Below are 62,475 nucleotides of genomic sequence, written 5' to 3'. Positions count from 1 at the left end.
CCTTTTGCTGGATTTTTTATTATTAGGTAGGTTTTCCCAGTTGTTAGCCACTTTTCAATTTCTCCTCCTTGTATTATATTGTTGAATTGCTTGGCAATGAGTGGGTTTATAACAGTTAGATGTTTCAACCAAAACCCATGCAGTTCATCTTCACCTGGTGCTGACCAATTTTTGATTTTCTTTGCTCTTTTTTCTACCATTTTTGTTGTTATTACTAGTTCTTTCATTTCAACTTCTGTTTTATTTGCATCCACCTCTTTTAACCAAGCCTCATCCTTGTTGTATTTCTTTTGGTTATCCCATATCTGCTTCCAGAACTGCACTGTTTCTTCCTTGTCAGGTACTGACTGATTCCTTGCAGTTTCTCCATTGATGGATTGGTAGAAACGTTTCTTATTGGATTGAAATTGGAGGTTCTGCCTATAGTTTGCAATTCGAGCTTCATATCTACTGATTTTCCTGGCTATAGCTGTTATTTGCTGCTTTATTATTTCCAGTGCTTCCTTGATCTTCCTTGTTTCTAGTGGTATTTCTTGATTAGGTATTCTTTGGTCTTCTTGTTCTTCAGCTTCTTTTCTTTCATCTGTTCTAGCTTGCTTGCATGTGATCTTAACTTGCTGATCTTATTTTCTAGTCTAACCTTCCAGTTTTCTGGTGCACTGTGTGTTTGTTTTTCTTTTTTGTTGATTTTGCATCCCAGGTATTCTGTTATAACTGCAGCTGTGCTGTACATTAGTTGGTTTTTTTTCTTGCAGTGAATTGGTGCTTATACTTGATATTGCAGTATTTGCATCTTTTAATGCTTGTGCTAGCTGTTTCTTTGGAACAAGCTTCAATGCAGGTAGCCTTATTCTGTTGTTTTTGTGCTGTTCTAGATGCTCAGTTATTCTTTGTTTCAATTCTTTTATTTCTTTAGTTAGAGGGTTTTGTTCTTCCTGAGGAAGAGGTGCCTGGTTTCCAAATGAGAACAGTTGTATATCTCTGCTGGATTCCTTCACTGCCAACTCCCCCTGGTTTGCCTCTACATTCTGAATTACTTCTGGTAAGGCTTTGATTTCTTTGCCCTGGGTAAACCTTTGCAGTTCGTCCAATTCTGTTTCTGTGAATACTTTATTTCGTGTTATAAATCGGCATTGATCTGCTAGTCTCTGTTCTGTTATTTCTGATTCTGGATGTTGTTCTTTCCAGAACTGGTGCATTCGTTTTAGATATCCTCTTCTTGTTGGACTTGATCTGTAGTAACAGATCATTATTTCTTTGTTTTCCATCACTGTGTATCTGCGACGGGTAAACACCTTTTCTTCCAGTAGTTCTGCAGCTGCTGGCCCTGGTTGCTCAGCCAACAGTCCTGAGTCCTGTAACCCATTTTTCACCAGATATCCAGGAACTCCAATATCTAGTGTGGACCTTGTTAACCCGGGCGACGTCCGAGCCGGTATGGCATTCTGCAATTTACGTCTCACCATATTTTTTATGGGAGAGACACTCTTTGTCTGACTCCTCTGATGAGACCTGTCCAGTATGGTTGAACCTCTGGCATAGCTCTCATCTTCCTCAGAGTACACAAGCCCCACAACCACGTCAAGGTAGTGCCTCACATTATTATTATTATTATTATTATTATTATTATTATTATTATTATTATTATTATTATCTGGACAGTTCGAGTACATATTTTCTAATTATTTTATCTTTTAATTCAATTCTTGGTAATCCCTCCTTCCCCATATAAGGTATTCCAAACATGAGTTCAAATGATGACAATCCAATATCTTTACATGGTTGTGTTCATATCCTTAATAAGGCCAAGGGGAGGCATTTATTCCAGGGTAAATTTGTTTCTTCCTTCTTTTCAACATCCGTTTCCCATCTTGCAACATCCACCTCCCACTTTAGTACATTCTTGTTCCTTCAACATGCTAAGGCTTGTGTTAAGGCACACAATTCACACGTTTGGGCAGTCTCCCTGCTTAATGCATGCCATTCACAAGTCTGTGCAAACCAACTTAAAACAACTTTCCTGTTTCTTTCTTCTATTATCCATTCCTTCCTTCCCTTGTGCCACTCTAGCATAACTTCTTTCTTTTCTTCTTCCACCAGTTCATCTTCTATCAACTTTACATGAACCAACTCTTTCCCTTTACTATTAATCAATCCTCTTCATTTCTCTTCTCCAAAAGTATTCAAGACTCCATAAACATACTTGGAGTCAGTGTATATTTTCTCCTTCTCCCTTATTAATAATCTCAGAGCCTGCTGTAAAACCCACAGGTTTATGCTGACTAAGGGAGGGAAATTCATTCAGCCTCCACTCATTTTCTCCTCCCCATTTACTATTGCATCTTCATTATGTCTCTCTTTTTCTTGTTCTTTTCTTTTTCCCAACTACTTTGTATGAACAAGTGTTACCTCCTTTAGGCTTCATGATTAAAATTGCCCACACTTGATAACAAATGCTAACCACCAAGACATCCCCAAATGTCAATTTTAGACAAAAATGCCACTGGCTGCCTCTTTCCCCCCACTTCTGGGTCAAAACCTCCTCCAAGCCATTACTTTGTCCTTATTTACAAACAAATTACCTAGTGAAGAGCCAACAAAGGAGAGCTCACCAAACTCTGTTTGTGTTTGTTAACACAAGCTCTTTTTCTAACAGTTTTGCATACAAATCTTTAATCAAAACAGCATAGCTATTTATAATCCCAAAATTTTTCTCAACTTCTTTGTTTTAATTTCACAAAAAATAAACAAGCTTAATAAGATATTCTGAGTTACTGAAATAGTTTTCTTATCAAACTCTAGTATTGCTTTTAATATAAAGTTAGTCAAATTCCAATTTAATCAAATTCCATTCAGATGGAAACAAATTTCCATTAAATAGGGAAAACATTTATAAATCTAAGCAAAACAATTCAGAGTCATTTCTTTTGGTTGATAGGTTTAACTCTAACTAAACAATTTAAACTCAAAAATTCCCCCCCCCCCAAAAAATTGTCCAACAATTACTGGCTCCTCTTTTGAGTAAAAAAAAAAATTGCAAGCTGAAACTGCAAAAGTGGGCATTTAATTTCACAGTCACCCCATCTTTCTCAAACCGAAATTCTAAGCAGAGAAAAAGTTAAAAAGATCAACACCCCCCTTTCTCCTTTCTTTCTCTCTTGCTTTCAAAGCAACACAGCCAGAAAAAGCAGTGGGAGGGGGTTTGTGCCTGCAGACAGTTGCAAAAGGGAGAGAGCAGAACTAATGGACAAGAAAATGGTATAGGATTTCCTGCCTGAGCAGGTAACTTTGGGCTGTTCTGAAGAAGAAGAAGAAGAAGAAGAAGAAGAAGAAGAAGAAGAAGAAGAAGAAGAAGAAGAAGAAGAAGAAGAAGAAGAAGAAGAAGAAGAAGAAGAAGAAGAAGAAGAAGAAGAAAGAGAGAGAGAGAGAGAGAGAGAGAGAGAGAGAGCCAGACAAACAAAGTGAGGATGTTTCCTTTGATATCTTCTTTTCTCTTGAAGTTAGTAACAGTCATATTTACATCACACTCCTCTGGACTTACTAGTGTTTCCAGAACACTGTCCATCACACTCACATAGATGTTATTGCAGAAAACCTCCCATAATCGCTCTCCTGACCATCCAGGTACAATTGCATGGTTCCCTTCTTCGGGACAAAAGTGTCTTACATGGGCCAGTGCACCTGGTTACCTGGTCTGGGCTTCAGTTGTTGACTTTCTTCCTTTTCCTGTTCTTTGATTTTTGTAAACCAGAGTTGTCAATTTAGTTTGGCTTGGAGCCTGCAAGGGGAAACTAGATCTCAGATAACTCCAGGCAGTTGAAATCAACAGGCGCGCTCCTGCATTTTACTGAGAAACAGTGTCCCCTAGAGATTCTTAATTGCCCGCATTCTCCACCAAGATTGTGAGATGTAAAAACCCCAAATTTTGATATTCACAATACAAAGACAAGTCTGGTTAACAGAACAAAGTTTTATTGGAGAATAACATAAAAAGAATAAGAAGAGAAGAGAAGAGAAGAGAAGAGAAGAGAAGAGAAGAGAAGAGAGGCGTTTGCAAACGCATCTCCTGGATCCTTCCCTATGGATTGGGTTCCAGGAGCGCAACAAACAGTTTCCAAGCTTTGCATTTTATACTTTTTACAATGCACATCACACCTAAGAAGCTCTTTCAACTCCATAGCAATTTTTTGAAGTTGTTTTTACACTTAATAGTTCATCCTGACAATTTCCTTCCAATTTCCGTCCATCTGGGTCATAATTCATTATCTTTGCTGATTACCATTTGTGATCACTCTACATAGGCAGGAAGCAGTAAACATTCCTTCTCATACATTGGCATTGCATAGTTACATTTGTGTTACAGTGTTACATTTGTGTTAGACAGTCTCATATATTGTTACATTATAACTTTATTGTTATATTTTATAAAAGAATAATTTTTATTTCCTTCAACTTCTTATCTTTGCAGACCACAAACTTTGTAAAAATTGTGGCTCTCTTTGAGATAACCTGGTCCAAAATCTTCTTAAGATTCTGGTTATGTCTATATGTAGAATGATTTTAATCTGGACAATCCCAACAAGATCTTGAGCTGAAGTTTCCTGATTATCTTTTAAGGCAAGCCCAGGGAAATTGGGCCCAGTACAGTAGTTTAGTCTAAAAGTGATTAATGTATGCAGAACTAAGATTAAGTCTACCTTTCAAAGAATGGGTCATAGCAGTTACTAAATCACACTTATTATCTATTATACCACTGGGAAAAAGTGTATTTGGAGCCACTATCCAAGTAAGAAGTTAATCTTTCAAAAGGACTAAATATGCTCTCCCCAAAACTAGATTCTCTTTATGCAATTAAGCAAATTTATCCCTCAATCTGAATATTTCTTTCCTGGCTATGTTTATTAAGAAATAAGTCCATTGAGTTCTATGTCTTACAATTCTATGTACCCTATGCCTTATACAGTAGCTGAAATGCAGTATGTTTAGATTTATACTTTTATTATGGCATCATCTTTGAAGAACTAATGCCTGTTTCAACAGATGTCCAAATAAATCTCTTGTCCTGCTATTCTATGAGTACTTTAACTTTATTAATATTGTCCTTTGCTTTTTATTGAGTACCTCCCACCTAGTAGTGTAAATAAATAGTGAATGCTGATGGCTATTAAATAGTTAATATTTTGCAAGGGAATTTAAAAAATAGAACATGAAACTACTTGTTAGACCAGCGGTTCTCAACCTATGGGTCGCGACCCCATTTGGGGTCGATCGACCATTTCTCGGGGGTCACCAAACAAGGCGATCCGCCATTTTTCCCCCTCAGGGGGTCGCCGTCACACAAACGTTGAGAACCACTGTGTTAGACTCTCCTTTTGCTAGCAAAAAGAAATGGAAGCATATGTATGCATTAGAGTGGGTCATAAGCTTTGTTTTGTGTTGAATCTCTGAGGATTTCTCTTTTTTCTCTCAAAGAAAGTGTGTGTGTGTGAGGATAGATTTAAACTTAAAGCGCAGGGTAATTTGAAAAGAAAAAAAAATCCTTTCTTCTTCTGTCCCCAAAATTTTAGGGGAAGTTTATGTAGTTAAAGTCCTTTTCTGCAGACTATATAAATGTTAATTCACTTGTCTTCAACAGGAAATAAAAAAGCTAATCCCAACTGGCATTTTTGGTCCAAGGAGGACCTGCTGAAAATAAGGAAGCAGTTGTGGCATTAAGGAATGCCCATAAACTTGAACATTGAAAAAAATGCCTGGTAAGTGGTATTGAAGGAAAAGTCTTCATCATGGTTCAGTCCAAGCCAGGAATAAACAACATGGCAACTGCTTTAGAAAGAAGGTTGCAGTTTATTGAAGAGGAGAGCCAGACAGGAAGATGGCTCTGGAAGAAAAGAGAGGGAGCACGTGTAGGGAGTGGATTTTTATACCATCTGGGGCTCTTGAGGTTGTTTCCTGTTCCTGTTTGAGGCTTTGTATTTCCTGTGACATGTATTTCGACCTGAGTCTGAGTGTGCCCCTGTGGTATCTATGTGTTAATCCTATTATGTCTTGTCTTAGAGTTTGGGTGGGGTATGTAGATTTTAGGTGTCTTTGTCTTCTTAATCTTCTAGCTTCAACCTTCCTGAATGGTTTACTTCTGCATTTTTACAGAGCTGGTTTCTGCTTGGGGAGGGAGACTTGTGGCTATTAAGAAAAATTGGGCATGCTTTTCTGCCTCTTTAAGATCCTTTGAGGAAATATATTTTTCTGCCCTTTTAATATTTCCTTCTCTGGGGGGGCTGACTTCCCACAGTGGATTTCCACTCTCACATTTGCTCTTTGTCTTCTGATATTTTTCCCTCTGAGGATTTTATTACCTTTTAGATGCACTTTCAACATTTCTGCAGTATTTTACTTATGATCAATAAGAAAGTAAAGAAAACATTTGATTTTGTATGTATTTTGTTACTGAATACCTACAACACAAATAAAATTAGAAATGTTGCTGTTGTGGGATTGGGCTCAGATATATGAAAGGTATTTATTTGAACAGTATTTTGATCTTTTAAAGAGTAATTGGTTGTTTTTTTAAAAAATATTAATTTTCTATTTTTACAATTAAGTGCCTAATAGACAATGTGATGACTGAGCCCATTAGTGATTCTGTGGTACATGTAAGCTTCTTCATACTAAATCCAATGTTACACCCTCCAGTACATCCTCTCTTTTTCTGGTAACAGACATTTTTCCACAGTAGGCAAATACAATTCTTATTGTTATAAGTAAATATACAATTTTCTATCAACATTTGTTACATATTTCTAATAGTGTCAATAATATCAGTTTAGAATATCTTTTCTAAACAAAGCATATCTTAATTGCATTTGCACTCAATATCCATTTATTCAGTCTATTTCCTATTTTTGCTTTTTTCAATTTTAATTCCCCATCCATGTTCAAAATATCCCAATCATTGGGCCCAGAATATTCAAGAACCAATCTCGTTGGACCTATGGGAGGTAATTTGGACTAGAAATGTTAAATTTACGCAGGCCCAGAATTTGAGGGAAAATTTTTATAAAATGTTTTATAGATGGCATCTGGATCCTAAAAAGCTGCTGTATGTCCTGCAACCTAAATGTTGGAGATGTGGTTGCTTGGATGCAACCTATTTTCATGTTTGGTGGACTTGTAAAGTTATTAAAGCCTTCTGGATTATGATTTGGTGGAACATTCAAAAGGTTTTTAAAAGGAAGATTAAATTTACTCCCCAACTGTTTCTTTTGGGAATTTTTGTGGATTTTAATGTTAAAGAAACTATTTTAATGTTGAATTTAATAACAGCAGCAAGATTACTGGTGGGTCAATATTGGAAGAAGGATACTCTGCCTTCTTTAGAAGAATGGGTATTTAAGGTTTCTAATTTAGCAGAAATGGCTAAAATTTCTGCTTATTTAAAGGACCATTCACAAGAGAGATATTTTAATGTATGGAGAAGATGGATAGAATATGTTCAGAAGAAATATGGAACTACAAAGTTTCACTTATTCTATGAGTAATGATTTTGTTTATAAACTTATGATGTTAAAGTTTGAAGAGAGTTAAGGGTTTTTATGATTTTGTTCATTGTATAATTAGTAAACTTAAATAGATTATGTTTAATATGTTTGCATAATCCTGTATTTTGCTCTGGGAAGTCGGGGGGAGGGGGGTGGGGGGAGGGGGTGGGGGTGGATGGGTTGAAGTTTAAGTAGTTCAGATAAAGTAGAAATAGTCTTATTGTATATAATATTAATGTTTTAATTTTGAGAGAGGAACTGCTCGGGCATTTCCCCTGGACTGCATCAAGAGGGAGAAGAAGAAGGTGAGAAGTAAGTAGGAAGGTGGAGGTGAAGGAGGAGAGGGGATGAGTGAAGAAAAAGAGGGAACGAAGTAAGTTGGTTTGAGGTGGGATGCGGTTTGGGGGGAAATAGGCGGGCAAGACCAAATGTGGTATGTATCAATTTGTTTTATTTTTTATCTGAAGTATTTGTAAGATTGTTATATATTGTAAAATTGAAAATAAAAATTTTTACAAAAAAAAATATCCCAATCATTTATAATTTCAGAACAAGTTATATTTGGGTAACCAAAAGCTTCCCGTTTTCAAAGTTCTTAATATATTTATTTCCCTTTTCATACGAAGATATGATATTCTGATTACAAATCCTATCTATCTAGTTATAATAATACTAGCAATCTATTCTTAACCATATTCAAACATCTAAGTGATGATATAACATCCCCTCTAATAGGTCAAAGCTTCTATTTCCTTCAGTCTTACTCTAGCTTTCTTCCTTTGCCAACTAACTTTCCAAGTCAGTGCATTTGGATCATCAAATAATTCTTCCTCTATTTTTGTGTATTTTATTTGAGACAAGAGAAACAATTTAGTTGAAGTATTTTTGGAAGAATACTTGGAGAGAATTTCTTTCTGTGGTTCATCAGTATTTTCTTGGTAATATGGCAAGCTGAAATTTCTGGAGGCAGATGTTAAGGATGGTTTTTTACTATTAGAGCTAAGTATGAAACATCCATTTTATTTTTGTAAGTAGTTGTTATAAATTTATCCAACTAACTAGCCGTTCTTAAACCTCCCCTAAGCAGATATAAGTAAAGTTCAAATTGTTTTTTTTAATGTGCATTACAATAGTTGTTGCAAAGGGAGAGCACATTTAATTAAGAGTTTACTTCTAAGTACACATGATTAGAATTATTAATTTTACTTTTGCAACAGCAAATCAGCCAAAACCTATTTTATATAAAAAAGACATAATTCTCTTATATTAGCTTGCCCATTTTCCCCAACAGAAATGACAAACCTAGTTAGATTTATAACTTATCCATTTTGAGGTAAATGTTATATTGTTTTATTTTATGCTAGTCATTATTAGGCTAACTATAGTCTGCAATGAGCAAAATCAAAAATTGTCTGTAATAAAGTAATTTGTCTTCTATATATATTAAGTATTGTTTGATGAGCAACACATCTGTTTTCAGAAGTAAACATATTTTTTGGCTTCCAGTTCTGGATCATGGCGCTGGCAGACACACGGAGCAATCGTTCTCTCCGCCGTCCAGTTTTCTCCCGCCGGGGACCCTGAAAGAGGTCGAAAGTCACCTTGGAGGGGTGATGACCATGAAAAGGACCTCCTGTTTGATCGCGGAAGGGCAGTAGCCCTTCTGTTTGATCTGGAGCAGCTCTTTGGACTGACGGGGAAAAGATCGGCCATTCACATGGCCCATCACTAAGCTGCTACCTGCTGAGGCCAAATTCACAACCAAGCACTTGAAAGCAACGTGGAGGAACTGGGTGAGACCCTACCTTCTTGTATCCCAAATACTTTTCTGTCAAAAGTCTTCCTGAAATTTCTTCCTCCTGCAAGGAGAGAGGGAAGGGAACGCTTCTTTCCCATCCTCGAAGATGGGGGCTCCTGACTACGCAAGAAAAAAAGCCCTGAAAAATACAATTAAGCAGCTGGATTTACTTTACCTTGATATCTGGGGACCCAAAACTCCTATTCCCATGGGGACCTGTCACTTTATCTATGAAAAAGAACTCTATCTGGATAAAAACCTAGCCTGGTCTTGAAAAAGATTCTAAATGTGGTCAGAGACATCTTGTGGTGAAGCTTGGTATAGCAAGTAAATACCTTTTTTAAAAGAGACTTGCCTACAGCCCAGATTTGTCCTTGGTACTATCTAAAAGAGATAAAGAGCTGGGAGAACAGCTGGACAGTGAAATTGCTTTATAGGATTTGTGGAGGTGAACATTTTTTTACTTTTATCTAAGAAATAACCTTCACTAAAGGACTATCCATAACTGTTTTAGAAATGGAGGAAGACCAGCCACAACTTAACTATAAACTTATACTTGAAAATATTCTTGAAGCTACTGAAATAATTAAATCCAGATCGAAAGATAAAGGTGCCAGCTTAAACCTACAAAATGATACTCTGAATTCAACAAAAGAACCTACAATCCAAAAACCAACAGAGGCGGAAGAAACTAATGCCAAGATAGAGGAACTTAAAGATCAACAAATACAATTTACTGAAAACCTTGACAGACAAACCCTGACCGCAGCTAAAGAACTTACAACCCAAAAAGCAACAGAAGTGGAACAAAGCAACACCAACATAGAGGCTGTTAAAGATCAACAAATACAGCATACTGGAAACCTAGATAACCAAATAACAACTTTAAAGCCGAATGTGACTCTCTGCCTAAACCAGAGAAAACCTGAAGAACAAGATGACCAAATTGTACGGAAGGAGCCACCAGGACAACAGCCTAATGACTATGAATGGACCAGCCTTTCTGGAAAATTGATAACAAGATGGTCTCCCTTGATTCAAACAATATCTGCAAAAATGAAGGGAAATCTATCTGATGATTTAATGGCATTGGTATGGAAGCCTGGTTGGCACAAAAAGAAAGCCAGAGTTAGATTTTAAAAAAATGAGATTTTTTTTATTTATGATAGAGTACCCTAAAGTCTCAACTAATGGGCGAAAGGGAGATTTTTAGATGAAGGGAAATATGATTATTGCATTTAGATACTCTTGTTAAATGATAAAAAATAAGGGATTAACTGGCGTAATAATTAGGATTTAGATCTATAAGAAAAATGAAAATTAATGAATAGGAATTAGCTTCGAACTATTGTTTAGCCCAAATAATATAGATGATGGACTTGAGACAATAAAAGACACTCTATCTGTAAGGACCCACCCCACTTTGCATCTTAAGAAGACAGAACTCTTGGAATAGTTCTTCCAACAGGAATCCTTTATTAAGAGAAAATGGTTGCAGGCATGCTAGACAGGACTTGGGGTCCAAGCTCTCCCATTCAAGGTTTTAAGGGGTTCCCCAGTAGTCCCACCCAATCAACCCCCCTTCCCAGTGATAGTTTCAAGTATCACAATTCCACCCCGTTTCTTCTTTCTTCCGTCTGGATGGAGACTTCAGATAACTACATGAAAGGCAAATACTCTTCTTTGTTAATGCTAATGTTCTCTGGTGTTAACGCTTTGAGGTTACAATAGGTTACAATAAACACACATTCAGCATTCAGCTCTTTGAAGTCTACTGAAGGAAGTGAGGGCCATAAAGCCCCTTTGTTCTCCCCCTTCTCTCCCTCTTATGGCAGAATCCAAAGAAGGCAGAATTGGGAGTTTCTATATTTGATAATTAAAGATGAAATATGATTGGATTCTGACATCCGGCCCCTCTTAAAAATAAGAGAGATCCACCTGAAAGAAAACACAAGTATAAAATTTAGTTAGGCTTGTTAGGATACTCTGTGTGAAACTTCTTCAATAGCTTCGGGGCTCTGACATGACGTTTATGGACCCACTCATTTTGTGAGGGAGGGAGGTGTTTCCAGGCAACTAGGTACTGAGTTGCTCCATGATATCTCCTAGAGTCAAGGACTTCCTTTATTTCGAAGTGTTGTTCACCCTCCACCATGATTGGAGGTGGTGGGGGGGGGATTTTTGGCCGTAGAGGTGACTGATGCTCTCTTTTCAGCAAGCTGCAATGAAAAATTGGGTGTATTTGCCTGAGATTTTTGGGTAATTCTAATTCTACTGTTACTGGATTTATGATTCTTTTAATTGGAAAAGGTCCTATGTATTTTGGTCCAAGTTTTTTACAGGGCTGTAGGGACTTTAGGTATTTTGTAGATAAGTACACCATCTCTCCTATAATGAATGGTGTAGGCTCAACCCTTTTTTTATCGGCTTGTGTTTTGTAAGCCTGCCTAGCTTCATCTAGTGCTTTTCTGACTATTGGCCAGGTGTTTTGTAATTTTTCCATCCATTCTTTCAGCGAGGGGATCGTTGGTTCGTTTGGGGTTAATTCTGGCATGGGGTTGAAACTTTGACCGGTGGCTATTTGAAAAGGAGTGTAACCTGTGCTGGAGTGGACTGCATTATTGTAGGCAACTTCTGCAAAGGGGAGTAAGTCCGCCCACTCGGTCTGCTGGAAACTAAGAAAACATCTTAAATATTGCTTAAGTACTGAGTTCATTTTTTCAGCCCCCCCATTTCCTTGAGGGTGGTGGCTAGATGTCAGTCCCTGAGTGGTTCCTAAGAGGGATAAAAATTCCTTCCAAAATGCAGACGTAAATTGCACCCCCCTGTCAGAGATGATGCGTTGGGGTGCCCCATGCAATCTGTAAATGTGTTGGATGAAAAGTTTTGCTAAGGCTTTTGCAGTGGGAATCTTTTGGCAAGGGATAAAGTGCACCTGTTTGGAAAACAAGTCCGTGACCGTCCAGACCACAGTATTCCCATTGCTTTCTGGCAATTCCACTATAAAATCCATGGCTATTTCTCTCCAGGGGGCTGAGGGACTTGCCACTGTTTGCAATAGTCCTGGCACTTTCCCTTGCAACCTCTTTGCCGTGGCACATTTTGGACAACTGGCTATATAACTTTCAATGTCCTTTTTCATGGATGGCCACCAAAATTGCCGTTTAATTAAATGTAAAGTTTTTACAAATCCAAAATGCCCTGCTGATTTTGTGTCATGGCAAAGGTGCATGAAAATTACTCTTTGAGTTGTTGGTATATATAACTTTTCCCCTATCCAAGGCAACCCGTCTCTCATTGTGCACACATTTTTGTTTTTCTGGAACCAATCATCTGTTTCCAAACTTTTTCTGAATTCAATTCCAGTTTGGCTGTCCAGTTGTGGTTTTAATTTGGCTTGGGTTCTTGTGGTTACTGGTGCTGCCAGTTGTGACTCTGCCATTATTGGTCTAGAGTCTGTGGTTCGTGCGCTGTTATATTGGGGCATGCGAGATAGTGCATCTGCCAGGAAGTTCTTTCTTCCTGGTAAATGTTTGAGCTTAAATTGGAATTGGTGAAAATGCTGGGACCAGCGGGCTTGTTTGGGATTGAGTTTCCTGGAAGTTTTCAGGGCTTCCAAATTTTTGTGATCAGTCCACACCTGGAAGGGGATTTTGTTGCCTTCCAGGAACTGTCGCCACGTGAGTAATGCCCAACGTATCCCTAAGCCTCCTTCTCCCATACGGGCCAGCGCTGTTCTGTTTCCGTGAGTTTCTTGGATGTATATGCACAGGGTTGCAATACTGCATCATCATTTTCTTGTAATAGCACAGCCCCCACTGCCACATCACTTGCATCTGCCTGTATTATGAAGGGCTTGTCCATGTCTGGGTGCCTTAGTACTGGTTCGGCAGAAAAAAGTCTCTTTAGTCTCTCAAACGCTGCTTGGCACTCCATTGTCCATGTTAGTGGCTGGCTAGGTTTTACTGAGGATGTTCCCTTCGTTTTTAGTAAGTTGGTGAGGGGCAAGGCTATCTGTGCAAATGAGGGGATGAATTGGCGGTAAAAATTTGCAAAGCCCAGGAAACTTTGTAGTTGCTTTCTTGTGCGGGGTGGTGCCCATTCTAATACTGCTCTGACCTTCTCTGGGTCCATTTCAATGCCCTGTGGGGATATGCGATAGCCTAGGTAGTCTATCCTTTCCTGGTGGAATTCGCATTTTGAGAGTTTGGCATATAGGTGAGCGGCTCGCAGCTTCTTTAAAACCGCTCTGACAAGTTTGACGTGTTCTTCTTTTGTTTCGGTAAAGATAAGAATGTCGTCCAAGTAAACAAGGACCCCCTTAAACAGGTGCTCCCTTAGAACGTCATTGATTAATTGCATAAAGACTGCAGGGCCCCCTTGTAATCCAAATGGCAAGACTTTGAATTGATAGCACCCCATGGGGCAGTTAAATGCAGTCTTCCATTCGTCCCCTTCCTTGATTCTCACGCGATAGTAAGCTTCCCTTAAGTCTAGTTTAGAAAAAATTTTCCCTTTCGATAGGTGTGACAGCATGTCTTTCATGAGGGGCAGCGGGTATAGGTTGCTTTCACTGATTGTGTTCAGGGCCCTATAATCCACGCATAAACGTAAAGAGCCATCCTTCTTCTCTCTAAAAAGGACCGGGGCAGCCACTTTAGGCTTAGCTGGTTCAATGAAACCTCTCTCCAGGTTTTTTTTTATAAATCTTTCCATTTCCTCCTTCTCCTTTGGGCTCATGGAGTATAATCTGGGTTTCGGGAGTTTTGCCCCAGGCTTGAATTCAATGGTACAGTCTGTGGGTCGGTGGGGGGGAAGCTCATTCGCCCTCTCCTCACTGAAGACTTCAGCAAGGTCCCTATATTCCTCTGGTATTTCTGTTAATCTTTTTTCCTCTCCTATGGATGCTTTTTCTATTCTTGATTCTGGTAGCCTCTCTTGGGGTTTTAAGTCCATAGGGTCCCCCTTCGGGAATTTGATTTCTGTCGTCCTCCAATTTACCCAGGGGTTCCATTTTTTCAACCATTCCATCCCTAGAATCATTGGGCATTCCATACCTGGGGTCACCACAAACGTTAGTCCTCTTCATGTTTGCCCAGGGAGAGGTGTATTGGTAGAGTGGCTAGGGTAGCTGGCACCCCCCCTGCTATGGATCCATCTAACTGGCCAAATGAGATTGGTTGTTCCAGTCTCCTGGATGGGATGCCCAGATTCCCCACTAGTGTTGGGCTAATGAGGCAGCGGGTGCAGCCAGAGTCTATTAAGGCTTTCACCTTCACAGCTTCGGGCATGGGGGGGATTAATATAGTCACTGTTTTGAAGATGGGTGTGATGCGTCCACTTACCAGGGGTTCGCCTTCCGAGCTGTCATCTGAGGCATCCACCGTCCCTGTGGTGTAGGCTGGAGTTCTTTCCCCTTGGTGAGCAGAGGTGGGGTTTTCTGCAATTTCCATCATTTTCATGGCTGTTTCTTTTGGCTTAGCTGAATACCCTCTGGGTTTGTTGATTGGGGGTCTGTCTGGGTTGTGCTGGGGGGCCTTTGAGCGGCATTCTACAGCTCGATGCCCTTCTCTTCCGCACTTGAAACACCCCATCTGCTTCTTGGCTGTATCCGATGATTTCACCGGTTGGTGTGTCAGCTCAGGCGGGGGGCGGCTCCATTGTTTTCCTCGGCGATGCCTCTTCAATATGTCGATCTCTGCTTCCTCTGCCAAGACGTACCATTCCTCAAGTCGATGTGGGTCTCCTCGGGGCAGGCAAGCATCATATAGATCATAGTTTAGTCCGTCTTTGAAACGGCCAAGGAGGATGTCTTCTGGCCAATTCAGTTTGCTGGCAATGGCTCGGAATTCTTGTGTATACTCAGCCACTGGGCGTTTGCCCTGCCTCATCGTTGTTATTCTTTCACGGGCTTTGCGATCAGCCAGGGGGTCTTCAAATCGTCTTCTCAACGAGGACATGAAACGGTTGAAGTTACTGAGTTCTGGGGCATTGGAGTCATGCAGGTTCACCACCCAATCTGCAGCTGGTCCATCCAGGGCAGATTGCACGATCCGGATGCGGGCTTTGTCGCTGGGGATGTCCTGCCCATATTCCTCCATGTAGCTGAGGACTTGGGTTAGGAAAAACCCCAAGCGTGTTGGCTCCCCTTTGAATTTCACCTCCAACGGTGGACGTCTTGGAATGGATCGGTGCCTCCATTGTGGGTGGTAGTGTCTTCCGTCCAGATTTCCATCTTGGGTCCGGTAGGGGGTGGGAGCTCCTGGATCAGTAAATGTCCCTGGGGTTGCAGGTTCCACGTCCCCCTCGGTGTCTCTCCCTTTGTGGCTCCAGGAACTGGGGCGGGCGTAGGGCTCAGGAATCTCCTCTCCTAGGGAGCTGAGAGTTCTCTTCATCAGGTCAATAGCTCTCTCTAGGATCCAGTCTGAGTACGGCATACAGCTTCCTCCCTCTTCACTTGCGTGCAGGGATTTCTCCATCTCCTGCTTCCATTCTGGTTGCTTGGTCCCCCGTCTCAGGGTCACTTTTCTTGATTCCTTTCCCCACTCGCTTTTCTTTCCAACGCCCATCGACCAGTGAGGCTTGTGGTCCTGTGTCTCCACCACTTCTTCTTCTGAGAAATCTGGCCTCTCGGATCCCAACATCTGGCAAGGTTCCAACTGGGTCAGCGGCTCTCTTTCCAGGGAGTTTTCTCCCTCTCTTGCTTCGTTGTCTGACATGGTAAATTTTTGCAAAATCCCCCGGCAAGGGTCTACCTTCCAGGTGGATTAATTTTGCAAGTCCTGTCTAATGTAAGGACCCACCCCACTTTGCATCTTAAGAAGACAGAACTCTTGGAATAGTTCTTCCAACAGGAATCCTTTATTAAGAGAAAATGGTTGCAGGCATGCTAGACAGGACTTGGGGTCCAAGCTCTCCCATTCAAGGTTTTAAGGGGTTCCCCAGTAGTCCCACCCAATCAACCCCCCTTCCCAGTGATAGTTTCAAGTATCACAATTCCACCCCGTTTCTTCTTTCTTCCGTCTGGATGGAGACTTCAGATAACTACATGAAAGGCAAATACTCTTCTTTGTTAATGCTAATGTTCTCTGGTGTTAACGCTTTGAGGTTACAATAGGTTACAATAAACACACATTCAGCATTCAGCTCTTTGAAGTCTACTGAAGGAAGTGAGGGCCATAAAGCCCCTTTGTTCTCCCCCTTCTCTCCCTCTTATGGCAGAATCCAAAGAAGGCAGAATTGGGAGTTTCTATATTTGATAATTAAAGATGAAATATGATTGGATTCTGACACTATCAGCAAGTGATGATGTATTAGGATGAGAAATAGAAAATGTTTATGAAATAAGATAAGAATATATTTAAGTAAATAATATGTATATTCTAGATATGATAACTTTTATGTAGTGAAATAAAGGAAATTTGGATTATCCGAAATTTAAACACTATGGATATGAAAGGTTAAATTGGAATATTGTAATAAAAAATAAAAAAATTAGGTAAAACTCAAAAACAGGTTATGGATATGTATTAACAAAAAATATATTGATAAAGGTTTTAATTAACTTTGTTATAATTAAAAATCTATTAGCTTAAATGTGATATAATAAATGTTAAGGGAAATAGAGAAGGAATTTCTGATAATGTAACCTGAAATATGTACTAAAGATTTTGTTATTGAACCACTGATTACCCAGTCACTACACTGCTTTCCAAATACTTAATGTAAAATTTGAAAACCAATAAAATTTGTTTTTTTAAAAAAGAAGTAAACATATTTTTACAGTAGTTGAATTTTTTGCCAATTTTTACTTTAAAGAGGAAAGAGCCACCTCTTATGCCAACATAGAGAAACTATAATAAAGTTAGTATATTATATTTCTTTAATATTGTATGATTTGTCCAATATTGTATGATATAGAATGATGAGTAAAATTTCAAGATTTTAACATTTTTTCACAGCATTCTGGGTTGTACTCAGAATAAGATATGCAATGCCAAATTCTTTCATTTCTCAGAAAAATTCAATTTCTTTCTCCTGATTGGACCATTTTGAAATATAGCATGTACGAGATCTTTTAGTCTCTGACTAATAGTAACCAAAACACAGATTGTATCATGTGTTATACATAGTATTTACTTGGGAGACATAAACTAAAGACTTATGTTAGCATTTTTTTTATAGGATGTTTATATCTGTGTAATACCTAAATAAAGTATATATTGCCTCCACACAAACAACAGTACTCCTCCATATTTTTCTTTGTGGAAAAACAAGTGTGTTGCACACTATACAATACTAATAGAAGTAGAAGAAAAGCTACTATTGGCTTTTGCTAAATTTGCAACTGTCCTACATAGTGGAATGAACTAAGAAATGGACCAAGAGTAGAAATCAACTCTGAATGACATGAAAATGTTTTTTTCCCCCCCAGTAACAGAACAGGCTTTTGTGACTCTTGTTACTAATGATGTTTATTGCCATGGAGCTCTGGTTCTTAGACAATCCCTGAGGAATCATAAAACATCTAGAAGACTGGCAATACTAATTACACCTCAAGTCTCCAGGGAAATGAGGTTAGGATCCATCTCCCAATTTCATTTTCTTATCCACTTAACCACTTGCATCACCCTGTCTTCTGTTCCCAACCACCTGATCTGGTCTGGAATGATACTGTGATTTTTGGTGTCAAATGTCACTGAGATCAAGGAGAACCAGGTGAATATTAACCCTTCCCACTCATATTCAGGTCATCCATAAGTACAATCAATGCCATCTGAGTCTTATACCCAACTCTAAACCTGACTGAAAGGTCCATATAATCCTTCCAGGATTCTCTGAAGCACAAGCATCAGATTGGATGAAAACTGTCCAATATGGTAGGGTCCAGAGAAGATTTCTTAAGGAAAGGATAGACCACGGCCTCTTTAAGCATGGGTATCCTCTTTTTGTAGAATGAATTTACTTTTTGGACCTAGCCACATATCCCCTGTGAAGCCATAGCTAACCCTATCTGCTTTGTCAATACCAACAGCCTCAAGCTCATCCCAGATAAGACAACCAGATCCCACCTCAGTCAATTCCATGAATCCTGAGAAAAAGCTGGAGTTCAGCTTGGGGTGCATCTGCGCAATTTTATCCAATTGATGCTCCTCACAGCAGCCCTGCAAGTACATTTCTTCCTTTATTCTTTTGCAGGGTTGCTGGGTAAATTCAGTAAGGATGGAAAAATAATGTTTTGCACCTGTCAGAATCCAATTATATTTCATTTCTATCTACCTACTCTGATATAAAACCAATTCTTACTCTCTTTGGATTCTATCATACTACGAAAGGGGAGGAGGGTAAGCATGGGGGTTTTATAACTCTCACTTCTTCCATTAACTACAAAGTAACCTTTTGTTGATTCTCGTCAAGAGTACTAATCATAACAATGCAGCCATCCATCTTTCATCCTACTCCCTCTGAATTTCTCCCCTTTGCCAGAAGTGAGGGAAAGGGGGGGGGAAATGCAATGCCTGGGATCTGGGTAAAGAGAGAATGAGTGATCGTGCCAACGGAGCGGACTGACGATATATTTCCTGGACTTAACACCTAGAAATCTGCCGGATTGAATCGCCCAGAAGAACTGTGGGGTGGGGCTGCTTGGGAACACTTTAAAACATTGAATGGTGGTGGTGGGAATCCCTCAGATCCTGTCTAGCATGCCTGCAATCAATTTCTCTTAATAAAAATTCCTGTTGGAAGAGAGGTTCCAAGAGTTCTGTTATCTTAAGATGAAGATTGAGGTGGGTCCTTACATTAGACAGGATCTGCAAAATTAGTCAACCTGGAAGGGAGAACCTTGCCGGGGGACTTTGCAAAAAATACCATGTCAGATGACGAAGCAGGGAAGGGAGAAAGCCCCCCGGAGAGGGAGCCATTGTCCCAATTGAAAACCTGCCAGATGTTGGGATCTGAAAGGTCAGATTCCTCAGGAGAAGAGGTGGTGGAGATGCATAACCACAAACCTCGGTGGTCAATGGGCGTTGGAAAGAAAGACAAGTGGGAAAAGAAATCAAGAAAGGTGACCCTGAAACGGGAGGCCAACCAACCAGAATGGAAGCAGGAGATGGAGAAATCCCTGCACGGAAGCGAAGAGGAAGGAAGCTGAGCACAGCACTCAAGCTGGATCCTAGAGAAAGCTATTGACTTGATGAAGAGAACCCTCAGCTCCTAGGAGAGGAGAATTCTGAGCCCCACAGCCGCACCAGCTCCTGGATCCGCAACTGAAGAGACACTGAGGGGGAATTGGAACCTGCAGCCCCGGGGATGTCCGCTGATACAGGATGTCATGTGTCTGACTAATGAAACACTTCAAAGAATTTTTAGGCATGGTTTAACCTAAAAAGCCTTTATTAGTGTAAAAGGAGTGTCAGCACGGCATGGAGAATGCCAAGATCTGAATTTCCCTTCCTTTGCACATAACATTCCAGGTGTTTCTCCTCCCCTATTTTGGGGTCATGATTCACATCTTCCAATTAACCTGGAGGTCAAAGATTCACTTCCATTCCCTTCCACAGGCTTTTTTCTTCTCTCTCATTCTCATCTGAATTAACTCTGAAAGTACCAGACAGTCCTGCATATTTTGTCAAAGCAAGAATATTCAATATTAGCAGCGTTGACAGTAGTCCCCACTCCTCACCGACCCGCAGATGGCGATCCGGATGGAAGACAATACCGACAATGAAGGCATTGATCCATTCAAAGACTCCCGCCACTGGACGCAAGATTCAAGAGGGAGCCAACACGCTTGGGGTTTTTCCTAACCAAAGTCCTCAGCTACATGGAGGAATACGGGCAGCACATCCCTAGTGACAAAGCCTGTATCCAGATCATGAAATCTGCTCTGGACGGGCTGGCCACAGATTGGGTGGTGAATTTGCATGACTCCGATGCCCCAGAGCTCAATGACTTCAACCGTTCATGTCCTCTCTGAGAAGGCGATTTGAGGACCCCCTGGCTGATCGCAAAGCCCGCGAAAGGATCAAAACGATGAGGCAAGGCAGACGCCCGGTAGCCGAATATACGCAAGAATTCCGGGCCATTCCCAGCAAGCTGAACTGGCTGGAAGACATCCTCCTTAGCCATTTCAAAGACAGCCTAAATTACGACCTATATGATGCTTGCCTGCCCCGAGGGGACCCACACCAACTCGACAAATGGTACATCCTGGTAGAGGAAGCAGAGATTGACTTACTGAAGAGGCACAACCGCGGAAAACAAAGGAGTCATTCACCGCCTGAGCCGACGCGCAAACCAGCAAAGCCAACGGCTAAGGCCAAGAAGCCAATGGGCTGTTTCAAATGTGGTAGAGAGGGGCATCAGGCTGTAGAATGCTGCTGGAAAGCCCCCCAGCACAACCCAGACAGATCACTGGCCAGCAAATCCAGGAAGTCCCCAGCTAAGCCAAAAGAATCTGCCATGAGAGCGATAGAGGCTATGGAATCCCCTACCTCTGCCCATCGTGGGGAAAGAACTCCAGCCTATACCACAGGGCCAGTGGATGCCTCAGATGACAGCTTGGAGGGCAAACCCCTAGTAAATGGACCCATCGGACCCATCCTCAAGACAGTGACTATATTAATTCTCTCTATGCCTGAAGCTGTCAAGGTGAAAGCCTTAATAGACTCTGGCTGCACCCACTGCCTCATTAGTCCGACGTTTGTGGGGAATCTGGGCATTCCGTCGAGGAGGCTAGAACAACCAATCTCATTTGGCCAGTTAGATGGGTCCATAGCAGGGGGGGTGCCAGCTACCTTAGCCACTTTACCAATCCACCTCTCCCTGGAAAACCATGAGGAAGACATAACATTTGTAGTGACCCCAGGCATGGAATGCCCGATGATCCTAGGGATGGAATGGTTAAAGAAATGGAACCCCTGGGTAAACTGGAGGACAGCAGAAATCAATTTCCCAAAAGGGGACCCTACTGACTTAAAACCCCAAGGGGATCTACCAAAATTAAGAATGGAAAAAGCGTCCATGGGAGAAGAAAAGGGGCTACCAGAAATACCAGAGAAATACAGAGATCTTTTTTTTAAATTTTTTATTTTTAAACCAACAAAACAAAACAAAACACAACACACATACACACACAGTATATACTCCTCCCCTTTTTTAACAGCGATTTCGTAATGGTAATCTTCTATTATTTACATTTCCCCCCCTTATTCTTCTTTAGAATATTTGTCCTTGTTGCTCCGTTGTTTCTTATTTGCATTTTTTTCCCTTCATACTATACTTTATACTAAGAATAATACATATTATTATTATTATACATTATTATACACACATTTTCACTTTTGACCCTTCCACATTTATTTTCCTCTATTATTTCTAGTCTCCAACCAGTCATACCACTTGTTCCATATTAGATAGTACTCTGTGTCTTCTTTTCTTTTATCTCTTTTGTTAATTTGTCCATCTCAGCACAGTCCAGGATTTTTCTTATCACTTCTTCCTCTGATGGTATATTCTCATTTTTCCAGAACTGTGCATATGCTATTCTTGCTGCCATTGTTATATGTAAAATTATGTACCGTATTTCTTTACTATATTTTCTGTTTAAAATACCCAGCAAAAAGATCTCTGGTTTCCAGTCTACGGGTTGGTCTATTATTTCTTCGATCCATCTTCTTATTGTAGTCCAGTATTTTTTTGCAACTGGGCATGTCCACCATAAATGATAGTATTGTAAGGACCCACCCCACTTTGCATCTTAAGAAGACAGAACTCTTGGAATAATTCTTCCAACAGGAATCCTTTATTAAGAAGAAGTGGTTGCAGGCGTGCTAGACAGAACTTGGGGTCCAAGCCCTCCCATTCAAGGTTTTAAGGGGTTCCCCAGTAGTCCCACCCAATCAACCCCCCTTCCAGTGATAGTTTCAGGTATCACAATTCCACCCCCTTTTTTCTTTCTTCCGTCTGGATGGAGACTTCAGATAACTACATGAAAGGCAAATACCCTTCTTTGTTATGGTAAGGTTCTTTGGTGCTAACGCTTTGAGGTTACAATAAACACACATTCAGCATTCAGCTCCTTAGAAGTATACTGAAGGAAGTGAGGGCCATAAAGTCCCTTTGTTCTCCCCCTTCTCTCTCTCTTATGGCAGAATCCAGAGAAGGCAGAATTGGGAGTTTCTATATTTGATAATTAAAGATGAAATATAATTGGATTCTGACATGTATGTTCCATGTACTTTTTTACATTTCCAACATGTTGCCAAATTGTTCTGGAACATCTTGGCAAGCTTTGCTGGTGGAAGATGCCATTTGTAAAACATCTTCAACTGGTTTTCCTTGAATGCCGCTGACATACTCAATTTTATGTTTATTTCCCATTTTTTTCCCATTTCTCTAATTCTATATTATATCCAAAAAAATTTGCCCATCTAATCATTGTGTCTTTGACAATCTCGTCTTCCATTTTATATCTCAATAGGTATTTGTATAAATTGCTAATTAATTTTATTTCTGTTCCATGTATAATTTTATCCAATTCTTGAGGCTCTTTTTGTATTTCATATAATTTTTTGTCCTCTGTATATTTAGATTGAATTTGTGTAAATGTCCACCAGTCAATCTCTCTGCCTATATCTTGTTCCAATTCTTGTTTTGTTTTCAGATTTCCCTGTTGATTTACTAATTCCTTGTATCTAATTATCGTATTTATATCCAGTAGGTTTGGGTATTTCAGAGCTTCTGTTGGGGATTGGACATTGGAATTCTTATATAATGTTTTTGGTTTTTTTTCCCAAGTCTGTAGCAATGCATTCCTAACTATGTGTCTTTGAAAGTATCTGTGTATTTTATATTTTTTGTCCCATAGGAATGCATGCCACCCTGCTTGTAAGTCATGTCCTCCTATTGTTAAAACTCTAGTATTTTTCAAATCCATCCAATCTTTTAGCCAAGTTAAGCTTGATGCTTGGTAGTATATTTCCCACTCCCCCTTTATCTTTCATATCTTGCAAGTGTTTTAATTTAATCCTGGGTTTTTTCCTTTGCCATATAAATTTAGTGACCAATTTATTTAATTCTTGAAAGAATGTTTTCCCTAATTTTATTGGAATAACTTGGAAAAGAAATAATATTTTTGGCAATATATTCATTTTGACTGTAGCGGTCCTCCCTAAAAATGAAATTTGCAAATGTTCCCAATTTTCTAAATCTTTTTTTATCTGGTGTAATATTTTATCATAATTGTCCTCCTTAATCGAGAACATTTCACTGTAAGCCAGATCCCTAAATATTTTATTTTCTTGGTTATACTTATCTTTGTTTTATCTTCCAGTTCACTTTCCTGTGCCTTTGTAAGATTTTTGGTTATTAATTTGGATTTATTCTTATTAATCTTAAGTCCAGCTACTTCACCAAATTCTTCTATTTTTTGAATCAATTTAAAGCCGGTTTCTAATGGATCAGTGGTTCTCAACCTTTTCAATGCTGTGACCCCAACCGGTCATAAGTCGAGGACTACCCAACCGGTCGTAAGTCGAGGACTACCCAACCGGTCATAAGTCGAGGACTTTCCCTGCCTGGGAGCGCCGCGCATGCATGGTGCTGCCCCCTGCGCCGGCCGAGGCGTAGCTGGCAAGTGGCAGAGATGGCGCAGGCCAACCACCGGCTGGGCCACCAGCTGGCCCAGCCCAAGGGAGGTAAGGCACCCGCAGGGCCCCATGCACACCAGCAACCCTCCCTGTGCCCGCTGGCCTCCCACCTCCCACCCCTGGCCCTCTTTTACTTACATTTTTAGTAGTTGCTCAGCAGGGAGGGGTGGAAACTTCCAGACAGCTCACCTTCGCTGCAGACAACTTGCAGCAACGTTTGCAGAATGGGACTTTTGGTGGGCTCAGCAGGGCAGAGACAGCCTGGACAATTCCTATTGGCTTTTGAAAGCCAATAGAATTAGACTCTATTCAAGAGAGTCTATTCTATTGGCTTTCAAAAGCCAATAGAATACAAGGGAGTAGCACAGCTAAGGAAAAGGGGAAAAAAATGGTGGACTGCGTTGTTTGGCGACCCCCGTGAAATGAGGTCCCAACCCACAAGTTGAGAACCACTGTAATGGATCTTCCAAAATAAATACCAAATCATCAGTGAAGGCCTGGACCTTATATTCTTCCTTCTTAATTTTTAAACCCTTTATTTCTTGGTCCTCTCTGATTTTTCTCAGGAGTATTTCTAACAATAAATTAAATAGAAGAGGAGAAAGTGGGCATCCTTGTCTTACTCCTTTGGTTATATCATTTTTTCTGTCATTTCCTCATTTATAATTACCCTAGCTGTTTGTTTAGTATATATTTTCTCAACCATCTTTCCAAATTTTCTCCCCAAATCCATACAGTACAATTGTGTTATAATAAAATTCCAGTTCAGATTATCAAATGCCTTCTGGGCATGAAGAAAAACCAGTGTAGCTTGTCTTTCAGGAGGACTTCATAAAATTCTAAAGTGTTCATTATTATCCTCATATTATTTTTTATTTGTCGTCCTGGTAGAAATCCATTTTGATCTGGGTGGATGTAGTTATTCAATTTTTTTTATCCTTTCTGCTATTATTTTTGTAAATGTCTTATAATCTGTATTCAGTAAAGAAATCGTTCTATAATTTTGAATTTGTTGTAGGTCTCAGTCTTCCTTAGGAATGAGGGTAATGATTGCTTCAGTCCAAGTTGTCGGTATCTTCGCTTCTTCAGCACCTCATTGTAAATCTCCAACATTATCCATTGTAGTGACTCTTGTGTATTTTTATAAAAACTCAACCGGAATTCCATCTGGGCCTGGTGATTTGTTGTTTTTTTGTTTTTTCAATGCTGCTTCTAATTCAATGGCGGTTATTGGTCTATTCAACATTTCCTTTTGTTCTTCAGTGATTTTGCTCATTTTTGCTGCCTCTATATATTGTTTGACTTTATCATCTGCTATATCTTCTGGATGGTATAGCTTTGAAAATAAATTTTGTATTATTTTCTTTTTTTCTTCCTGTCTATATTGTACTGTTCTACTTTCGTCTTGTAACTGATGTATTGTTCTTTTGCCTTTTTCTTTTTTTAATTTATCGACCAGTTTTATTCGCATTTTCAAAGTAATTTTGTTTCGCCATTCTAATTTTTTGTGCCATTTCTTTTTGTGTTTTCAGGTTAATCTTGTGTTTTATAATATTCCATTTTTCTTTTATCTTTTTATTTTGTGGGTCTTTCTGTAGAGCACCTTCTATTTTTTTAAATTCTTCTTGTAATTTTCCTTGTTGAAGTCTCCTGTCTTTGTTTATCTTAGAGTTGTATGCAATTGTCAATCCCCGAATGTAAGCTTTTGTAGTATCCCACAAATTTTGGGTTGATGTCTCTTCCTTTTTATTTACCTGAAAAAATAATAACTCCTTTTCTAGCATTTGTATATATTGTTTATCTTTACACAGTCTTTGATTCATTGACCATCTTTTTCTCTGTTTCTGGCCTTTCCATTTTATTATTATTGGGTTGTGATCTGCCGAATCATTAAGCCCTATTTCAATTTCCTCTATCCCATTTTGTACGTCTGTTGTTGCTCAGGCCATATCGATCCTAGACCAAGATTGATGCGGATACGGATAGAAAGTATATTGTTTGTCTGACCTGTGTGTCTCTCTCCATATATCCTGAAGGTTGAGTTCTGTTACCATTGTCAAAGAATGATTTTGGTAATATATTTTTCTTCTTTTTGTTCTTTTTACTACTCTTATAATCTTTCTTAACATCAACTATTGCATTTAAATTCCCAATCATACAAATATTTTCATAATCCAGATCCACTAGTTTCTTATGTACCTTTTTAAAAAATTCATGTTGATTATTATTTGGTGCATATACTGCCATTAATAAGATTTGAAATACAGAGACCTTGCTGAAGTTTTCAGTGAGGAGAGGGCGGATGAGCTTCCCCCCCCACCGACCCACGGACTGTGGAATTCAAGCCTGGGGCAAAACTCCCGAAGCCCAGATTATACTCCATGAGCCCAAAGGAGAAGGAGGAAATGGAAAGATTCATAAAGAAAAACCTAGAAAGGGGGTTCATTGAACCATCCAAGCCTAAGGTGGCTGCTCTGGTCCTCTTTAGAGAGAAGAAAGATGGTTCTTTATACTTATGCATGGATTATAGGCTCCTAAATACAATCAGTGAAAGCATCCTATACCCCTTACTCCTCATGAAGGACATGTTATCACACCTCTCAATTTTTTTTTTACTAAACTAGATCTAAGGGAAGCGTATTACCATGTGAGAATTAAGGAAGGGGATGAATGGAAAACCGCATTTAATAGCCCAATGGGGTGCTACAAATCAAAGTTTTGCCATTTGGATTACAAGGGGCCCCCACAGTATTTATGCAATTAATCAACAAGGTACTAATGGAGCACCTATTTAAGGGGGTCCTGGTTTACTTAGACTACATCCTTATCTTCACCGAATCAAAAGAGGAACATGTCAACCTAATCAGAGTGTTTTTAAAGAACCTGCAAGCCGCCCACCTATATGCCAAACTATTGAAATGCGAATTCCACCAGGAAAAAATAGACTACCTAGGTTATCGCATATCCCCACAGGGCATTGAAATGGACCCAGAAAAGGTCAGAGCAGTATTAGAATGGGCACCACCTCACACAAGAAAGCAACTGCAAAGTTTCCTGGGTTTCACAAACTTTTACCACCAATTCATCCTCTCGTTTGCCCAGATAGCCCTGCCCCTCACAAACTTACTAAAAACAAAGGGAGCATCCTCAGTAAAACCTAGCCAGCCACTAAAATGGACAATGGAGTGCCAAACAGCATTTGAGAGATTAAAGAGACTCTTTTCTGCTGAACCAGTACTGAGGCACCCAGACATGGATAAGCCCTTCCTAATACAGGCGGATGCAAGTGATGTGGCAGTGGGAGCTATACTATTACAAGAAAACGACAAATGGGTATTGCAACCCTGCGTGTATACATCCAAGAAACTCACCGAAATGGAACAGTGCTGGCCAGAGGCATACGGGATATGTTAGTCATTACTTACTGGTGCCAGTTCCTTGAAGGAAATAAAATCCCTTTCTGGGGGTGGACAGACCACAAAAATTTGGAAGCCTTGAAAACACCCAGGAAGCTCAAACCCAAACAAGCCTGCTGGTCCCAGCATTTTCACCAATTCCACTTTACGCTCAAGCATTTGCCGGGGGGAAAGAACTTCCTGGCAGATGCATGCCCCAATATAACAGCACGCGAGCCACCGACTCTAAACCGATTATGGTGGAATCACAACTGGCAGCGCCAGTAACCACCAGAGCCCAAGCTAAATTAAAACCACAGCTGGGTAGCCAAACCGGAATTGAATTCCAGAAAAGTTTGGAAACAGATGAATGGTTGCAGAAAAATAAATATGTGTGCGCAATGAAAGACAGACTGCCTTGGGTGGGGGAAAAGTTATATATACCAACCACCCAAAGGATCACATTCAGCTTTGCCACAACACAAAATCAGCAGGGCATTTTGGATTTGTAAAAACATTACATTTAATGAAACAGTAATTTTGGTGGCCATCCATGAAAAAGGACATAGAAAGTTACATGGCCAGCTGCCCAAAGTGTGCAACTGCTAAGAGGTTGCAAGGGAAATCGCCCAGATTGTTAAAAACAGTGGCAAATCCCTCAGCCCCCTGGAGGGAAATAGCCATGGATTTTATAATGGAATTACTAGAAAGCAATGGGAATACTGTTGTCTGGACAGTCACGGACTTGTTTTCCAAAGAGGTGCACTTTATCCCTTGCCAAAAGATTCCCACTGCAAAAGCCTTAGCGAAATTTTTCGTGCAGCATATTTACAGATTGCATGGGACACCCCAACAGATCATATCTGATAGGGGAGTGCAATTTACGTCTACATTTTGGAAGGAATATTTATCCCTTTTAGGGACCACTCAGGGACTGACATCTAGCCATCACCCTCAGGGAAATGGTCAATCAGAAAAATCGAACTCAGTACTTGAGCAATATTTAAGATGCTTTATTAATTTCCAACAGTCAGATTGGACGGACCTACTCCCTTTCGCAGAAGTTGCCTACAATAATGCAGTCCACTCCAGCACAGGTTACACTCCTTTTCAAATAGCTACAGGTCAAAGTTTCAACCCCATGCCAGAACTAACCCCAAATGAACCGGCAATCCCATTACTGAAAGAATGGATGGAACAATTACAAAACACCTGGCCAATAGTTAGAAAAGCCTTAGATCAGTGGTTCTCAACCTGTGGGTCGGGACCCCATTTGAGGTCAAACAACCATTTCTAATTCTATTTGCTTTCAAAAGCCAATAGGAATTGTCCAGGCTGTCTCTGCCCTGCTGAGCCCGCCAAAAGTCCCATTCTGCAAATGGTGCTGCAAGCTGTCTGCAGCGAAGGCGAGCTGTCTGGAAGTTTCCACCCCTCCCTGCTGAGCAACTACTAAAAATGTAAGTAAAAGAGGGCCGGGTTGGGAAGTGGAAGGCCGGCAGGTGCAGGGAGGGTTGCTGACATGTGTGGGGTCCGGCGGGTGCCTTACCTCCCTTGGGCTGGGCCAGCTGGTGGCCCAGCCGGTGGTTGGCCTGCGCTATCTCTGCCACTTGCCAGCTACGCCTTGGCTGGTGCAGTGGGTGGCACCATGCATGCGCGGCGTTCCCAGGCAGGGAAAGTCCTCGACTTACGACTGGTTGGGGGTCGCGGCATTAAAAAGGCTGAGAACCACTGCCCTAGATGAAGCTAGGCAAGCATACAAAGCACAAGCAGATAAAAAAACCTACACCATTCATTATAGGAGAAATGATGTACTTATCTACAAAATACCTAAAATCTCTACAACCCTGTAAAAAACTTGGACCAAAATATATAGGGCCTTTTCCAATTAAAAGAATCATAAACCCAGTAACAGTAGAATTAGAATTGAGGCAAATACACCCAATTTTCCACTGCAGTTTGCCGAAAAGAGAACAGTCACCCTTATAGCCAAAAATCCCCCCCCCTCCAATTATGGTGGAAGGAGAACAACACTTTGAGATAAAGGAAATCCTAGACTCTAGGAGATACCATGGGACAAGCCAATACCTAGTAGCATGGGAACATTTCCCTGCCTCACAAAACGAATGGGTCCATAAACATCATGTCAGAGCCCCGAAGCTATTGAAGTTTCATACAGAGTATCCTAACAAGCCAGACTAACCTTTATACCTGTTTTGTTTTCTTTGTTTTCTTATTTTTAAGGGGGGCAGGATGTCAGAATCCAATTATATTTCATTTCTATCTACCTACTTTGATATAAAACCAATTCTTACTCTCTTCTGGAATCTGTCATACTACGAAAGGAGAGGAGGATAAGCATGGGGATTTTATGACTCTCACTTCCTCCATTAACTACAAAGTAACCTTTTGTTGATTCTCTTCAAGAGTACTAACCATAACAATGCAGCCATCCGCCTTTCATCCTACTCCCTCTGAATTTCTCCCCTTTGCTGGCAGCGAGGGAAAAAAAAGGGGGGGGGAATGCAACGCCTGGGATCTGGGTAAATTGAGAATGAGTGATTGTGCCGACGGAGCAAACTGACAATATATTTCCTGGACTTAACCCCTAGAAATCTGCCGGATTGAATCACCCAGAAGAACTGTGGGGTGGGGATGCTTGGGAACACTTTAAAACATTGAATGGTGGGGATGGGGAATCCCTCAGATCCTGTCTAGCATGCCTGCAATCAATTTCTCTTAATAAAAATTCCTGTTGGAAGAGAGGTTCCAAGAGTTCTTTTTTCTTAAGATGTAGATACAAGGTAATCCTTAATAGAGGCTTGTACCCACATTTGTTTAGTTGTTCCCCATCCAGTGTTACTCCAAGTGTTTCTTCTACTGTATCTGGAATTCCTCTATAAACAGGGAAGATTCTATGCTCAGTACGCAAAGATTGGCCATTAAACTTCTGCTTCCCTCTCATTTTAAGTGGCAACTAAGGCTTCAGTTGAAAGGTACACCAGATCTTCAGAAAAAACCTCCAGTTCCATGTAAAATCTGTCCATCAGGTATCTACAGTGGATTTATCAAATAGATCAAATCTCCCTATAGTTGTGGACAGCATTGGAACATTGCAAGGCCACCGGAAAGTGATTCATCCATGACAATGGAATTAAAAATAATCTTCAGATCACACTACCAGCGTAGGGAGGCTGGTACAAGGGCAACAATCCCAACTGATCCCTAAAGCCCAACTTTTCAAATAAGGTCTCATATACAGCTATCTGAAAGTCATTAGAGTGCTGATCATATCTACTCCTCCCACCTTCTGGAGCTGTTACCATGCCTGTGTTTGTGTATATGTATGTTTAGATGTATGTGTGTGTGTGCGTATGTAGGTAGATGATAGATAGATAGATAGATAGATAGATAGATAGATAGATAGATAGATAGATAGATATAGTAATCATAAAGGAAGCTTAATTACAGACTGACATAGCAGCCAAAGGTCAGCAACTTTAAAAGTCAGGGGGAGGGGAGAGGCAGAGGCAGGGCTGTTTGCACAGTCTAATTTCTCTGCCAAGTTTTTGTTCTCCACATATTCCAATGAGTGCTTGAACAGGGTTTCTGTCTCTGAAAACAAATATTGATAAATAGCAAAGCAAGGCCCTTTGAGTCATGTCTCAGTCTGATTCTCTGTTTTTAGAAACCGAATACTGGTCTAGGTAATATTTGGTCAGAAGCAGTAGGTTAATAGTACTAATTAGAGCTCTCTCTTTTTAAAAAATAAATAAATAAAGCCCCCTTTCTTCGTAGAATAATCACTATCCAAATATCTTTCATCTTGAAATCATTTCACTAGTATGCTTGAATTAAAGCTAATATTCATCAAGTCTTAACTCTAACTCAGTATATTTATGTGCTTATAATTTAAATGTGGCCTGCACTCCGATTTTATGTATTTCCCAGCCCATGGTTCTTGGCCTTTTGTTATCAGCAATCACATGAATTGGCTCTTAGGAAGTGTGTGTCTATGTGTGTATGTAGATATTTTCACTTATTTCCATTATATCCCATTGTATATCCATCATACATATGCATATAGATAAACATATTTGCTTACCTTGTGTAGTTATTATTTAATAATTTAAGTTTAAGCTATTGCTACAATTCATTTATTTTAATTGTCTACTGCACTGCATATCTTGTAAAAAGAGAGATTGTAATGATTTTATGGCTTTGACAGGGCTGCCCTCAAGACCATCTTTGATTCCATGGTTGATGTTAAAGAAATTGACAGCAATGACTTGGTGCATTTGACTCTGCTGAAGGCTAGAACTGCCTTGCTGGACTCTTACTCAGTATAGCAAATGTATCTTCATGGATGCAGACACATTGGTAAGGGCAGCAATGCCAGAAATGACAAGCTGAAAGCATTTGCCATAAGAATCAAATGTAAAAAAAACAATTCTTACTTGCAGGAATCTTCTTGTTTGTTATGGAACTTGCACTTAGGAGATTTAGATCAGAAAAAATATATTTACATAAGTGTGTAAATAGGGATACATAATTGTATGAACAATACTGTGTACTTGAGGAACAAATATCTAATTGTTGCCTGAGATAGGTGATAGCCTACACCAGTGGTTCTCAACCTTTCTCATGCCGCACCCCATAATACAGTTCCCCATGTTGTGGTGACCCCCAACCACTTATACATCACTGGGTGCCAGGGGTGTGGCCAAAGAAAAGGGGGAAAAATGGCAGACAGCCTTGCTTGGCGACCCCCGTGAAATGGTCATTCGACCCCAAATGGGGTCCCGACCCACAGGTTGAGAACCACTGGCCTACACAGAAGGTAGAGTTCCTTTTTTTTGTTTTTGGCCTTTGAGTCAGTGTTGACTCTTGGCAACTGCCTGGACTAGTCCTTACAGTTTTTTTCATAAGATCTCAGAAGTCATTGCTTCTGAGCCATTGCTTACTTTCTAGGGCTGAGAGAGAGGGATTGGTCCAAGTTGGCACATGCCTAAAGTGGGTGTAGAACTCGTAGTCTCCCTGTTTGTAGCCTGGTGCCTTGGCAAGTACACAAAACTGACTCATTGTAACTCGTTAGAATTACAATGCAACTATAAAAACATGCAAGATTGCAGATTGTTTGATTTTTCAACCTTGAAAGAATATATTTACTATGTTAAAAGATGTTTAGTTATGAAGACATTCCCACATCTTAGTGTGTCTACATTAGTCCTGCAGAGCCAAAGTAAGCTTGCTAATAGTAAAGAATAGAATAGTGAGTGAGTTCAATAAAAAAATCTCATATCTGTAGCAGGGGAATTGATGGTGATTGAAATTTTCATGATCTTTCCAGGTGCTTTGTAATGTTGACTAACTCTTTGAGCAGGAAGAATTATCAGCAACTCCAGATTCTGCTTGGCCAGAGTGCTTTAACAGTGATGTCCTTGTTTTCCAACCTTCTTTAAAAACCTTCAAACATCTCCTTCAGTTTGCCAGTAAAAATGGTAGTTTTGATGGTAAGTCTCTGGACTTGGTCCTCTCCTTGGGTCTGGAATGAGATTATTGATAAAGTTCTTTTAAAGATCTGAACTTTTGATGAACGTTTATCAAAAAATTCTGACATTTATATCTAGAACCAACTGGCAATAACAACCAAAGGCAAAATAACAGCTAATGCTAAAATTAACTGCTATATATATAGGTTCTCCATTTTTATATCTAATGGCATGTTTCTTATATTCAGGTGTTACTACATAGAGCAGGATGTCGAACTCACAATGTCATGTGACGTATCACGACTTTTTCCCCATTGCCAGCAATGGTACGGGCGTGATTTCAACGTGATGCATCTGGCCCATGGGCTGGCAGTTTGACATGCCTGACATAGAGCCTTTTAAACATAATCCTGTTTTGACTATTGCTAATTAACGGAGAGAGATTTAGAATTATTTTTTGAAATTTAACACCAGTGGATAATACTAGGTTGAGAAAGGCTACTGTTCACATTAATAACAGTTTGAACCTTTTGTATCCTCTTTTTATTCTGTAGGAGCTGATCAGGGATTGTTAAACAGCTTTTTCAGCAGCTGGGCAACCAAAGATATTAATAAACACTTGCCATTTATCTATAATCTAAACAGCAGTATTGTCTATACATATGCCCCTGCTTTCCTGCAGTAAGTATTAAAATGTTTTTGTTATTGATAATTCAGTGATAAGCGGTTCACTTTTTTTCACAGATTTCTTTTTCTTATAACTATAATGGAGCCATAATATATACATGATATGGTAATTGATAAGTGCAGATCTTCTGTTTTGTATCGGTTACATGCACTTTCAGATATATATCCTGTTAGAATATAATTAGCTCCACTGAAAACATTTCTTCTTTTATATTATTAATAAATACATTTAGGTGATAGTAATTCATTAGTAATGTAAGTACATATAGAAGAGGAAAAGAATTTGATGAAAGAGCTGTGTAGATCAACTTCGAACTCCCACCATAATCAATCAGATGACTATGGGAAGCTCAAAAGCATAATAAAATGCAATATGACTTGTTTCTATCCTTCTTGGCCTTAATAATTAGCAAATAATAATCATTCTTTATAATTATTGGTAAACGTTAATTTGACTATAAGATTCAAAGTTAGACTTCAAAGCTCAGAGTCATCAGTATTGGTAATTATGTCTTTGAAATCCAGAATAAGTAGTATTTCTACCACAAATGCAAACTTTTAAACATCTAATTACATATCAGACAATAGTATACATAGAATAAGGCAATCCATGTTTTGCTCACCTAAAATAATCCAAACTCTTCCCCAGGTTTCCAGTACTTTTAACTTGCTTTATGTTGGAATTTCTAAAGTCTATAGAGCTTACTATGTAGTGAGTGAAATGTTGGAAAATGTTTACGGTTGCAATTACTTTAGGTGATAAAATGATTTGAGTAGTCTTTCCTCTCATTATGAATTAATAGTATTGAACAATATGGACTAAGTTAAAACTGTCTTATGCCCAGTTACTTGCATCTCTTTCCTTCTCATCTATAAGCTGGTTCAGCCTCCAATTTCTAATGAACAGTTCCAAGAAATTAATGTCTCCTTTTTAGGAGGAGCAGGGCTTCTGTGTTTATTAATTAGTGAAAGCCTGCATCTCAGCCTCTAAGGAGCAATAACGTGGTGGGAAGAAATAAACCAAGTTTCAGCTTTGGGCCTGAAAAGTGGATAGTTTCTAGGAACTTGCTTTTCCCATACCAAAAAAACATTGTTGCCCTGACACTGCAAAAGTAAATGGAAGGCTGGCTATTATCTCTTGCACTCTTCTATAGAATCAAAGGATGCTTGAAAATTACAGTGTTTATCTCAGAATGAACTGGCAAAGGGAGACCAATGTGGTGCAATATAAATGACTCTTCAGTATTTTGTCATTTGGGATTGGCATTGGCAAAGCAATTTTATCCCTCTGTCCTTTATTTCTTTGTATATCTTGATTTTGGTTTAGTTTGTTAATCAAAAAGCAAAACTTAACATATTTTCATGTATGTATCACAGTGTGTATTGAATTTTAATTGTAAGCTATTGGAATAATATTTTTTTATCTGAAAAGTTGGCAAAAATGGTATTAATGAAATTATATTTTGCTATCATGTAATTGCAGAGTTGAAAATCTTGTACTGCACAATCAGTCCTCAGGTTAATAACTATTTGTTCAGTAACTTTCAAAGTTGCAATGGAGCTGAATGAATGTACTTATGACTGGTCCTTTAAGTTCCAACTGTTGCAGTGTCCCCATGGTTATGTGATTACAATTCAAGGACTTGGCAACCTACAATCATGTGATTATCATTTGTGACTTTCTCTGCCAGCTTCCTACAACTTAAAAGGGAAACCAGCAGGGAAGGCCACAGGTTGCTCTCGTAAATTGCTCCTGCCACTTCTTTTCCCAAGGAGCCTATGGAGCATGAGATCTTAAGGATCTTGAATTCTATAGTACCCACTTGCAGCACTCCCAACCCTCAGTCTATTGTATACACCTGCCTGCCTGTCTGCTCTGGAGTGGCACCACATCACTCCCTCCTCTCCCTGACTGCATTCAGGCAGTACCTTAGTAGACCCTCCCCACCCCGTTCACATAGCTCTTACCTCCCCCCCCCGGTTGCACTCATGTGGTGCTAGACCACCCTCTCCTCTCCCCCGCCATGTTCAACAGTGTTACACCACTTCTCCCTTGCCTGCACTGATGCTGTATCACATTGCTCCTCCCCTCATCACTATGAGCTGGGGTGGTAGTCTACACTATTCTAGGAGCCGTGGTCATACAATGGTTAGAATGCAGTATTGCCAGCTAACTCTGCCACAACCTGTAGTTCGTCCTGATGGGCTTGAGGTTGACTCAGCCTGCCATCCTTCCAAGGTTGATAAAATGAGGACCCTGATTGTTGGGAGCAATTTGCTGACACTGTAACTTGCTCAGAGAGTGTTGTAAAGCGCTATGGGGTGATATATAAGTCTATGTTAATGAGGTGGTAGTCTTATGTCAACCGTTGAACTGAAGCAATATTGTTTTACTTCCCCCCCACACACAATTTTGGTAAAGACACAAAGGTGATTCATTTTTTGGGATGAGTAAAGCCCTGGAAGTACAAGTACAATCCCCAGACAAGAACAGTCACACCAAATGATTTTAGCTTCTATATCTGAAAATCAGCTGTCATTCTTAGAACTTTGGTAGATAACATACAGGTCCCGTATATTAGCATTACTGGAAAAATGGCAAGAGCCTTCAATCCAGCAAAAGGAGGTAAAACGGTTATGGTAGGAAGGATTGACTGACTTTTATGACATTATAGATCTCTTTCATTCCATATGATTATTTTGTAACTTAGATGTAACTCTGCATTCAGAATGAGCTTACATTGCAACAATTGTAAATTTAATCCTATATATATTACTTTAGTCCACATTTAGAGTTTGTGCTTTATTATAATTAGGAACTGGAAATAATGTCATGAAACATTTGTTTACAAAAATGAATGTGTATTTTAATATAGTGGATTTACTTTCACCCAAACATAACAGTAAATAAATAAGTATAGCCAATTTGGTACAGTAGTTAAGGCATCAGGCTAGTCAACTCTTTCTCACAGCCCTAGTAAGCAATGGCAAACCATTCTGAAATTATTGCTAAAAAAACTTCAGGGACTTGACCAGGGACTTGCCAAAGTCAAAATTAACTTGAAGGTACAAAAGGTACTTCAAATTAACTTGAAGTTACAAAAAATAGCTATAATAATCTTAGGCCAGAATAAATGTTTACATTTAACGTTAACAGAAACATATCCAGAAACATTTCGGTGCTGCATGTTTGCATTGGCTATGTGTTAGAATTTTACAGCTTTTCAGTGCAAAAATAAGCCCAAAAATTAAGCACACATTCAAAATGAGCAGGAGGCATAGTTTAAAAAAAACTTTATAAAATATATATAAACATGATACATACAGTTTCATTCAGTTCTTGGCAATGTGGTAGAGAACAACAACAACTAACTCAGGAGATCAGGACACAGGGAGAGACAAAGACAAGCACAGGCTGGATCACATGCCTAGGCTGGATCACACGCCTCACACAGTCAATCCTGTGTCTCAATTAAATAACAGTTCCCATTGGCTGGTTCGTTGTTATGGTTATTCCAGTTCATAAATTCTTGCACACTGACACTCTTCTTTTATGACTGGAATAGACATAAAACCAAATAATTTAATACTCCACCCAATGGCTTGGTCATTACATCTGCCAGAGTAGAAGTAGTGTGTACCTTCTTTTAATGAAAATTATCAGCACTTTTGATCAGTGATGTCATCAAAGTAAACAAACCCATTGCTGATTACGTCAACAGGTCATGGCCCTAAAAGAAAGTGACGTGCTCAGCCCCCACCCTCCGGACGTGACGTTTTGGCCTAATCCCATCAAGATTGGCAGTCAATCCCCTGGGTACATGATTAGGTTAACCCTAGACTAATTCTATGGACATTCAAAACCAAAAAGAGCTAAGTAAAGTGAATAATTAGCAGAGGCCTGTGTTTTGGGGAAACAAGCCCTACTTTGGGGAGCTGTGAAATAAAAAATAAAAAAGGCTTTTTATTTCTAATCATTCTAGCCTAACGATGCTTTTAATTTTTGTGGAGTTTTAAAAATCAGTGTCTCAGAAGCTGGGGAAAAAGAAGCCACTCAAAGTCAGCCAGAGCCTGCATTTAACCCTTTTTTTTCTAAAAGATATTTTTTTCTAAAAGGTATTTATTTCTAGGTGGTTTTAAAAGCATTTCCTCGAATGCAGGGGAAAAAAACAAACAAACCACAGCCCCTTTTAAAACCCACAGCTGGTTTTCACCTTTGTAAAAAATCTAAAGGCACATATTTTGCCATTTGCACCCTGAATAAAATTTATTCTGCCCCCCTCCCCACTATAGCAAAAGACAAGGAATATTAACAGGAATTAAAATGCTCACAAAAGGCAAGCAGCCAACCAGGCTCACAAGAGGCAAGCAGCCTTGCAGTAGGGTTTTAAAACTTGTTCAGGCATGTCAGGACTGCGATTCCGGGCATGCGTGTTTCTGTCTGTCTGCTAGTAAAAAAAGGGGGTTAGGCCTTGTTTGGGACGTGCCCGGGCATGTCATGCTCCCCATGATCTGGGCATGCACAATGCTCAAGGACGTGTCATTGCAAGGGGCAGGGGAGTTTGTGCGGGCAGGCCTGAACAGCTAGCGATTTAATCCCAGCAGTCTTTTGAAGATGGCAGCCTCTGATGGAGATTTGTTTGATGTAAATTTGACCCCCAAACCACCCAAGCGTGGGTGCAGAATAAGAAAAGGACCTGAGTTATACAGTTTCATTGAAGAGAACAAATTTATAAAGCCTTGTTATTGCAGATTCTGCAAAACATCAAATGGTAAGTAAATATATATATATATATATATATATGTGGCTGTGAGGGAGGAGGGGTTTGTTTGTGGAGGAGGGGTTTGTTTCTGGTTTATTTCTGTGAGGGAGGAGGGGTTTGTTTCAGGTTTGTTCCTCCTCCCTCACAACCACACATGAAACAAACAGTGCATAACATCTCAGATAGGATCCTCACCAAAACCGAAACCAATGTCCTTTCCAAAGGATTCAACTTTGCAGTCGCTCCCAAACACATCCCCAGGGAAACCATTATATGTGGAGTTGAAACCAGCCTGACCAAAACCAACCCTGATGACGCTAACAGAATCAGACTCGAAATCACCAACATCCTCTGCACCAGCAAGCCACCCAAAAGCAACTTACCCAAAGAGGAACAGACAGCACTACGTAACCTGAAAGAAGACACCAGCATAATAATCCTACCAGCAGATAAGGGCAACGCCACGGTGGTTATGAACACATCTGACTACCAAACCAAATTAACCAACCTACTCCAAGACTCCACATACAAACCCCTAAATACAGATCCCACCACCTACCTGGAAAAAACCACCAGATCCAAAATAAAAGCCTCCCCCATTAGCGAAGAGATCCAGCAAAGAATCATTCCCAGAGAGAAATCATCCAGATGCCCCAAACTCTATGGTCTCCCCAAGATACACAAAGAAGGAACCCCACTCAGACCTATAGTCAGCTCCATAGGCTCACCTCTACAAAACCTAGCCAAATTTCTCGCCAAACAACTACAGCCATATGCAGAATCCATCACCTCACACTTAAAAAACTCATTCCAGTTTATAGAGATCATAAAGAAACAAAGCTTACAGCCCAGCGACCTACATTGAGCTTCGATGTCATATCCCTCTTCACCCAAGTGCCTATCAAAGAAGCCTTGACAGCTATTCAAAACAAATATAACCCCCCCAAACACATCTTAGATCTGACCAACCACTGCCTATCCAACACATACTTCATCTATAACGGACAAAAATACAAACAAACAGAAGGAGCACCCATGGGATCACCCCTCTCACCTGTCATTGCCAACCTCTACATGGAACACTTTGAAACCCAAGCTCTAGAAAAATCGGATCACAAACCCAAACTCTGGCTCAGATACGTAGACGACACCTTCATAATCTGGCCACATGGGAAAGAAAAACTGGACAACTTCCTCACACACCTCAACAGCCTACACCCCAAAATACAGTTCACCATGGAAACAGAAGCTAACAACCAACTTCCCTTCCTGGATGTCTTAGTCTACAAGAAATCCAATAGCTCCCTAGGACACACCATCTACCAGAAGAAAACACACACAAACCGCTATCTGCACGCTCTCTCACACCACCATCCAGCACAGATCAACTCTGTAGCCAAGACACTCATCTCCAGAACAAAACGCTTAGCTGACGAACAACACCTAAAGCCCGAACTACACACTATCACCAATGTACTAACATCCAATGGATTCCATAGAAATAAGATTACAAACCTAATCCAAAAAGAAACCCCCACTAAAATCCAAGACAAAGAACAAGAAAACAGCAAAGCCCTCCTCCCATACATAAAAGGCACCACAGACAGAATCAGTAAGATCCTCCATAAACGCAACATCAAAACAGCATTCTGCACAAACAGAACAATATCCACCATCCTTAGAAACCCCAAAGATAAAATTGAATTAGAAAATCAAGGAGTATACAAAATCCCATGCACCACTTGTCCCAACACATACATCGGACAAACCAACAGAAGAATAAGTGTACGAATTGAAGAACATAAGAACTCAGTCAAAAAAGAGGAACCAACATCTTCCCTGGTCCAACACCTTAAAGCCACAGGACATGAAATTGACTTTAAAAATACCAGAACCATTGCCAAAAGTGAACATTTGAATAACAGAATAATCAGAGAAGCCATCGAGATAGAACAACGCCCACACAGCATGAACAAGCGAGATGATACCTCCCGCCTACCAGCCATTTGGAAACCCGCTCTTATTGACAAACGACTCCCTAACACAAAAAATGATACCAGACCACACTCACAAAAACCACACAGGATGTCACCACAAGAAAAGAAGACAATAGAGAAAAGAGAGCAGACAGAAAAGAGAACAGAGAGAAGAAAGAGCAGAAAGAGAAAAACGGAAAGAAAAGAGAAGAAAGGAAAAGAAGACAACAGAAGAGAAAAACAAAGAGAAGAGAGAAAAGACGACCAACAGAGAACAGAGATGAAGAGAGAAAAGAAAAAAAAGAGAGAAGAAGAAGAATGAGACAGAGAAAGAAGATAAAGAAAACCGAGAAGAAGAGAACAAAAAGACAGATAGGAGAAAAAGAGAAAAATACCAGGAGAAGAATGGAAAACGAGAAAAGGAGACAGAACCAGAAAGAAGAGACTAGACCGAGCAGACAGAAGAGAAGGAGAAGGAAACAACCACCCGGCGGCGGTGCGATATCGGTCACAAAAAAACACACAGGATGTCACCACCACACATCCACGCAAAAAACAAACCCAAAGCCACACCAATGATGATGCACGACCACAAACCAGAAGCCAGACCACAGCTGCATCATTAGCCACTTTAAACCCCTCCAATCCATACATGAAGCAAACTGACACCCACCATGAAGATGAGGCACGACCACGAACGCGAAGCCAAAAATTAGCAATGCAGCTCACCATTTTAACCCCCCTGGCAACTCAGACTAACCTGAGCAGAACAAAGCCCCCACCCAAACAGAACACTCCCCCAGCCAATCAGAGCACAGCCAACCCCCCCAGCCAATCAGAGCACAGCCAACCCCCCAGCCAATCAGAGCACAGCCAAGCCCCTAACCAATCAGAACACACCTCCACCCAATCAGAACACAGCCAAGCTCCCACCCAATCAGTTCATACCCCCACTGGCAGTTAAAAGGAAGAAACAGCTAAGACCACACATTGCTGCTCAAAGCACGAAGCTGAAAACACCAGCCTGAAGATGACGAATGGGACTTCGTCGAAACGTCGCCAAGACACTTCCAATTTTACGCGGGACAAAACCCGAACAACCAAAGACCTATATATGAACAACCAAAGACCTACTATATATATATATGTAGTCTTTGGTTGTTCGGGTTTTCTCCCACGTAAAATTGGAAGTGTCTTGGCGACGTTTCGACGAAGTCCCATTCGTCATCTTCAGGCTGGTGCTTTCAGCTTCGTGCTTTGAGCAGCAATGTGTGGTCTTAGCTGTTTCTTCCTTTTAACTGCCAGTGGGGGTATGAACTGATTGGGTGGGAGCTTGGCTGTGTTCTGATTGGGTTACATGGGAGAAAACCCGAACAACCAAAGACCTATATACAAATACCCGCGAAAACCTCAGAAAACAAATCTATATATATATATATATATATATATATATATATATATATATATATATATATATATATATATATATATATAAAATAAATTAAGGAAACAGTATTTTGATTGGTTGAAACAGATAGCCTAAATCTAACTTTATTTCCTGCTTTAGAAACACCGGAGTCTCAAAATGTCAGCATGCCTCAGATTCTGAAAGCGTGTATCATTAAAATATTACACCACTGCTTAATGGGATGTCTACAATCAGATGAAGACCATGTGGATGGTACCAGTGAAACAGAACATATTAAAAGCTTATGCTTTAGACTTTCTATGCCCCATGTTCTCTGGATCATCATCAGTATTTCTGACAAAATGAATAACTTATATTTCACCCAGGGTTCCCTTGATGAGCTCAAGACATTCATACAGCATATCGAAAAGAGCCGTAAACCACTGTCATTAATGTCAAAGATTGAATCTGAATTGCCATTGTCTCTGAAGAACTTCATATGCCAAAATGTAACAGAAATTAATTACAAGAAGCTCTTAATGCTATGAAATTTATAATAAAATGGGCTTTACAAATCACATGAAAGATGTATTATGTTTTTCTTTTGCTGACCCCTGTTTAACTTTGGCAGATGTTAAACACAATTTAATCAAAGCTCAAGGGGTATTATTCAATTGGGTTTTCCTGATGAGGAGGGGCTGGCCAGATTTGCAAAAGCTGTGAAGAACTCATCAACTCTGATGTGATTAATTTGTGACATCACCAGCGTATACAAAAGCAGGGTCCATACTGGTCTAGTCACATTTGCTGGTTTCTGGCATATCTGTACCTCCGGAGCCATTTGATCTGCTAAGAAGATCCTTTTCAGAATGGAAGCCACTATTGTAAGTAGTTTTATGGCTAATTTTTGAAACACTTAGATGCAAAATGGAGTTTTAGAATATTCTTGTCTGCTTGCTTGTTTGACTGATTGATTGTTTTATTTCACTAGAATGAATTGACATGTAGGGATAAGAGACAGGCGAAAGTTGCGAGCAGAAAACTGCCCTACCAACGCTTGTGCCTTTGTTATGCATCTTACGTGACGCAGGCTTGGCAACGCTTGAAACGAACATAAGGAAGCTGATTGGGGAGATAAGAAAACAGTGTTCTTCGAATCTTAAGCATCGGACGCTTAGGCTAAAAGATAGAGCATAAATTACATCTTGAACCTTGAACTTCAGTATAACACCTATAGTGTTCACTCCTGTCAGATAGGAAAGAAAAAAAAATGGGCCCAAATATTTCAGAACGGCAATTAACTTCAGCCCGCTTCTGCTTGCAACTAAGTAAAATTTATTCTTTCTAAAAACATCTTTAATTGGATTTTCAGCTTCTTCTGAAGAGACTAATTTTTTGCTGATTAGTTAAAGTCATAAATCAAAATTTACTCCCTCAGAACAAAGTCTTTTGAGCAATCGGAATGCTCTGCAATATATTAAGTTAGCCGTCAGACAAATGTCTGGTTGTGTTTTGTGTTATGTGTGTGTGTGTGTGTGTGTGTGTGTGTGTGGCCACTCAGAACATTATGCTTGGGCTTGAAATGGTGAGAAAAATGGGAAATGATTAGGGCCCTCAAAACCACTTTTTGGTTAAAATCACCTTGTCATTTTTCTCGCTTCTTGCAAGACAAGTTATATGTCTAAATAAATGTTGTTGTAACAGTATTTGTGTATATATGTTTGTCTGTGTTGTTCTGTGTTATTCCAAGACTTGGAAGAGGCTCAAAGCCCTCTCTGATAACAACAATATAAAAAGGCCTTGCTAAGAATATATGGTTTGCCTGGAGAAAGTATGAAATGAAATAATTGTATGTGGAATGGTTTTATGCAAACAGTCAGTATGAAACTGAATGAGTTAATTTGTTGAAGTGTGTGTTAGCCTTCAAAACCCACCCATTTTTTCCCTAACTGTAAGAATAATAGTAAATATTTGTATGAGAAAAATTTCATGGAGAATGTATGAGAGAATTTATTGCAAAATGCATAGGAAGGAGGTGAAACTATTTTTTGGTGGTGATATTTCCCCCCCCTGTCTCTTTCGGCTGGCTGCGTAGCTTAAAAAGCCAGAGACAGGAAGGAGGGGGGGGGGAACTGTTCGTTTGAAATTTTTTTTCCTCTGCTTGGAATTGTATCTGAAGAGTGATGAGAGGGAAGAAACGAGAGGAGAGAGAAAAGAGAGAAGGAAGAGAGAAGGAAGTAGGAAGTAGGAAGGTTGGAGGAAGAGGAAAGGGGAGCAGAGTGGTTAAGGAGAGGAGAGGAAGAAGAGGGAAGTAGGAAAAGAAGAAAGGGAGAAAGAAGGTAGAGAAGAGTGAGTGTGGAGGGAATGTATCGTAATATCTGATAAGTATTACGGTATATGTATGGGGGAGAGTTTGGAAAAATAAAAAATAATTGTAATCTGAGAAGAATGGAGTGAATCTGAAACTTGACATTCACTTATGCAGTTTCGACAAATAATTTTTTTTTTACTCAAAAGAGAAACAGTAATGTTGGACAATATTTTTTATATCCAACAACCAAAAGAACTAACTGAATTACATTGTTATAGATTTATACATGTTTAACCTATTTATATACAAATTGTTTCCATCTGAATGGACTTTGCTTAAATTGAAGCACCAAAGATACAATTTAATTGGCTTTCAGAAAATATAAAATGATTTAGGATTGCAATAAGTCCCAGAAAAAAATATAGTTGCACAAATTGATGACATCATGAATACTCAATTTGTGGACAGAATTTTACACTTTTGATTTTTTCCTACTAGTAAATTACCTAATGGAGCGTTAACTGTAATAGAAGTACAGAAAGTATATTGAATTGAATAATATTTACCTACCATATCCCATTCCAAAATGTTTTATTTTTTATCCAGGTGGTTGCTAAAATAATAACCTTAGGACGCACAAGAGCTTGCAGTCGAAAAGGAACTGATTAATTAATATTGTTTTCAAAAATAACTTATCTCTTTAATGTGCTTTAACTGACTATATAGGCTGTATTTCATATCATTTGCCTAATGATCTTTGACTTGCTTGTTTCCTTTCCAGTCCAGACACTATTTTCTTCCTCTTTCTCCCTTGCCACAAGTTATTGCTTTTTCTGATGGAGGGTGAATGAGAGGAGCAATTGCTTACAAGGATGATACCCGGAAAGTGTCCTACACTGCAATGCAACCCTTACCACAATGCTCAGAATTATTTTAGCTTTTAAAATCTTTTCTCAACAGTCTTTTAACTTAATCTCTGACTCTCATTATGTGTGCCAACTTACTTTTATTTCTTCAGGTGCTTACATCACGCCCAGGATTGGCCCCAATCTTACTTTGTTTTTAACTTTGCAGCAGCTGCTCCATAACTGAAAGCATTTATAATTTTGTTTCTCATATACACAATCACTCCTCCCTTCCTGGGCCTAATTTTTTTATGTCTTTTGTATGTCTTTTTTATGTCTTTTATGTGGTTTTACCTCTAATCAACTATGACAAATGGACATTATCCATGTTTTCTTTTTTTGGCTTTTCAGAAATGTATATTCACAAATAGGTATTTAGGAACAACTTCCCCCACCTCTATGAGGGGAAACAGGTTCACATGTTATTTTTCATCTTTTTTTGGACAATTTTATACAACCTGAAATATTGTTTTTACTCATGGTCTTCTCTATAATTCCACGGGTCAAGCTATCGTGGAATGTGCTAATTGGTCTTTCAAAGACTGCCTTCACAAACAAATAAAAAAGGACGGATTATCTAGGATACCCAATTTGTCGTGGGTTTAATACAACAGGTTCAAAAAGTATTATTTACTTTACACCAATTGAATATTTCCATTCCAAATTTGACTGCTTATCAGAGACACTCTCAACAGAAAACAAGCTTGCCTCCACCTCTGGCATATCGGGCATTACCAGACAAAGCATGGTTGGGACCAGTCCCTCTGATCACTTGGGGGTGGGGCTACGCTGCTGTGCTTGCTGCAACAGGACCTTTGCGGATTCCAGCGCGTTGTGATCACCCAGCCAGGGATGTCGTTGCACCAGTCCCTGGACCCTCAGTCCCAGAAATGGCAAGGGTGACTCTACAGATGGCACAGCAAGTAATCCAATCCTGACATGCCAGGCAGCCAGTGACGTGGGGAGATGTAAAGAACTTGATCCCCGAGAACCTGTATGCTGCCATTTTTGCGGTTTTAACTGCAAATTTCTTATCCATCATTTGTTTATGTCTGATCGTTAACATCTGCCCTTTGACAACTGTAACTGTCATCCCACTCAAACAATCATTCGAACAACGAATGAAGCAAAATCTAACATCACACAAAATGACTTCTTTTATCTGAAATGTATTACATGTAATTTGCTTTTTATATGTTTAGTCTTTGTTTGCACCCCTGCTGCAGTAATTCAAAACTTCACTGACTCTGGGAGGTTATTGCTTAAAAAACCTCACTGTCATCGCATTGGCTCACCTGCTTTAAATTGCACAGCTTCAATAGAGACTTCCTTTCATTTTGGACATGCTTGGCTACTGCAAGGACGGTTTTTATACGTGCGGTCAAGAAACTTTAAATTATATTCCTGCTAATATTAGTGAAGTGCAATGTTGCCTCAGCCAGCTGATTCCTGTTTTACTTTCCAAACAACAAGTTCACATGAACCATTCTCCACGTGATGTCATGCTAGACAACACTTGTGACTCTGAGACAACCTTATTTTGTAGCATTGGCTATATCTCTAGTGGGCGTGCCAGGACTTGCTGTTCGTGCCCACCTCAACATTAATGCTATTATATGAAATTTGGCAAAGACAATTAATACTACTTCAACTATTTCAGCGATCAACCATGAACTGCAAAATTTGAGAACTATTTTGCAAAATCACGCTGCAATTGATTATTTGCTTCTACACCAACATTTGGGTTGTAAATGTTTTGAGGAAATGTATTGTTTCAATATTTCTGATAATTCATGAACCATCCAGCACTAGATTTAAATTTTACACAATTTGGCCTTTGATTTGAAAATTGGTACCTTAGGATCTTTATGGGTGCTGTTTATGTAATGTATTTCTTTCATTTTGCAATTTATGTATTAGAGCTTTAAATCCCAGTAGATCCTCTCTCACATTGCCTCAGGGTCAAGTTTTGGCGCTATATTAACAACTGCAAGGATGCTCCTCTCCTGATTATAATCTTTTTATTAACCCTGCTTATGGCGATATTTCGTCTAACAAAACAAAAAGGAGTGAGATGTAGGGATAAGAGACAGGCGAAAGTTGCGAGCAGAAAACTGCCCTACCAATGCTTGTGCCTTTGTTATGCATCTTACGTGACGCAGGTCTCTGTGACCTTGCCAATTTGATAAGGCTAAATCGGTGAACAACAAGTTTTCCTGTTTATGGCCTCTAACTTTTTACTCTTGAGGATTGGTAAAGGATTTTAGCCAATGAAATGCTGTTGCCATGCTGTATCTATTGCTATTTGAAAAACTCTATAAAAACAATAAAAGGCTGCGTAGTAAGGGGCCATTTCTTTGCACCCTTCAATGACTAAGGAGTGATTACTACATTGACAGACTCAGAATGTTTGAGGGCTTATGAAGGTATTTGTCTTTCATACTTTCACACATTTAGATTCTGGTAAACATTTCTGCAACAAATCTGACCATGGGATTTTTCTTTTCCTTCAGAATGGGAGGATGACCAGCCATTTACTGATGTTGCTATTGCCATAGAGAACCAATTGACAGACTCAGAATGTTTGAGGGCATATGAAGGTATTTGTCTTTCATATTTTCATACATTTTAGATTCTGGTAAACATTTCTGCAACAATTCTGAACATTGGGGTTTTTCTTTTCCTTCAGAATGGGAGGATGACCAGCCTTTTGTGGAGTTTACATACCCCCAAGGGGCCCAGCATGACAAGAGCCCACCCCAGCCATGCACAAGCTACACAACATGAATATTGTTAGGAGATATAATATCTAGCATTTTATCCAACTACAAAACCATTAGTATTACTTTTTAGAAACTAAAAGGGGGGGGGGGTATTACATTATTAGGAATGTTGGTGATAGCCTTTTGTTTGTTTGTTTGTTTAACCAGAGCCGGCCTGCAAAAAAGCAAAAATGCATGGAGGTGGACTTCCCGCATCCCCAGCAGACAGCCATAAATGTGATTCCATGCCTGCATCTAAATCAGAAGGGGAGATATGTCATTCTACGCCACAGCTACAAGCCCCTAACTTTGCAAACACTCAGAATATGAACAATGTTTATCTGGATATGGTACAGGAATGGGAGAAGCCTATCAGAAATTTCAGGGCTGTGGAATATTATCAACGCTATAGATTTATTAATCTTGACCGAATCCAGTCTTTTGTAGATGCTATAGAGGCTATTCATAATGTGATACAGACTCTTTTGAATAATGTTGCTAGGGACATAGGTCCAAACGATTTTGTTTAACTCCGGCTGGATGCAGAGGGGTTAAATCATCCTCTCTTTTGTCTTAGGAGGAATATGAATGATTTAAATGCCAATGATTTTCTGACCAGTATTGAAAATCTGCTGCAAAGTAAGGCTGAGATATTGTGTGTGTGTGTGTGTGGGGGGGTAATTTGCAATTAGTGGTTACTGTCATGAAGAACAAGGAGGGGGGAGGTCTTAGGAAGTTAAACACTGTGCTGCTCACCAGAGTGCTGGAGAAAAAAAGACAGCACCTAATAGATTTCAATGTGGGAAGTGTCAGAATCCAATTATACTTCATCTCCAGTTATCAATTATAGAAAATCCCATTTCTGCCCTCTCTGGATTCTGTCATAAAAAAAGAGAAGGGGGTGAACAAAGGGGCTTTATGGCCCTCACTTCCTTCGCACAACTTCAAAGGGTTTGAATGTGGATAGCACCAAAAGACCTTATCATAACAAAGGAGGCTATTTACCTTTCATGTAGCTTTCTCTGAAGTCTCCATCCAGCCGGTAGCAAGGAAAGAGGGGTGGGATTGTGATGCCTGAAACTGTCACTGGTAGAGGGGGGGTGATTGGGTGAGACTACTGGGGAACCCCTTAAAACCTCGAATGGGAGAGCTTGAACCCCATGTCCTGTCTAGAACGCCTGCAACCATTTTCTCTTAATAAAGGATCCCTGTTGGAAGAATTATTCCAAGAGTTCTGTCTTCTTAAGATGCAAAGTGGGGTGGGTCCTTACATTAGACAGGACTTGCAAAATTAATCCACCTGGAAGGGAGACCCTTGCCGGGGGATTTTGCAAAAAATTACCATGTCAGACAATGGAGCAAGAAAGGGGGAAAACTCCCTGGGAAGAGAGCCGCTGACCAAATTGGAACCTTGTCAGATGTTGGGATCCCAGAAGTCAGATTCCTAAGGAGAAGAAGTGGTGGAGACACGGGACCACAAGCCTCGCTGGTCAATGGGTGTTGGAAAGAAAAGTGAGTGGGGAAAGGAATCAAGAAAGGTGACCCTGAGACGGGGGACCAAGCAACCAGAATGGAAGCAGGAGATGGAGAAATCCTTGCACGCAAGTGAAGAGGGAGAAAGCTGGGCACCGTACTCAGACTGGATCCTAGAGAAAGCTATTGACCTGATGAAGAGAACTCTCAGCTCCCTAGGAGAGGAGAATCCTGAGCCCTACGGCCGCCCCAGCTCCTGGAGCCGTAAAGGGAGAGACACTGAGGGGGACGTGGAACCTGCAACCCCGGGGACATCTGCTGATCCAGTAGTACCCACCCCCGACCGGACCACAGATGGCAATCTGGATGGAAGACACTACCACCAACAACGGAGGCACCGATCCATTCCAAGACGTCCGCCGTTGGAGGCAAGATTCAAAGGGGAGCCAACACGCTTGGGGTTTTTCCTAACCCAAGTCCTCAGCTACATGGAGGAATATGGGCAGGACATCCCGAGCAACAAAGTCCGCATTCGGATCGTGCAGTCAGCCCTGGATGGACCGGCTGCAGATTGAGTGGTGAACTTGCATGACTCCAATGCCCCAGAACTCAGTAACCTCAACCGTTTCATGTCCTCTCTGAGAAGACGATTTGAAGACCCCCTGGCTGATCGCAAGGCCCGTGAAAGGATAAAAACGATGAGGCAAGGCAAACACCCAGTGGCTGAATATACACAAGAATTCTGGGCCATTGCAAGCAAACTGAATTGGCCAGAAGACATCCTCCTTAGCCATTTCAAAGACGGACTAAATTATGATCTATATGATGCTTGCCTGCCCCGAGGGGACCCACACCAACTTGAGGAATGGTACATCTTGGCAGAGGAAGCAGAGTTCGACATATTGAAAAGACACCGCCGAGGAAAACAATGGAGCCGCCCCCCGCCTGAGCTGACACACGAACCGGTGAAATCATCGGCTACAGCCAAGAAGCAAATGGGGTGTTTCAAGTGCGGAAGAGAAGGGCATCGAGCTGTAGAATGCCACTCCAAAGCCCCCCAGCACAACCCAGACAGATCCCCAATCAGCAAATCCGGAAAGTCTTCAGCTAAGCCAAAAGAAACTGCCATGAGAATGATGGAAATTGCGGAACCCCCCACTTCTGCTCACCAAGGGGAAAGAACTCCAGCCTACACCGCAGGGCTAGTGGATGCCTCAGATGACATCTCGGAGGGCAAACCCCTGGTAAGTGGACACATCACACCCATACTCAAGACAGTGACTATATTAATTCCCCCCATGCCCAAAGCTGTGAAGGTGAAAGCCTTAATAGACTCTGGCTGCACCCACAGTCTCATTAGCCCAACACTAGTGGGGAATCTGGGCATCCCATCGAGGAGACTGGAACAACCAATCTCATTTGGCCAGTTAGATGGGTCCATAGCATGGGGGGTGCCAGCTACCCTAGCCACTCTACCAATACACCTCTCCCTGGGCAAATATGAGGAGGACATAACGTTTGTGGTGACCCCAGGCATGAAATGCCCAATGATTCTAGGGATGGAATGGTTGAAAAAATGGAACCCCTGGGTAAATTGGAGGACGACAGAAATCAAATTCCCGAAGGGGGACCCTATGGACTTAAAACCCCAAGGGAGGCTACCAGAATCAAGAATAGAAAAAGCATCCATAGGCGAGGAAAAAAGATTAACCGAAATACCAGAGGAATATAGAGACCTTGCTGAAGTTTTCAGTGAGGAGAGGGCGAATGAGCTCCCCCCCCCACCGACCCACAGACTGTACCATTGAATTCAAGCCTGGGACAAAACTCCCGAAGCCCAGATTATACACCATGAGCCCAAAGGAGAAGGAGGAAATGGAAAGATTCATAAAAAAAAACCTAGAGAAAGGTTTCATTGAGCCCGCCAAGCCTAAAGTGGCTGCCCCGGTGCTGTTTAGAGAGAAGAAGGTTGGCTCTTTACGTTTATGCATGGATTATGGGGCCCTGAATACAATCAGGGAAAGCAACCTATACCCTCTGCCCCTCATGAAAGACATGCTGTCACACCTCTCGAAAGTCCATTTCGCCGGACTATAGATCCGTTATATTAATGGGGGACTGGAATGGTGTTTTAGATACACAAAGGGACAAAAAAGGTTCTTCTACCCTTTTTAAACAGGCTAAATTACCTAAATCTTTTTTTGATCTGAAAGAGGACTGGGAATTGAGAGATTACTGGCGTGAACGTAATCAAGAGGAGAGAGACTTTACCTTTTTTTCAGATATACATCAATCTCTTTCAAGAATTGATTTTTTTTTAATTACAACTGACTTATATAATAGGGTAAAGAACGTAAAAAATTTTCCTAGGACATTGACGGATCATAGTCCGGTTTGGATGGAGTTGATTCATGAAAAAGAGGAGAGGAGATCCTGGAGGGTGAATGAGAACTTATTTAGACAAGAAAAGAATGTTCAAAAGTTAAAGGACTGTTTAAAGGATTATTTTGTTTTGAATATGCATAAGGGGACATCAACATCAATGGTATGGGATGCAGGTAAAGCTTTTATGCGTGGAATTTTGATAAAAATGAATAACGTTCATAGACAAAAGCAGATTCAGAAGCGTAAGGAATTGGAAGAGGAGATTAAATTAAAAGAAAAGTTTTTGATTTTAAATCCTTCAGATGAAAAGATTAAGGAATCTATAAAGCTTTTAAGAGCACAATTTAATATGTTGATGGCTGATCAATCTGCAACTAATCTTTTGTTTATGAAACAAAATACATTTTGTAATGCCAATAAACCAGGGAGATGGTTGGCTTATCAATTAAGAAAGAAACAGAGACAGAGAATAATAGATAAAATAAATTATAATGGTAAATTAGTGTATCAGAAGGAACTGATTAAGAAATCTTTTCTAGACTACTATCAAAAATTATATAAGACTACTAATGTACAAATTTCAGACATAAATAAATATTTAAGTGAGGCTAACTTTCCTAAATTGACAGAGGTCAATATTGGAAGAAGGAATCTTTGCCTACTTTGCAAGAGTGGTTTCTTAAAGTATCTTATTTGGCGGAAATGGCAAAGATTTCAGCTTTCTTAAAAGAGCAAATGCAAGAGAAATTTTTTGCTGTATGAGAAAAATGGATAAATTTTATACAATTTAAATTGGATATGAAAAAATACCATTTAGCTTTTTTATAACTTGTATAAAAACTCTACATTTTTTTTTCTTTGCTTTGCTTTTTTTTTAAAAAAATATTTTTTCTTTTTAAGGTTTATAATTCTTTATTCATATATATTTTGTTCTTAATTATCTTATAATTTTGTTAATTTCTTTTAATTAAGCCTATATTCTGCTCTGGGAAGCTCGGGGGGGAGGGAGGGGGTGATTTGGGAGGGGTTGGGGGAGGGTTGTATTGTTTTTTTTTGTCTTATTGTAGTTGTCCTTGTTTTTTTTTCTCTTTGTAAAAGTTTTTTTAAAATTTTCAATTAAAAAAGAAAAGAAAAGAAAAGAAAAAAAAAACTAAAATGAAAGACATGCTGTCATACCTATAGAAAGGGAAATTTTTTTCTAAACCAGACCTAAGGGAAGCTTACTATCGCGTGAGAATTAAGGAAGGGGACAAATGGAAGACTGCATTTAACTGCCCCATGGGGTGCTATCAATTCAAAGTCTTGCCGTTTGGATTACAAGGGGGCCCTGCATTCTTTATGCAATTAATCAATGACGTTCTAAGGGAGCACCTGTTTAAGGGGGTCCTTGTTTACTTGGACGACATTCTTATCTTCACCGAAACAAAAGAGGAACATGTCATCCTTGTCAGAGCGGTATTAAAGAAGCTGCGAGCCGCCCACCTATATGCCAAACTCTCAAAATGCGAATTCCACCAGGAAAGGATAAACTATCTAGGTTATCGTATATCCCACCAGGTCACTGAAATGGACCCAGAGAAGGTCAAAGCAGTATTAGATTGGGCACCACCCCGCACAAGAAAGCAACTACAAAGTTTCCTGGGCTTTGCAAACTTTTACCGCCAATTCATCCCCTCATTTGCCCAGATAGCCTTGCCCCTCACTAAGTTACTAAAAATGAAGGGAGCATCCTCAGTAAAACCTAGCCAGCCACTAACATGGACAATGGAGTGCCAAGCAGCGTTTGAGAGACTAAAGAGACTTTTTTCTGCCGAACCAGTACTAAGGCACCCAGACATGGACAAGCCCTTCGTAATACAGGCAGATGCAAGTGATGTGGCAGTGGGGGCTGTTCTATTACAAGAAAATGATGATGGAGTATTGAAACCCTGTGCATATATATCCAAGAAACTCACGGAAACAGAACAGCACTGGTCCGTATAGGAGAAGGAGGCTTATGGGATACGTTGGGCATTACTCAGGTGGCGACAGTTCCTGGAAGGCAACAAAATCCCCTTCCAGGTGTGGCCTGATCACAAAAATTTGGAAGCCCTGAAAACATCCAGAAAACTCAATCCCAAACAAGCCCGCTGGCCCCAGCATTTTCACCAGTTCCAATTTAAGCTCAAACATTTACCAGGGAGAAAGAATTTCCTGGCAGATGCATGCCCCAATGTAACAGCACGTGAGCCACAGACTCTAAACCAATAATGGCAGAGTCACAACTGGCAGCACCAGTAACCACAAGAACCCAAGCCAAATTAAAACCACAACTGGACAGCCAAACTGGAATTGAATTCAGAAAAAGTTTGGAAACAGATGAATGGTTCCAGAAAAACAAAAATGTGTGCAAAATGAGAGACGGGTTGCCTTGGGTGAGGGAAAAGTTATATATACCAAAAATCCAAAGAGTCACTTTCATGCAGCTTTGCCATGACACAAAATCAGCAGGGCATTTTGGATTTGTAAAAACTTTACATTTAATTAAACGGCAATTTTGGTGGCCATCCATGAAAAAGGACATAGAAAGTTATGTGGCCAGTTGTCCAAAATGTGTCACTGCAAAGAGGTTGCAAGGGAAATCACCAGGACTATTGCAATCAGTGGCAAGTCCCTCAGCCCCCTGGAGAGAAATAGCCATGGATTTTATAGTGGAATTGCCAGAAAGCAATGGGAATACTGTGGTCTGGATGGTCACGGACTTGTTTTCCAAACAGGTGCACTTTATCCCTTGCCAAAAGATTCCCACTGCAAAAGCCTTAGCAAAACTTTTCATCCAGCATATTTACAGATTGCATGGGGCACCCCAACGCATCATCACTGACAGGGGGGTGCAATTTACGTCTGCATTTTGGAAGGAATTTTTATCCCTCTTAGGAACCACTCAGGGACTGACATCTAGCAACCACCCACAAGGAAATGGGGGCACTTATGCAATACTTAAGATGTTTTCTTAGTTTCCAGCAGACCGAGTGGGCGGACTTACTCCCTTTTGCAGAAGTTGCCTACAATAATGCAGTCCACTCAAGCACAGGTTACACTCCTTTTCAAATAGCCACTGGTCAAAGTTTCAACCCCATGCCAGAGTTAACCCCAAACGAACCAACGATCCCTTCACTGAAAGAATGGATGGAAAAACTACAAAACACCTGGCCAATAGTTAGAAAAGCACTAGATGAAGCTAGGCAGGCATACAAAGCACAAGCCGATAAAAAAGGGTTGAGCCTACACCATTCATTATAGGATAAATGGTGTACTTATCTACAAAATACATAAAGTCCCTACAGCCCTGTAAAAAACTTGGATCAAAATATATAGGACCTTTTCCAATTAAAAGAATCATAAATCCAGTAACAGTAGAATTAGAATTACCCAAAAATCTCAGGCAAATACACCCAATTTTTCATTGCAGCTTGCTGAAAAGAGAGCATCAGTCACCTCTATGGCCAAAAATCCCCCACCACCACCTCCAATCATGGTGGAGGGCAAACAACACTTCGAAATAAAGGAAATCCTTGACTCTAGGAGATATCATGGAGCAACTCAGTACCTAGTTGCCTGGAAACACCTCCCTCCCTCACAAAACGAGTGGGTCCATAAACGTCATGTTAGAGCCCTGAAGCTATTGAAGAAGTTTCACACAGAGTATCCTAACAAGCCTGACTAACTTTTATACCTGTTTTATTTTCTTTCAGGTGGATCTCTCTTATTTTTAAGGGGGCCGGATGTCAGAATCCAATTATAGTTCATCTCCAGTTATCAATTATAGAAAACCCCATTTCTGCCCTCTCTGGATTCTGTCATAAGGAAAGAGAAGGGGGTGAACAAAGGGGCTTTATGGCCCTCACTTCCTTCAGTACAACTTGAAAGGGTTTGAATGTGGATAGCACCAAAAGGCCTTATCATAACAAAGGAGGCTATTTACCTTTCATGTAGCTTTCTCTGAAGTCTCCATCCAGCCGGTAGAAAGGAAAGAGAGGTGGGATTGTGATGCCTGAAACTGTCACTGGTAGAGGGGGTTGATTGGGTGGGACTACTGGGGAACCCCTTAAAACCTCGAATGGGAGAGCTTGAACCCCATGTCCTGTCTAGAACGCCTGCAACCATTTTCTCTTAATAAAGGATTCCTGTTGGAAGACTTATTCCAAGAGTTCTGTCTTCTTAAGATGCAAAGTGGGGTGGGTCCTTACAGGAAGTGAATTTCTGTGTTTTGCTAGCTTTTTGCTCTGGCTGATTGGCGGGGATGTTAGAAATCAAGAAATTATTACCAGGACCAGGAAACTTCAGAATAGACTGGGTGTTTCCACAGAAAACAGAATTGACTTTTCTCAGATTCACCTCTTTAAAGAAGCTTTAAGGGTCACTATAAAGATCTTGTTTTATATGCAGGACGGTTGGCCATTTTTTGTCACAGGTAGCCCCCAGCAAGAAAAAATAGTGTTTATATTGTTACACTGCAAGCATTATTATGGCATCAAAAATATCAAGGGCTTCCTGGGTGAATTCTATTTCTGTAAATTCTGCCACACACCCTACCACCACAAATTTAGTCATGGCTGTCTTACTTTTGCAGACAAGATGTAGATATATTAAGAGAGGCCTGTATTCGATTTAGGGAACAGGTGATGGAAATGACTGAGCGTGAGTGTTTCAGGGGTGTTGGGGGGGATATTGTTGAGGAGATAGCGATTTGATGCATTGACCCTTTGCAACATATCACATTGGCATCTGTCTATATGACCCAGTACCGGTTCATGTATTTGAAGAGCTAAACCATTGCATTAGCTCCTTTGGACAGTTATCACAAGACACAGAAAAGGTATTCAGCTCCAGCAATTCAATGGTTGTTGCATATAGAGCACACTGAGAATCTCTATATCCAGCATGCTCTGAAGGGGGGTGAAAAGCAAGTAGGCAAATATTTTTTGGATGGTTTTGCTGTCATAAATGGAACTCCCACAGCTTTTGAATTTCATGGTTGTTTTTTTCATGGGTGCCCTGTCTGCTACTCTGAAAAAGATTTCAACAAATTACTTGATTCAACATATGGAGGCCTGCACAACTGTACTAAGATTAAAGAAGAGTACCTCAGGGACCAGGGGTATGCTGTACGCTGCATCTGGGAACACAAATGGAGGGCCATGGTGGAGGATGACACCTCTTTGAAGCAGTTTCCAGTTGAGAATAAGCTCCCAACTCCTTTGAATCCTCGAGATGCTTTTCTTGGTGGTAGAACAAATGCCATATGCCTGTACTACAAACCAAAACCCGGTGAACAAATCTTATACTATGATTTCACCAGTTTGTACCCATTTGTGAATAAGACCAAGGAGTACCCAATTGGCCATCCGCAAATCATCTACCAAAATTTTGGGGACATAAAGCAATATTTTGGGTTGGCCAAAGTGAAAGTGTACCCACCTAGGAATCTCTATTTCCTAATCCTACCCCACAAATCAGGGGGCAAATTAATGTTTAGTTTGTGTGCAACCTGCACAGAAAAACTGCAAACCACCCCCTGTAAACACAGTGATGAGGAAAGAGCTCTGACTGGGACATGGTGTACTGTTGAATTGAATGTAGCTTTAGAAAAAGGTTACAGAATTGTTGAAATCTATGAGATCTGGCATTTTGAAAGAACATCAAATGAGCTATTTTCAGGTTATATGAACACGCATCTCAGACAGAAACAGGAGGCCAGTGGTTACCCTGACTGGTGCAAAACAGAACAGGATGAAGAGCAATATATTCAGGATTATGAAAAGATGGAAGGTGTCCGCTTACAACATGACCACATTGAAGTAAATCCTGCTAAAAGACAGATTTCCAAGCTGTTTTTAAATTCGCTGTGGGGCAAGTTTGGTCAGAGCACCAATCACCTGACCACATCCGTGGTGACAAACCCTGAGGATTTATTCAAATACCTTTTTGTGCCCTATTATGATGTTTCCTCATGTGAGTTTGTGGATACAGAGACAGCCATTGTGACATGGAAAACAGCCAAGAACCACGCCACCAAATCTACATGCATTATTGTATTTATCGCCAGCTTTACTACTGCTTTTGCCCGGCTGGAATTATACAGACTACTGGATGGGATGGGCGATAGGTGCCTGTACCATGACACCGATTCAGTCATTTTTGTAAGTAGAGAGGGGGTGTGGACACCTCCTTTGGGTGATTATTTAGGACAGCTGACAAGTGAGATTCCACCACACACTACGATAACAGAGTTTGTTGCGGCCAGTCCCAAAACGTATGCTTATGCTTTGTCCAACGGTGAAACGGTGCTAAAAGTGAAGGGTATCACGCTAAACTGTGGTAATAGCAACAAGGTTAATTTTGACAGCTTGAAAGATTTGGTAGATGATTATTGTGTGTCTGGTGCAGAGAGAAAAAAGGAGATCGGGGTAGAGCAGTTCGGGATTGTTAGGGTTAAGAAACATTGGACCCTAGAAACGCAGGTCCTCCGAAAAACTCTAAAAGTAGTGTATAATAAAAGGTTATTAAAGAGTGAGGATTACTGTACGCTGCCTTACGGCTATTAAGGATGGCGGAAAACATTGCACAATTTGTACACCCTTTCTCCTATATTATAAGCGGGCCATCCAATTCTGGCAAATCTTTTTTTATCAAACAAATGTTAGAACATGGTGATGTTGTATTGTCTCAAATGCCTCAAAATATTCTATGGTTTTATAGTTGTTGGCAACCTCTGTACAAAGAACTGTTTAATAAAATCCCTTATATTAAGTTTATGGAGGGGCTTCCGTCTTCTTTTGAAGATGATGATTTGTTTCTGCCAAATCAAATCACTCTAGCTGTGATAGATGATCTCATGGCATCGGCCGGTGACAGCGATCAAATAGAGAAGGCTTTTATACAGTACGTCCATCACAGAAACCTGAGCATTATTCTCATACTACAAAACCTGTTCTTTCAAGGTAAGAAAATGAGAACAATAGCTCTGAATTCCAAATATTTGGTTTTGTTCAGCAGCCCCCGTGGCCAGGCAGATGTATCCCACTAACACAAAGTATTTTTTAGAAGTATTCCAAGATGCCACTCGCAAACCACATGGGTACCTTTTGGTAGATTTGGCAGCCACCACTCCAGAATCCTACAGGTTGAGAACAGGCCTCTTCCCGCCTGATTGGCCTACTGTTTACACAATGAAAAAGAAGTGTAAAAAGCAGTAGCTCAGTTACCCTAGCACTAGTTCATTTAAGATGTCAGAGAGGTTACGTAGAAATTGGGGGCTTTTAAAAATCTTAGTAAAGGCTGGACCAAGACAGAGAAAAGCCATCTTATGCAATGCTAACAATGACCTGGTGGGGGCAATAGCAGAAATAGCTCTGAACACCCTAAAAGGAAACCTTCCTCTGAAACCTTCACAATTCCGATCTCTAAAGAGAAAGAAAGGTGTCATTAAAAAGTTGAGTGATAGAAAGATCTCACTCAAAAAGAAGAAGAAGATCATACTTCAGTCGGGTGGTTTTATCGGGCCCTTACTAGGGACAGCTATTCCGCTGTTGACTAGACTGTTAGCTGGATAAACCATGGATCATGCTGAGAAAATGTACCTGGTGTCATGTCATCAGATGGAGCAACTACAGGGTAGGCCACCTACTATAGCCACTAACCGGTTGGATCATGAGATGCGTACCATTCTTCAGAGAGCTGATTTGTCTGAGGATGACAAGTTTAAGCTCTACAGTTCTGCACTGCAGAGGTATCTAAGACTGACCAGGCAAAATGAATCTGAAAAAGACAGACTGAATCTCATTTATCCACTGGAAGCGCCTCAACCACTTCCAACTTTACCAGAACAACCGCCACAGCCATCTCCGCAGGAGACAGCGATGGATGAGATCCTAAGGGGTGTGAGCACCCGTTACAGGAAAAATGCAGAACTTTTGCTGAACAAAATGAAACAGCATCAGGACGTCTCAACCTGGGATGATCGTGGTACCTTTTTATACAAAGGGGTCCCTATTCCTGGTACTAATATTTTAGACTTGGTAAAAGGAGCCTCACAACACCGAGCTCCTACTGAGAAGCGGAAACCTAAAGGCTGGGATGACTTTATGAATGCTATGGCTGAGGTGAATGTTCCAAACTCTGTGTTGGGATCTACAACTGTTAAAGAGCAAATAGAAAAGTTGAAAGATTCTCTGGTTGTTAAGGATGAAACTGCTACCCCGTCTCTGTTATGACTTTTGGGACTCAGAAGCCTCTGATTACCGGTACCCCCTCTAGCCCTTGGACATTAAATTCTAGAAGTAGGTTCAAGTTTAGTGACTGGCTCAATTTGTAAAATGAATAAAAACACAGTGAAACAAGTAAAAACATTTAAGTCTTTTTCTTTATTTTACAATAAGGCATGCATGTCTGCATACATTGGTGACAGTTACAGGTTCCAAGCCCCCTTCCCACCTTTATAGTTTTTACAAACAGCTTTACCATTTGATCATTTTTAATATTGGCATTGGAGTACATCTTTAAATATTTTCATAGTCCACTCCTTTAGTCCGGTTCAGTAGAAAAAATGCACAGTGTTGCCCGCAGGTCACAGTGCTGGGGTGTTGCAGTTGACATTGGTGAAATGTGTACTTCTCAGCTTGCTGCTCTAAAAACATCACTATAGAGCCAGGAAAGTCAGGGCTATCCGGCGGTCTTCCATAAGAATCAAAAAATTCACCATATCCAGGAGATGGGAAGTAGAGGGCCAGCCAGTGTTCACCAGGCAGAGTGTGAGGGTGAGTATTTACAATTAATCCAAAAGGTCTTTTGGAGATATGTCTCTGGGGTAGCAGGTCACAAGGCTGGACCCCTAGAAAGGCAGTATTTCCAGAGAACAATTGGAGGAGCTGCAATGCGTCCATACTCACATATAATCAAAAAGCACATTCCTTGTGTGACTTATTTCAATAAGGTTTTCAAAGATTGCATAGAGAATCATGTTGACGGTGTTGGGGAGGGGTTGTGCTCATCTAATTTCGGCTCTGAGATTACCATTCCTGATCAAAGAATAGTCCTCAGAGCATCCCTGATCAGGACTCAAGTCAAAACAATACAAAGTATACCCTTGGTTAAACTCTTCCCGGCTGATTATCAGTGGCCTGTCTTTCATGCCTTTGCCTGTGGCTTGCACCATCTGCATGTACTCTCTCACAAAAAGACCGTGTTCATAATCAGGCTGAAGAGGCTTTGCGGGGATCTGCTCGCCATCACAATACAAGGCGCAAAAATTGACATTGAAGTGTTGAAAATTGAACAGGTTTCTTTCATGATCCCCACTAAAAGATGCATTGTCCACAAACCCAGTCACTAATTGTTTAGGTAGCTGCCCCAGAAATAGATTTTCCTGATTACACACAAGGCTCCCTGCAGGAATGCTGTAAACCTTCATCCCCACTCGATCAATGGGGTATTTGGCATTGGAGGTGAGCAAAGCTTCTGCATGGCCAAGGTGTACTCCCGGGGCTATTTTTACACGTTTTACAAAGAGAGAAGCTGCCAGGAGTTGCACTTTATAATTCTCATTGCCGTCCTTCATCACACAAAATTCATTTCTGCTTCTTGTGAGTTTGACTTTCACATCAACGCCGTTAATCAGCAGTCTGTCTTGAAAAAACAGATCGCTATGCAGAGGCCCTAGCAAATCCCATTTACGACTACCGGCCATGTGTCTTGCTCTTGCTTTGAAACCGGAGTTCCCAGCAGCTGTCAGTAGAGTACTCTCCATGAGTTCTGAGTCATCTTTGTAAAAAACCCCAGCTGTAAATTGGGTACCCAGTGCATCACTACCAAAGTTCGGAATCAGTTCAATCATGGCCCGATAAGAATAGCAATGATGGCTCTGTGTAATGAGCCGATCTCCCAAAGTAACATCCAGTTGGTTAAACAGTAATGCTATAGGGTAGTTGGTCAGGCCCACCCTTGCCCCATCATCAATATCCGTCCCATCCGCCTTTACAATTTTGCAACTCACATACAGCAGGGTGTTGTTTAAATCCGTGTAATGCTCACCATGCCCCGTGATAAAAAATTCCAGGGGAGCGTTGGGTGTTAGCGCTGATAAAGGAGGGATCTCGACATAGGTACTGTTTTCAATACTGGTCTGTGTAGGCGCCAGTTGAAAAAGATCCAGTTCTGATTTAACACATTTCTCTGAAGCAGAATGAATAAATGACATATTGTATTAGAATATGTCTTCCTTGTCATAGAGCTTCATCTTCTGTGCACGTCTCCTCTTGGTATGACGGGCCTTTTTCACAAGTCTTCTCTTTTTAAATGGAATAGGTGGGCCCGATGCATAATTCTTCCTGGCTATGAACAACCCTGTTCCATCCTGCCCCCTTCCAACAACTTGGGATACAAGATTCCCCACAACATCTCTGACAATGTTTTTGGCAGCAGATTTCATGTGCGGCTTAATGATTTGTAATCCACACCTCAAAAAAGGCATTGCTTTTTGAAAAAGCCCACAGAACAGACCCCCTAACCTTGTCCCGTACATAATGGGGGCTCCTCAGAAGCCTGGAAGGCCTCCACCAGCTTGTGGCCTGTAGTAAGCCACATAGTCTTGAGGGTTCCCATGCTCCTTGATTACAACCATCCTTTACTTTTCCGAGGCCTAAAATGAAGCTTGACAATCACCTTCCCGTTATAAAAATGCACGTTTTTGTCCTGGTCAGTTTTGATTTCTATAGTAACGGTATCGATGTGATGTTTGCTGATTGGTACATAATGTGGATGGTCATAGGTTATTGTGATGAAATCATTGTCTTGCCTTTGCACAGGCACACAGCGCAGTAATGGCACATAGTAGTCACCCACTATCTGAACCTCTACAATGTCTGTGTAAACATATAAGGTGTTGAATCCAGGGAACG

The 62,475-nt window shown here is 40.4% G+C and overlaps 1 pseudogene; it reads left to right on the top strand.

The window, feature by feature from the left end:
• The first annotated feature begins 17,293 nt into the window (after nt 1–17,293).
• LOC120305476 lies at nt 17,294–36,199 on the top strand (annotated as a pseudogene).
• The last annotated feature ends 26,276 nt before the right edge of the window (nt 36,200–62,475 follow it).

This window comes from Crotalus tigris, unplaced genomic scaffold (genome assembly GCF_016545835.1).
Source record: "Crotalus tigris isolate CLP2741 ecotype Arizona unplaced genomic scaffold, ASM1654583v1 scf7180000017674.1595824, whole genome shotgun sequence".
NCBI classification, from domain to species: domain Eukaryota; kingdom Metazoa; phylum Chordata; class Lepidosauria; order Squamata; family Viperidae; genus Crotalus; species Crotalus tigris.
The sequence above is the reverse complement of the archived record's forward strand: the minus strand, read 5'-3'. Positions and strand labels throughout refer to the sequence as shown.